The sequence below is a fragment of the Rosa chinensis genome, chromosome 2 (assembly GCF_002994745.2).
Source record: "Rosa chinensis cultivar Old Blush chromosome 2, RchiOBHm-V2, whole genome shotgun sequence".
Classification (NCBI taxonomy): domain Eukaryota; kingdom Viridiplantae; phylum Streptophyta; class Magnoliopsida; order Rosales; family Rosaceae; genus Rosa; species Rosa chinensis.
Window position 1 is genome coordinate 77,819,928 of NC_037089.1, and position 68,912 is coordinate 77,888,839.

At 38.4% G+C, this 68,912-nt stretch overlaps 10 protein-coding genes and 1 long non-coding RNA gene across 15 annotated transcripts in view; 6 read left to right on the forward strand and 5 right to left on the reverse strand.

Moving 5' to 3' along the window:
* Nucleotides 1–1,154: 1,154 nt before the first annotated feature.
* Nucleotides 1,155–3,989, reverse strand: LOC112186836. Of its 2 annotated transcripts, XR_002930917.2 has the most exons (4): nt 3,806–3,986; nt 3,572–3,633; nt 2,937–3,001; nt 1,155–1,630 (listed from the first exon to the last, which is right to left on the reverse strand). It is a non-coding gene; the product is annotated as an uncharacterized LOC112186836 (long non-coding RNA). The 2 variants fall into 2 exon arrangements; XR_005806390.1 differs by lacking the exon at nt 1,155–1,630 and adding an exon at nt 2,047–2,318 and having other exon boundaries at nt 2,937–3,633; nt 3,806–3,989.
* Nucleotides 3,990–11,436: 7,447 nt separating this feature from the next.
* LOC112186838 lies at nt 11,437–24,180 on the forward strand. 2 transcript variants are annotated; one of them, XM_024325375.2, is made up of 9 exons: nt 11,437–11,773; nt 11,885–12,190; nt 13,431–13,502; nt 13,839–14,354; nt 14,454–14,603; nt 15,201–15,422; nt 22,529–22,579; nt 22,669–23,111; nt 23,457–24,180. In XM_024325375.2, the coding sequence occupies exons 1-9, from the start codon at nt 11,671–11,673 to the stop codon at nt 24,099–24,101; spliced, it is 2,508 nt and encodes an 835-aa protein (XP_024181143.2). In that variant the 5' UTR covers nt 11,437–11,670; the 3' UTR covers nt 24,102–24,180. The 2 variants fall into 2 exon arrangements, with proteins under 2 accessions (XP_024181143.2, XP_040370412.1); XM_040514478.1 differs by lacking the exon at nt 11,437–11,773 and adding an exon at nt 12,597–13,247 and having other exon boundaries at nt 12,055–12,190.
* A 1,015-nt stretch (nt 24,181–25,195) lies between these two features.
* LOC112186839 (formimidoyltransferase-cyclodeaminase) lies at nt 25,196–28,347 on the forward strand. 3 transcript variants are annotated; one of them, XM_024325377.2, is made up of 3 exons: nt 25,196–25,343; nt 26,476–26,895; nt 27,265–28,347. In XM_024325377.2, exons 2-3 carry the CDS (start codon nt 26,505–26,507, stop codon nt 27,771–27,773), a joined length of 900 nt encoding a protein of 299 aa, XP_024181145.1. In that variant the 5' UTR covers nt 25,196–25,343; nt 26,476–26,504; the 3' UTR covers nt 27,774–28,347. The 3 variants fall into 3 exon arrangements, with proteins under 3 accessions (XP_024181145.1, XP_024181146.1, XP_024181144.1); XM_024325378.2 differs by having other exon boundaries at nt 25,213–25,346; XM_024325376.2 differs by lacking the exon at nt 25,196–25,343 and adding an exon at nt 25,962–26,088.
* LOC112186840 (protein LTO1 homolog) lies at nt 25,268–25,861 on the forward strand. Its single transcript, XM_024325379.2, has one exon. The coding sequence runs from the start codon at nt 25,410–25,412 to the stop codon at nt 25,827–25,829; it is 420 nt and encodes a 139-aa protein (XP_024181147.1). The 5' UTR covers nt 25,268–25,409; the 3' UTR covers nt 25,830–25,861.
* Nucleotides 28,348–31,246: 2,899 nt separating the features above from the next.
* On the forward strand, nt 31,247–33,309 carry LOC112187479 (glutamate formimidoyltransferase). Its single transcript, XM_024326288.2, has 3 exons — nt 31,247–31,467; nt 32,100–32,514; nt 32,673–33,309. The coding sequence occupies exons 1-3, from the start codon at nt 31,444–31,446 to the stop codon at nt 33,188–33,190; spliced, it is 957 nt and encodes a 318-aa protein (XP_024182056.1). The 5' UTR covers nt 31,247–31,443; the 3' UTR covers nt 33,191–33,309.
* On the reverse strand, nt 33,237–36,634 carry LOC112187478 (beta-glucuronosyltransferase GlcAT14A). Its single transcript, XM_024326287.2, has 4 exons — nt 35,257–36,634; nt 34,237–34,312; nt 34,034–34,149; nt 33,237–33,878 (listed from the first exon to the last, which is right to left on the reverse strand). Exons 1-4 carry the CDS (start codon nt 35,864–35,866, stop codon nt 33,370–33,372), a joined length of 1,311 nt encoding a protein of 436 aa, XP_024182055.1. The 5' UTR covers nt 35,867–36,634; the 3' UTR covers nt 33,237–33,369.
* A 7,855-nt stretch (nt 36,635–44,489) lies between these two features.
* LOC112189013 (protein ULTRAPETALA 1) lies at nt 44,490–48,162 on the forward strand. Its single transcript, XM_024328270.2, has 3 exons — nt 44,490–45,078; nt 46,565–46,889; nt 47,710–48,162. Exons 1-3 carry the CDS (start codon nt 44,880–44,882, stop codon nt 47,882–47,884), a joined length of 699 nt encoding a protein of 232 aa, XP_024184038.1. The 5' UTR covers nt 44,490–44,879; the 3' UTR covers nt 47,885–48,162.
* Nucleotides 48,163–48,833: 671 nt separating this feature from the next.
* LOC112189784 (H/ACA ribonucleoprotein complex non-core subunit NAF1) lies at nt 48,834–52,075 on the reverse strand. Its single transcript, XM_024329134.2, has 3 exons — nt 51,100–52,075; nt 50,493–50,570; nt 48,834–50,299 (listed from the first exon to the last, which is right to left on the reverse strand). Exons 1-3 carry the CDS (start codon nt 51,925–51,927, stop codon nt 49,043–49,045), a joined length of 2,163 nt encoding a protein of 720 aa, XP_024184902.1. The 5' UTR covers nt 51,928–52,075; the 3' UTR covers nt 48,834–49,042.
* A 9,672-nt stretch (nt 52,076–61,747) lies between these two features.
* Nucleotides 61,748–62,412, reverse strand: LOC112189492. Its single transcript, XM_024328833.2, has one exon. The coding sequence runs from the start codon at nt 62,180–62,182 to the stop codon at nt 61,976–61,978; it is 207 nt and encodes a 68-aa protein (XP_024184601.1). The 5' UTR covers nt 62,183–62,412; the 3' UTR covers nt 61,748–61,975.
* Nucleotides 62,413–65,448: 3,036 nt separating this feature from the next.
* On the forward strand, nt 65,449–67,757 carry LOC112190030 (pentatricopeptide repeat-containing protein At1g03540). The gene has a single exon (XM_024329445.2). It carries the CDS (start codon nt 65,644–65,646, stop codon nt 67,609–67,611), a length of 1,968 nt encoding a protein of 655 aa, XP_024185213.1. The 5' UTR covers nt 65,449–65,643; the 3' UTR covers nt 67,612–67,757.
* Nucleotides 67,758–67,890: 133 nt separating this feature from the next.
* The window catches only part of LOC112190029 (pentatricopeptide repeat-containing protein At1g73710), a 3,536-nt gene continuing 2,514 nt past the window's right edge, over nt 67,891–68,912 (reverse strand). The window contains exon 1 of the mRNA XM_024329444.2: nt 67,891–68,912. This exon is cut by the window's right edge and continues 2,514 nt beyond it. Coding sequence (XP_024185212.1) covers nt 68,224–68,912 — 689 coding nt within the window. The 3' untranslated portion in view covers nt 67,891–68,223.

The window sequence follows — 68,912 nt, forward strand, 5'->3', positions numbered from 1 at the left end:
CGAACAACAACATCCATCAAATTTAAAAGAAAAGATTTATCAGAGTGACACTAAAACTAAGCCGATATCATACAAGGTAGGTTAAGTAATAACCTACGGACAAAAACGGAAGCGCTGATTTCCAAAGTCCTTGAGCCTGGACTCAATCTCGGCTAATCTGAAATCTGGACATTTGAAAACGAAGGGCCCAAGGGAAAACATATAAAATCCATTAGAGTGAGTGGACAAAACCGAACGAGAACCAGAATAATTTATGGTATGCTTCCCCATTTCTCTTTTTAACGAAACCATCATGCAGCGAGACTCTATGAAATTCCAACTCAATCTTTTTCCAAGAAAACTCATTTGATGACTAGGAAGGACTGCTTCCTAGGCATCTCATGCCATCTGGGAGGGACTGCCACCAGATGACGCATCGGAAGGGACTGCCAACCGGATAGGAGCCGGTGATTAGTTGGGACTGCCAACTAGCCACAAGTAGTAGACGGGACTGCCGACTAACTACCTCATGTCATCTGGAAGGGACTGCCAACCAGATGACGCATCGGATGGGACTGCCAACCGAGCTGTAGTCTGGACGGGACTGCCGACCAGACTATTACCTAGAAGGGACTGCCAACTAGGTAAGATACGCATGCGCCAAAACTGGCCTCCTTATCAACTGTTTCCTTTTTAATCATTTTCTTTCCATAAAATCACATTTACTCAAATAACAATCCATTTCAAAATTTAATACCATGCTGCATGCATTATTTAAACAAAATAAAAGTCCACTCACTAGTGAGTCCCGCAGCTAACCCGGCTGCCTGCCTGTGTCCTCCTCGCTCGAGGGCTCGGTACGGCATGGTTAGAAGGAGAAGGAAGAGAGGATCACGCCGTGCCCAACCTTTCGTCCTGGAGTGGCCGGACGGCGACGGAATCGCCGGAGAGAGAGAGCAGCGGCGAAAAAAAGAAAGGGGGGGGGGGGCTCGGGTTCGTCCCGTTCTCTCTCCTTCTTCTTTTTTTTTTTTTATATTCTTTTACCTTCTCTCTCTTCCCATCTGATTTTTAACCCCTCCTTACCACAAATAGAAGCTCACAAAAAGAAAACCATGCCAAAAATAGAAATTTCTATTTTTTGGTCATAACTTTTCCGATATAAATCCAATTTAAACAAACTACGTGTCCACGAACTCGATTTTTCGTATTCTACGACAATCTCAAAGAAATTTCCTAATTTACCGGACTAAAGAAAAGTCACTTTTCGGTCAACCACGGTAAAAAGTAACTAGTAAAGACTTTAAGGTACGGGGCATTACACTAATATCAAAGTATCTACTTGGGAAACAAGAATTTTGGTATGTGATGAAAAACTGAAGCTGCTAAAATCTAAACAAATAGATCAGAAGACAACCCATGCTTTTAAAAAGGCCTTTCAGCAAACAAACAGACAAAATCATTAAGAAAAGGAAAAGTATAAACAAAAAAAAAATTAATTAGCTAAACCTGTTTTTCTGTCATAAATATTTGTGTAAACCTATTTTTCTGTCATAAATATTTGTGTATCATCAACTTGGCCATTCCCAACAGTGCCCTAATTCATCACATTGAATGTGCTTGTTGCAAGTGATCTCCATGCTTCTGGGAATGCCTGTCAACAAACAAAAATTACAGAGAATCAAGATGCATTAATTAAAAATTTAACAGAACAAGATTAATCATAATAATATAAGCTTGCTAGCCAAATGATTTGGTCATATACGTCCTTGTAAATCATCGCCGGTCTGGCGATTTGGAAAAGGACGATAATACACTTCGAATGTATTTGGAGTTGCAAAAACATCACCATATTCATTATTGAATGGATTTGATGTCACAGCAGCAACTTGATCACCATAATAACCAATGGCATCATCATCTCTTAAAATATATGACAGGACCCGACCCAAGAACACCCCGTAGTCCTGGATATGAGCCTGCGGGGCCCACATTAAGCAAAATCCTACCGAAAAATTGGCAGAACCTCCCCTAAATATAGGCTACCCAAAAAGTTCACAAACCTGGACATGATTAAAACTTTAACTTCTACTCAACCCACAATACCATTTTTACATTCCAAGCACATATATTACATTCGGAAAGTTCAAATCCCAACATAACCTCCGTAAACAACATCAATCCGAACAAAAACATCCATCAAATTAAAAAGGGTTATCAGAGCAACACTAATAACTAAGCCGATATCATACAAGGTAGGTTAAGTAATAACTTATGGACAAAACGAAAGCGCTGATTCCAAAGTCTCTAGAGCCTGGACATGATCTCGGCAAATCTGAAATCTGGGCATTTGAACGAATGGCCCAGGGGAAAACATATAAAATCCATTAGAGTGAGTGGACAAAACCGAAACAAAGTCTGAAACAATTTATGGAATGCTTCCCCATTTCTCTTTTCAACAAAACCAACATGCAGCGAGACTCCAAAAAAATTCCAACTCAATTCTTTTTCCAAGAAAACTCATTTGATGATTAGGAATGACTGCTCCCTAAGCATCTCATGCCATCTGGGAGGGACTGCCACCCAGATGTCGCATCGGATGAGACTGCCAACCGGAATAGGAGGCGGTGGTTAGATGGGACTGCCAACTAGCCACTGGTAGTAGACGGGACTGCCGACTAACTACCTCATGTCATCTGGAAGGGACTGCCAACCTGATGAAGCATCGGATGGGACTGCCAACAGGGATGTAGTCTGGACCGGACTGCCGACCAGACTATTACCTAGGAGGGACTGCCAACTAGGTAAGATACGCATGCGCCAAAACTGGCCTCCTTGTCAATTGCTTTCTTTTTAAATGCTTTACTTTCCACAGAGTCACAGTTTCTCAAATAATAAACGAATTGAAAACTTATTTCCATGCTGCATGCATTATTTAAACAAAATAAAAGTCCACTCACTAGTAAGTCCCGCAGCTAATCCTGCTGCCTGCCCGTGTCCTCCTCGCTCGAGGGCTCAGTACGTCCTGTCACAAGTTGCAGGATATAATTAACCTCAATAAGAAATTAATCTAAGAGACAAAGCTTAATCCTTCGGAAATTAATACTCATTACTCATAAGAAATTTCCTCTAACAACCCATTCCTCAATTTAGGATTCAATTCTCGAATTCCAGAATTCCTTACAATCTCAATGCCCTCAAAACTCTTAACCATTCAACCGATTTTTATTTCGATTCCTCAACCATAATTAACCACCACATCATAAAATAATTCCCTTTCCAAAATTTCCAATTCTTTCTTAATTTTCCCTTTTTAAACCACAATCTCCTCTCTAATTTCCCAACAAAATAATTCAACAATAGCCTTTTACCAAGAGACTCAGCAACCCATAAAATTATAAACCATAATATTCAAAACAAACTTAACCAACATCAATTCTCCAAGAAATCTCAAAGCAAACAACCTCAAGCTTAAAACAAGTTCAAAATCATCTCAACAACACACCCATCAACTTCTAAACCTGCAATAACACCCAAAACCAAGCAGAAAATAGTCGAAATTTCAATAAAAAAAAAAATCAAGAACTCAGCTCACTGTTCACACTACTGTTCACCGTCAACCTCCACCTTGATTCTTCCTCCACAGGCCAAAATAAGCTGCAAGGGATTAGGGATGAGGGTTAGCATCGTCCCAGCCACCAAAACCCCAAAGAAATCCGACCGGAACCGCCGGAAAACCGGAGATCAAAGCAACCTCCGATTTTCCCTTTTCTTGAACTCCCTCACCGATTTCTTCTCAAATCAAGGCTACCCAAATTAGAAATCTTACCTTAGATGCAAGAGGAGGAAGAGAAGCTCCTCAAATGACCGGTGGTGCGGTTGGTGGTGGTGGTTTCGCCGGAAATGGGCTCCGGTTGTAGAAAAGAAAAGAGAAGGGAGGAGAGAAAAAAAAGAAAGAAGAAAGAAGGAGGGGGGGTGGAATCGGTCTGTCCCGATTTCTCTCTCTCTTTCTCCTTTAATTCCCACTTTCCTCTTAAAATAATAATAAAATAAAAAAAAACCCCCCATGAATAGTAACTTCCCATTTTGGTCATAACTTTCCCGTAAAAACTCCGATTAAAACGAACTACGTGTCCACGAACTCGATTTTTCGTATTCTACGACATTCTCAAAGAAATTTCTTAATTTACCGGACTAAAGAAAAGTCACTTTCCGGTCAACCACGGTAAAAAGTAACTAGTAAAAACTTTAAGGTACGGGGCATTACAATATATGTTGTAGGAAAACCAGTAAGTCTAGCACATGAACTTGGTGAAGGTGAAGCAACCAGAACAATCATGAACAAAAATATCATAGCAAGTACTCGGACCTCCATATTAACTCTAGCCAGCCAACTATCTCTAACAACGAAAGAAAAAGGAATGATAAGGCTAGCTAGGTTGAGAGCAATTTAGACTTCTTAGACAGCACAAGAGACATTATATTGATTGAACGACATTGCAAGTGGCTGAAATCAGATACTAGGAATTGCTAAAGAATTAGGACCATTTAACACAATTATACTCTCTTTTTTCAGCCTGGCACACAACAGTCCAGTCCCAAAAATTCCCAACCTCTGCCAAACCCTACAATCTATTAAAGATAGGAAGTTTTTAAAAAGTAGATATCTTAAGGGGTTCAAACCGTAGATTACAGGGCTCAAACCACGAGCCTGACCACTTCACACAGAACCCTTATTGGTGATTTGCTTGCGCACCAAATGTGTTTACCCTCTCTTCATCACTGATCAAGTAAAACCATATCCCTATTCACAGACACCATCTTTCATAAAAAATAAAGAGGCAAACCATACGGAATCACATATAATTTGCATTAACAAAATTCACTTTGCATTAACAGCAAAATGCAAGAAAGCAAATCTCATACAAGTAATGACTAAACAAGTAATGACTAAAGCTTTCAGTCCACAATGAATTAAATCAGAGATAATTTCTAGCAGATCATAACTGAAAACCTCAACATAAAATTGAATATAACAGTAAAATGAAGAAGCCCAGAACAAAAACCAAGTAAAAAGAGGTTGGGAACATACCCAAGACGCGAACTTTCTGAGAACAGAGAAGAGAAAGCTCTGAGTTGAATTGAAATTCAGCACAATTCTGCTCGAACAGAACAATACTCACTTGAATAACCATGCCATTGAACTGGAAGCATCTGAGTTGAATCAGATTCAACGAGAGAGGAAGAGGAACGACTGAAGAGAGCCAAATTGAAATACCCAAAAAAAAAAAAAAAGCCCTAGATCTAGATCAACACAGTTGCCACCAAATTCTGCGATGCTCAATTTGAGAACGAAGAGAAAGAGAAAGAGGGTTGCGGTAGAGATCGAACAGAGATTGAGGGAAAGAGGCTAGGGCTTTTTTATTAGAAAATAGATATTGGGCTTATAGTTGTTCTCTCGTGCGACAACATTGTAGACGCAGTCGCCAAGTATTGAAAGTTTGCGACTGCAAACGTTCGCCAAAGAAAAATATTAAATATTGGCTACGCCATTGCCACAACATAGTAACTTAATCGCAAGTGTTGCGATGGCATAACTTTGCCGAAGAGAAAAGCCCATTTTTAGCGATGGAAAAAGGATGCCAATGCCAACTAGGGTAGCCATTGCAATTATTTTTTGTAATGATAATTTGAAAAGTAGGATCTAGGAGACTTAAAGTATTTCTTGAGGATTGCGGTAGCTAAAGGGAGAGATGACATATTCTCTTGTCAAAAAAAGTTTGTATCAGATCTCTTGGCAGAGATATGTATGTTGGATTGTTGTCCAATTGACAGTCCAATTGAACATAATCATAGACTGGCAGTATATCATGATCAGGTTCCAATTGATAAATCACAATATCAAAGTTTAGTTGGACGTCTAATTTATTTATCACACACTAGAGCATATATTACTTATGCAATTAGTGTTGTGAATGATTTTATGCACAATCGAAGTGAACAACACATGGAGGCAGTAGTAAAAAATTTGAGGTATTTCAGAACCAGGAAAATGTTTGATGCTCTCTAAACATCAACATCAACATGTTGAGGTTAGTGGGTATACAGATGCAAATTGTGTTGGTTCTATCACACATAGAAAGTCTACGTCTCGGTACTTCACTTTTGTGGGAGAAAACTTGTTGCTTGGAGAAGTAAAAAGTAAAAAGTTGTTGCAAGACATAAGCTGAATATAAGGGTATGATACATGGAGCGTGTGAGCTCTTATGGCCACTTAATGTACTTCAAGATTTGGGATTTAAGCCCAAGTCAGCTATGCAGTTATGTTGTGATAACAAATATGGAATTGAAGTATCTCGGAATCCTGTACAACATGATCATATGAAGCATGTGGAGGTCGATCAACATTTCATTAAAGAGAAATTGGATGCAAAGTTGATTGTCTTTCCTTTTGTTTTAACTAAGGAACAACTCGCAAATATACTAGCTTATTACAAAAGTTGTATCTGGCAAGGTGTTTCATGACTCATTAGGCAAGTTGGGTGTTATTTATGCCCCAATTTGAGATGAAGTGTTGGCTTGTGAGACATTAATAAGAGAATATTTGAATCATTAATATGATTAATGGGAGAATATTTGATTCATTAATAGGAGTAATAGAAAAATATTAGTAGCAGTTTCCTTTTCTTTTCTTTTCTTTTTTTAACAAATGGCTGGTGCGGCTGCCGTCAAGTTTTGATTAATGAAACTGTCGAATACAAGGGGGGACATAGAACATAAACCCCTGATCACAATAAGTAACTAGAGAACAACCCGAAATGATATCATGAGTCTCTACAAAATACATGTATTCTAACAAGTACCAATTAACAAAGAGTGCATCATTGGCTACTCCATTTGCTTTGACACAACGGTGACATAACGGAAAGAACTCAATTACAACGAAGCATAATTACCCATATCACAGCTTTCTTATTATGTTGCCGCCAGAAAATAAATCTGACGACACTTAGTTTCATTATGTCACTTAGTTTCATACATGCAGTAATTTCCTTATACTGACTTGTAGAGTTGTAGTAAAATGAGATGTATGGTACAATAGAATTGTATATAATCCCTTTACAAGTTGTGAATTATATTACAGAATATTTCACTCTCACTACTTTTCTTTCTCTTCTTTTTTTACTACAGTTTTTCATGTGCTCAATTGATCAAGGAAAATAATTGTACGAACGAAGATGATTAGAGCATCTTTAGAAATACTAGCCATTTTTTAGTCAAATTTTAGCTAAAGTAGCTAAAAAGTCATTTTAGTTAGCCATTTTAGAATTACGTTTGCATCAATGCTCTCTATTTTAGCTAGTTTTGAATTTATATTATTTTTTAAATGAATATTAAATAGTTTAAATGTATTTATAAATTACATAAAACAACTTAAAATGAATGTTTTAAATTATAGAGAATTTCATCTCGCTCTCTATATTTAGGAGCTAGATAGCTAAAAGTTATAATAGAGAGCCACTCGCAGCTGCTAAAAATATAAAAAGCTAAACATGCTCTCCAAAATAGCTAAGGAGCTACAATAGAGAGTCTGCTAAGAGCATCTTTAGCAATGCTAGCCATTTTTTAGTCAAAATAGCTCAAAATTCATTTTAGCTAGCCACTTTAGAAGTACATCCGCATCAATGCTCTCTATTTTAGTTAGTTTTGAATTTATATTATTTTTAAAATAAAGATTATATAGTTTAAATGTATTTATAAATTACATAAAATAACTTAAAATGAATGTTTTAAATTAGAGAGAGCCTCATCTCGCTCCTCGCTCTCTATATTTAGGAGCGAGATAGCTAAAAGTTATAATAGAGAGCTAGTTAGGAGTCTGGTGCAGCTGCTAAAATAGATAAAAAGCTAAACATGCTCTCCAAAATAGCTAAAGAGCCAAAATAGAGAGCCTGCTAAAAATGCTCTAAAGATGCTCTTAGTTAGTTTTCATGTCCTCTCGATGCCTTGTTTGATGTTGCTGTTATCTCTCTTATAATTTATTTCAATACCTTGTCATTGAAGTGTGTTTCTTTTCTAAAAATAAAAGTGAGTGGCTTTATCAAAGACTCAAAGTTAAGACAATCGTTTGCAAATATAAAATTAAAACTTTAAAATTAGAGTAAACAAACCTGAGTTCTTTGTTTACTTGTGTGAGGGCAATTTTGTGTTTTGGTTTTCCAGAAGCAATAGCCCTCTGGATTAGAGCGAAGACCAGGCCCAAAATCGATCGAAGACTTGACCCAGGAACGATTTTGTTGTGACTAGCTGGATGGTAATAGCAACGATTGGAATGATAACAGCAGCAATTCAAGTTATTTTCACGAGAACAACAGAGCTTCTAGGTGGATATGGTGTGGGAGCTAGATGTTTGGGAGTTTAGCAGAGCGAGAGTTCCAGCAATGGCATGATTTCTGGGTTTTGGGTTAAGGTTGATTGGGAGGAATCGATGGCTAGAGGTTTAGAGATAGGGTTTGATCTCTTGCTTGATGTTTTTGGGTTGTTGTGATCTGGTTTCCAACAGCAGCAGACCAACTTTTTATAGCGAAGGTGGAAAAAGAAGGTTGGTGACAAGGGCTGAGGGTTTTTAGAGACCACTCTCAATTTTGGGAAGATAAACTATGAAAGCTATGGAAATTTCTTTAAGCTAGGAGACTGAAGGACAGTGGCACATGTTTAGGGGTGATCCTCCAGAATTTGTGCAGCTGTGATCTTTTGAAGATTTTAGTTCCTCAATTTCTGGTATTGAAACTTGTGATCACAGAGTTAGAGGGCTATTGGAAATTGAAACAGGGATTGCTGGGCATATGAATCAAAGAGTTTCTCCATGGATTCTGGGTTCTTGCCAAAAATGGTGAAGCACCAATCCCAGCAGCAACTTTGACAACACGCGTTTCTGGTTTGGGGAAGAAGATGGTTCAACAGTCTTTGGGATAAAGGCTAATGTAATGGACATTGGGTGAGAGAATGGCTTTGGTGGGCTTTAAGCTTTGCTAGGCCTGCTTTCATCTCTCTACTAGCCATGTTAAGATTTTGGTTCATCAAGCATGAATTTTGGTTCCCAAGTCCAAAATTATCGATGGGTCTTATCATAACAATGGGCCTCACAGGATCCGTTACCTTCCACACCACATCCCGCAGTATAAGCCCCAAACGTAGCTTGGGCCTACGTGTATTGCGTGGTAATTAAGCGTGTCGGCTGCTTTGAAGAGGCACGTTAGTTGTTTGAGAATTTGGGCTTGTTGTATCTCTTGCTAACTAGAAGGCTTCCTTTTGGCATGAAATGAGCTTGCTTGAAGACCCAACTAGATTACGAGGTTGATGACTCACCTTCTTCACGTGTCAGTTATTAAATTTGAACGGGTGGAAATTTGGGTGTCAACAACTTGTAAGAAAATTCAGTTTTTTAAGGAAAGGCTCCATGATTAAAGTTAAAATAATAATAATAATAAGGAGACAGGCAGGCAGGCAGGGTTAGCTGCGGGACTCACTAGTGAGTGGACTTTTATTTTGTTAAAATAATGCATGCAGCATGGAAATAAGTTTTCAGTTGATTTATTATTTGAGAAAATGTGACTCTGTGGAAGGTAAAGGATTTAAAAAGAAAGCAGTTGACAAGGAGGCCAGTTTTGGCGCATGCGTATCTTACCTAGTTGGCAGTCCCTTCTAGGTAATAGTCTGGTCGGCAGTCCCGTCCAGACTACAGCTCGATTGGCAGTCCCATCCGATGCGTCATCTGGTTGGCAGTCCCTTCCAGATGACTTGAGGTAGTTAGTCGGCAGTCCCGTCTACTACCTGTGGCTAGTTGGCAGTCCCAACTAACCACCGCCTCCTATTCCGGTTGACAGTCCCTTCCGATGCGTCATCGGGTGGCAGTCCCTCCCCGATGGCATGAGATGCCTAGGAAGCAGTCCTTCCTAGTCATCAAATGAGTTTCTTGGAAAATGATTGAGTTGGAACTTCATAGGGTTTAGTTGCATGATGGTTTGTTAAAAAGAGAAATGGGGAAGCATACCATAAATTGTTTTGACTCTCGTTTCGGTTTTGTCCACTCACTCTAATGGATTTTATATGTTTTCCCTTGGGCCCTTCGTTTTCAAATGCCCAGATTTCAGATTAGCCGAGATTGCGTCCAGGCTCAAGGACTTTGGAAATCAGCGCTTCCGTTTTTGTCCGTAGGTTATTACTTAACCTACCTTGTATGATATCGGCTTAGTTTTAGTGTCGCTCTGATAAACATTTTCTTTAAAATTTGATGGATATTGTTGTTCAGTTTGTTGTTGTTACGGAGGTTATGTTGGGATTTGAACTTCCGGATGTATTATATGTGCTTGGATTGTAATTATGATATAGTAGGTTGAGTAGAAGTTAAAGTTGTAATCATGTCCAGATTTGTGAAATTTTGGGTAACCCATATTTAGGGGAGGTTCTGCCGAATTTTCGATAGGATTTCGCTTAACGTGGGCCCCGCAGGCTCGTATCCAGGTAATTGGGGTGATTCCTGGGTCGGGTCCTGTCAGTTGCTCACATCGGGTTACGTTGGCTTTGGCCCCTCGTAGAACATCACTTTCATTTTGTTGTTGAGATTACAATTGTAGACTTAATGAAGACTCTCTATTGACTTGTATGAGTCAACGTAAACTTAGTGAAAGCTTGTCGCCCTTCCACCTCCGTCGATTGTTCTCCCAGATCTGAGTTTTTTTATGCTCTTCAATACAAGAACTTCACACTGCAAACTGATTTGATATCTACTGCTAACTTTGAGATGTAAGAATCCTCAAGTCAAACAACATTACCAATGAATTCAAAGTCTACCAGATTAACTTCCACCATACCAACACGAACCAATAATCAGTATCATTTATCAAAGTTGCAACAGAACCATTATTGCTTTTATAGATGAGAGCATTGTTTCAAATTCAATCCATAGTGACAACTGGCTATCACGACTACTTTAATTCCAATCATCCCCATAACCATAAACAACCCAGCAACATACGCAAATGTTTCCATCAGATTCAAATAGAACTGTTTGGGAAACTTGTTTCCCCTGAGCTAGGATACCCAGATTGACATTCTTCAACCTCCTCTAAAACAACTCCATAATCTGGTATTGGTACCAACATGTTCTGGGTTTTTCAATTGTATTTAATTCCCCTCCGTTACTACCATGACTGAACCTCTTTTTTTTCCAACTGTGGTTTTGATTTCTGACGGTGACGGCCATACTAGACTAACGATTTGATGGACGGCTCACATAAGTTAGTTGCATGAGAGTTGCTGGATGTCTGACACGTCAATCAGCTGACCCCACCCCACTTGGAAGAATTTTCATGACTTCATCACGTGCATCACAACTCTATAATTGGCATTCCTTTTTCCTGTTTTCCAATGGGATCACTCAGGTATGGAGCTTTGTCTAAAGCATTCCGGATGCTTTAGAATTTGATTCCAATAATTCAACTTAATCAATAAAGTTCATGATGTTTTACTCAAAAAAAAAAAAAACTGAGAAATTATTCTGTAGTTTCAGAGTAGCACATTCTCTGCATAACAACGTGAATCACAACTCTAATAATCAAGACCGTCTTTTGCCAATTCTTTTTTTAATACTGCTGATTTGTTACCACTTACCGACGAACACGAGAATGGGAAATGAAAAATATATATATATATATATATATATATAAATCATCTGAGCATATAACTCAGAAGCTAGCCTACAAATTTCTGAAGATCACTAGCACTAATCAAATCAGTGAGTAATACAGTGTTTCATTTCCCTTTACTTTCCTGATTCTTGTTTTCACATGTATATATGTGCTCTCAAAGCTCCATTGACATGAAATATCTTTTGTATGATTGACAGATTGTTCGAGCATGGCTGCGCCAGTTGTCCCCAGTTTGATTGTCAACGAACTTCTTAACAAGCACAACTCCGAAGATTGGAGAGTTCGCGTCAAAACCTATTTAGTAGCTAAAGGTCTTTGGAGTGTTGTAGTTGAGGCCACTGAGCCTCGTCTTAAAGGCAAAGATAAACGTGAGGCTTGGAAAAAGACCAACGCAGAGGCTCTGCATGCAATTCATCTTTGTTGCGGAAATGATGCCTTTAAAGTTATCAGGGACGAAGAGTCAGCCCACAAAGCCTGGGAGGCCTTAAAATCTCACTACCCAGGTACGTAGATGGATAGATCTGTCTTTGTTCAAGCCAAATATATGACATAGGGATCTCCCATGCATCCTTCGTCAAAATCAAAAATGAAAAAGTATATGGATTTTCTCATGCCTTAAATTCCTTTCCACAATAATTTTTTTTTTTTTTGTTGAGGAGAGAAAATATATTCTTTCCACAATATAATCACCACTTTTTGAACTGATTACATATTAAGAATCAATTTAGTTTGGTTTAGTGAGAACTTTATTTAGTTTAACGAGATTGTTTATTCTCTGTTAATGTTACAAGAAAAATAAAATGTGTGTGAAACATTTATACAAGAAAAATAAAATGTGTCTTATAACCTCAAATTAATGGAACTCTTGATTGTGGATTGGTTGTTGGTTTTTTTTTTTTTTGGATGAAGGTATTTGGACTAGGGGAGGCAGCCCACTAGTCCAACAACATTATGAACCACCTGTCACCCACAGGAACCCAGCTAATATCTAGGTCCAGCTCCGATAACCATGTGAGCAGTCAGACCCTACTGGCCCAGGGTTTTCCACCTTGAAAGCCCACAGACATCTAACAGTCAGGCCTCGTAACGACCCAGACTCTCTGAAAGCTGACACTTACACCAGCATTACATGGGTTCCACAGGACCTTAGTATACAGCAACCTACCAATGAGAGACTTGTGAATGTTGGGGCTCGAACTTGAGTGAGGATTCCACTCAAGCAAGTACCTTGTCATTTCTCCTAACCCTTATAGATTGGTTGTTACTTGGTAAATAAATTAAATATCTTCAACAGAGTAAAGGGTTCTAACAAAGGTTTCAATGAGGGTGACTGCATATCAGTATATGTTACTCATCATATATGCACAACAAGAATCCGGAGAGTAATGTTTTCCAACAAATTCAAATGGAGTTGAACTTATAACTTAACATCACGATTTCATTTTCATATGACAAGAAATTTGATCTTTATGAAGCCTCGTACGATAAAAATATTGAGATAACAAAAGATATGGAGATGGGGGTGGAAAATGGCTGAGACGGAAAAAGAAGCGATTGAAGGTATTATGTCTTGATCCTCAAACAAGTCTTTGTAATATTTTAACCGACTTTTAAAAAAATAACGATTTCCTTCAACGGGAGAAAAGAATTCATTAAAATGTTTTCCTATCAAATAATTTAAATCTGAATGACAGATCACACATAATAAAATTAATAATTAAAGATCAAGGATTTCATTTTCAGGCGGTCTTCAATGCTGTGATGCTCAGCTAGAGGTAGAAAAAGCTGATGAGTCAGAGGAAGAACTGGATCAAGGTATTGATCTTTCGTTTCCAAACTTGCAGTAATAAAATTTGCTTTATTCTACCATTCGATTACACTTGTATGAGATGCTATAATTACTACAGTATGAATGTATAATTTCAGTTTACGCACCAGGCCTTGGATATATAAATATATATATATATATATATATATATATATATATTATTGATTTAATGGTATTTATTTTTTACAAGTCCACTATTTTCGCAGACACAGTGACATTATTGTCAGCATGCAGCTAAAATGGCTAACCATACATCACTTTCATTTTGATTTTACGGTTGATATATAATGGGTACATGGATTAATTTGCGTGTAGCCATGTAGGTGATGGAGATGGAGATAAGAACAGTTCCAACGATGATACAGACTATAAACCTTTCTTTCGTGCCGCGAAACATTGGAAGTGGAAGATTGTAATGGACTTTCTTAAAGACCACCCCGAGGCAATAAGAAAACCAGCTCCATCAGACGACGGCAAGACGGTTCTTCATTATGCAGTCGATGCTGTGCGGGAGGATATTGTTCGAAGGTTATTGCAGTATATTAATACAGATGATGATTTGGAAATAAGGGACGATCAATGGTGTAGCGCACTTGATTATTGTTATATAGTTCCTGAAAAAGATGGAACGGTCGAAATAGCTAAATGTTTGCTTGACAAGAAAAAGGAGCTACTTGCAGGTGATGTCGATCCCCGAGTGATCCGCGACTTACTTGTCGGAGCTTATATTCACGGCAGATCAAAACTGGCTGACTATCTCTATAAGGTCACTCCCCTCAAAACTGACGATCCCCATGTCGCTCATCTTATTTCCCTCAGTTTTAGCACCAAGAGATTTGGTAAAATCGAGTTTTAAGATATTTACAAATAAATTATTGCTGTAATTTAAATCGATATATCTTCTAACTGTGATTATGTTCTTCGATCTTTCATTCTAGGTATTGCGTGCGATTTAATCCAGAAACACCCAAGCTTGGCCATTGCTAAAGACAACTCTGACAATTCCCCTTTGAACGAATTGGCATGTACACCTTCAGCATTCTTAAGTGGAAGCCAGCTCAAATTTTGGGAAAAATTGATTTATCATGGTTAGTATTGTATTCTTTTTCATCTGAGATAAGTTATGGTACTGTGATATTTATCATACACTCAATTTACATCTATTTGAACAAAAATTACAATTTATATAAATTAAAATTACAACATTGAGAACAGAGTTACCATATTCATTTACACTATTTACATATAATTAAACAAAAATTACAACATTGACAATGAATTTGTTCCAAAACTTGTAACAAAGTCGTAAGTGATATAAGTACCATTAATAGAACTAAGATTACTCAAAATATGACTCAAGGTTACCACTCTGACAAGAAATTTGTTGTCACATTTATAAATGTGTGTATCATACGGGTATGTATTATAAAATTTTCTTTTTCATCTTAGTAGTATTCTAGGTTTTTTCTTTTGTTTTCCCTTTAACTTAAACCCAAATTTCAACTTTTTGAGACGATACATTTAGTTCTTGTCTTCTTAACTTTTTCCATGTTTCAACGGCCATCAGCTATAGCATTCTCTTCTTCTTCTCTTCTTCAAAAAGAAAAAATTATCGATCATCCCCATGACTGCCTCAAGCAAAAGTATAATGTATTGACTGGCCTCTCTGTGTACTTATTTGATAGTTATATCCATAAAACCTACTCCTCCCGTCAAGAGCGAGGAAGAACCTACTCTTACCATGGACAACAAAGGAAAACTTACACCTCCATTGCATGCAATTTCCATAGACGTTCCCACACAAGAAGATGGCAAAGGAAAACCCACTCCTACACCCCATGCAGTTCCCAAAGACTTTCCAACACATGAAGATGACAGAGATAAGCAGAGTGGTCTCATTCCCTCAGGTAAGTAGAAGTGGCCTCATTTTCTATCGATATCATTTCTTCTCGATAACAGCTTTTTGTTGATTTCAAAGTTCAAAATTTGTGATCAATGTAAGATTTTGTGAGGAATTTATCAGGTGTTAACAATTGGAACTGTCTAAAACATTATCGTAGTGGAAAATAACGTCTTTATCCATATTACGAGTCCTTTTTCTGTCAATTAATGCATCTCCACTTTTAGCAAGTGACCCAGTCTAATATTCTGTTGGGTTAGATTCGGTCTAGGTAGTCACCACACCTTTCCTAGGGCCGGCCTAGGGGTGTGACGGTGATGTGGCTGCACATGAGTTTTGGCTTTCGGAGGCCTCTGATGTTGTAACATCTCTGCCAGACTAAAGTATATATCTGAAGAATGTAATCAATTCAATAAGTATTATTCTAGTTCAGTAGGTGAAGCAAGCACATTGATTTTAGGGGAAATTATCATTTACCCGATTTTAGGCTAAAAATTGTTCACTTGCTCCACCAACTGTTTTTTAACCCCATTCACCCAAAACACTAAGGGATTATTTCCCCTTTACCCAATTAATTCTTTTTTATTTTTTTTAAGACTTTTTTGCCCTCTCCTTCTTTTTCACTTAGAGGGAGAAGTCATCCTCCACCTTGCCGGCCTCCTGTGACCAGTGGCAGGGCGCCGACGACCGGTGACCGGAATCCGGCGATCGGTGACCGGAATCCGGCGAACGGTGACCGAAATCCGATGACTGTGACCGGAATCCGACGACCGGCGACCGGTCCCTAATAATATCCAGTAACCATATTATTGCCCCCCAGTAATCATATTATTGCCATCCAATAATCATATTACTGTCTCCCAAAAATCATATTATTGCCTCCAATAACCCTATTATTGTCGTCCAGTGAATTGTATGAACTCCCAAAACCAAAATGAATACACTACAGGCACAATTGATCAATTTATAATCATATTATTGGCTCCCAATAATCATATTAGTGCCTCCCAATAATCATATTATTGCCCCACAATACAAAGTCCAATGTCTCTACTGCCTCCCAATAGACCACCAAAAATGCACCATTTTGTAGGATTCACAGATAATTTGACTTTAATACACAGAAAATAACAGGTAATTTATCAAAACACCACACTATAGTTATCCCTGTCCCTCGTATCAAAGTCTACTGGTGGCCAATAATGTGTCTACTGCCCCCCAGTAGACCATCAAACAAACCCCACAGTTACATTGCAATCTCAGGATACCGAAAAAAAAAAATGCTCTGGGCACCCATCAACGTGTGAGGCCGGCTGTTTTTTTTGCCGGTGCTTCCCTGTGGCGGGTTGGGGTCTCTTTGTTTCGGGTTGGGCTTCCCCTATGGACACCCATGCTTCTCCAGCCTGATTCCTGCACGATTCCGACCGGACTCTTCTCCAGTCTCTCACCTGCAGCCCTTCTCCGACAGGTCCCAGCCCCAACGCAGCCCATCTCCAGTCGCTCACCTGCAGCCCATCACCGCAGCGCATCTCAGACCGGTCCCATCTCCGCCTTCGTCTTCCCCAGGTCCTCTTCTCCAGTCTCTCACCTGCAGCCCATCTCCGACCGGCCTCAGATCGGTGATCCGTGATTGAGGATGGTCGGCACCAGACCAGTGATGGGCACCAGAACGGTGTTCGGTGATTGGTAGAGGTCGACGAAGATGGGGCTTGGGATGTGCTAGCCAGCGCCGAGATTGAGGTCGACGAAGAAGGTGTTGAAGGCGTGGTCGCCATGAAGGAATGGATGGATTTCAAAACTTTTTAATTAGTGCGGAATTAGTTTAACCATTAAACTACTAACTAAACATAAAATCCATTCCTTTAACCCATGATCTTGGCTTATTGTGATATGTATATAAACATAGCATGCATAGTAAGGAAGAACAAAGAAGTAGTTTATGTTCTACTCACCCTTGGAGCGTGATTTTAATCCGATCCAAGTGAACCACCAAAGTTCCTCTCCTTGATCTCTCCTTGTGTGTGTTTCCTCCACCTTGAAGCACCTTGGATTAAGAACTCCTTCTTGTACTCCTTGTTGTGCTTGTAATCTTCTCCTTGATGTAATAAGTAAAGACACAAAATGATATGGCCTCTAAAGATCTTCACCAAGTGAATCAAGAGATGAAGAAAGATGAAAGAAAAGAAGAAATTATGCAAGTGTTCTTCTTTCCTTTAATATTGTAATGGACCAAGGGAGAACTCTCTCTCTCTCTCAAAAACTGAAAATAATAGTGTGGAGACACACTTCTAATTATGTCCATGCTTTCACTTTTATATAATAGGAAATAACTCCAATTACTAAAAGAAAAATATTGGCTTTCATAAAACCAATATGTTGGCTGGTCCATACATGTTATTGGGCACTAAAAATGTGTCTTGGGCTTTCATTTAAATCTCACTTAGTGAAGCCCAAGTCCACACCAAAAAACCCGACAATCGTTTAGGCCCAATAGGTTCGGTTTTACCCGAAAATCCTAATTATGTCCAAATAATAAATCTAATTAATTATTTGGTCATAACCAACTCTTGTTTAATCTTCTTCATATACAATCTCAAGGATCCACTTATATGGTGTGCGATCTCTTAGGTTCTAATTAACAAGGCAGTGAAGTTTATAGAAATCATTCTATTTTGTTTACGAATCAAAAACTCCATTTTTGATTCTCCCTTGTTATTAGGATTATAAATGTTTATTAATCCTCGGGGACTTCACAAGTCATGAGTGACGTTTTGCAACATATCATGACTACCCTAGTTAATGTAGAATGACAAAGAACCTATTCAATTGGAATTACAATACAATACGGTCCTTCTCTAACACTATGTTCTAAATCACATCATCGGGGTATGGAATTGATATGTCAATCCCCTAATGTGATTTTCATTCTTATGTGATTCTTAGAATGTGATTAGAAACTCCTTTTTAATCTCATTCAATGCTTTGGCCAAAGACTCATTGAATCACATCTTTGAACATACACCTTATTTACTTAAGGATAGAGATTCCTTATTGTACACTCACATGTCTCCATGACCGAATTGATTATACCAATGAATGCATCTATTATATCCTTTAAGGGACACAATATTATTGCATCGTCAAGAAATAATCAATTCACTCATAAGACAACTATGGTGTCTCAGGTCAAAGGACTAATTTGTATTATTGCAATTTAGAGTTCAAGTTTGACATGTAAGTAAGACTCCATACAAGAACTCTAATGATCGCGTTCAGTGTACTCTTTAAATTAAGAGCACCCACATACTTGTATTAGTGTCTCCACACAAATGACAAGAGACATATCATCCTCCATATTGAGCATACATAGTATGTGCTAGTCTTTCCGGATTATCAATGTCCAAGTGATAATCCTATGACTAGGAACCTTTTAGGATAAGAGTGTGAAAGAGTAAAGGTCTCACACATCTAACTCTTTAGATTACTTTCTCTTTAACTCATATTCCTTGGACCTTGTTCAATCAAATATCAAATATAAGCAATGAACAATAAACTTGTCCTTTTGATTAATAATAATTACAATAATAATTACATCAAAATGATTGTTTTAGGACACAATTCCTTCACGCCACTGCCGGCTGGAGAGAGAGAGAGAGAGAGAGGAGGTGGAGATCGGGGGGGGGAAGGGGGGTTGGGGGGAGAGCGAGAGAGTTTGGGAAGGAGAGAGAGACTGAGAGGAGATGGATGGGTTTAAATTTAATTAATAGGGACAAAACTGTCACTAGAGGTTAGATTGGGTAAATGGGGTTAAAAAACTGGTGTGGGAGTAAGTGGGCAATGTTTCTTCTAAAATTGGGTAAGTGGTCACGGCCCCTTGATTTTATCTTGCTAACTTCGTTTTGGTTTGACTCACATCAAAGTTTGACTCACAGTTTGATGTTTGAACCTATTTCTTTCACTATTGCCTTTCTTTTTTGATGATGTAGTTTTTTGACATACATATACAAATTAACACCATAGAATCTATACTGTATGAAAAATGAAGACACGTCTTATCTATTTCATAAAATCCTAATGCGGGTGCAAATTCTACTTTGTTCTCTAAGCTCAAAAGTTTGAACTCCTAGTTCCAATTCATATTGCAATTTATTTTTATGTGGTCTTAGTCTTGGTTGCGAGTATGTTCTACCCTTTAGCCACATTTTGTGTCAGTGTTCTCTTCTTTAAGTTTTGTTTTATCTCCTTGTTTTAGTGCTCTTACTGTTTCGATGATATTTTAGTGGGGTTTTTTACTTCAACAGTGTCTGAACTCTTCGAGGACTTTTGAAATGATACCTGAACTTTCAAAGTTATCAATGTGATACCTGAACTCATTTTTTCGTATCAACGTCGTACCTGCGGTCGATTTACGTCACAGAACCGTTAACTATGACCACGTGCCCAGCACGTGAAGCACAAAATAAGGGTAAAAATGACATTTCCCACTTCCTTTAGTTCTTCATGGGGTTTTTTAGTTCAACAGTGTCTGAACTCTTCGAGAACTTTTGAAATGATACCTGAACTTTCAAAATTATCAATGTGATACCTGGACTCATTTTTTCATATCAACGTCGTACCTGCAGTCGATTTCTGTCACAAAGCCGTTAACTATGACCACGTGCGCAACACGTGAGGCACTTAATAAGGTTAAAAGACTAATTTACCCTCAAAAGTATTGTTTTTTATTTTTTTTTGCTTTCTTTCTTTCTTTTTTTCTTTCTTGTTTTTCTTTTTCGACGTCTTCTTCCCTTTGATTTGTCATCTCGGATTGGAAGCCATGGCCGCAAATCAAATCTCACCTTCTCTCTCAACCACCCAACCCTTTCCAAGCACTACTTGACTACAACCACATTGAACTCAGCTAGATCCATATGGCTACCTTGCAAAAATTCAAGCTCCTCGCCACTCAATGCCCCGTCATCGCCTGAAGCCCTATGTACAGCCCATCTGCCAGCCCCGTCATCCACCTCCGCCGCCGTAAAACCCTCAGATTGTTCCTCACCTGCCCCGACTGCCACTGATTGCCTCGCTAGAGTACGTCTTCCTATGCTCCCACTAAGTACTGATATTACAGCCGCGAATAACCAAAGGCCGGTTCTTTTTTGGACAAATTGATTAGAAGCTGGAATCAGTGAAATGATCATTGCCCCATTGTTCGATAAATCATATACAGATAAATATAGTTATATACAGACACACAGTTGCGGAAAAATCAGTTTTGGGTTTTCTCCCATCATCACCATCCTTCGCCTTTTTGCTGTTGTTGAGAGAGAGAGAAAGAGAGAGACTCTCAGTCTCCTTCACTTTTGCAGATTTTGATTCAATTACAAAGACACGGACTATTTTTGAAATTCATGAACTTATACTGTGATGTTAGTTGCGGTGAGGAAGCTGAGTGCCACGACGGCATGGCCCGCCTCCATCATATCTCTGGCAAGTTGCACAAGAAGGTCTGGATTGCCGCCGGCCATATTCTCTCTCTCTATCTCTCTCTCTCTCTGTGATCCCTTTGTCTGAAATCTCAGGTAAATTCCAAGTCTCAAATCTGGAGGCCAAGAGTCGTGAAACCGTCTACACCGCTCTGGCCTGCAATAAATTCAGAGAAGCAAAGCCGTTGAGCAAGTTGTGCTTGGAGAACTCCGACGAGATAGAGTCCCCAGCGGTGTCCGTCCATCAGAGAATTGGATTCAAGTTTTGCTTTGGGTTTTGCATTTTGCTAGGAAATGTTAGGGCTGCCACTTGGTTTGGTAATTACCAAACCGACCGAATACCAACCGATATTTTAAGTTTGGTAAACCGACTTTTTGGTAACCGAGACCGATAAAACCGAAATCAAAAATTACCGAAAAAGTTGGTTTGGTTTTGGTAAATGCCGAATCTACCGATTATCTAAATTTTAGCTTTATATACTATGATTTTCAGTACACATACATGTATATTAAGAAATAAACATAAAATTTTTCATAATAGTATGAACATTACTACATATATATACTACATTAATAGTACATGTATTTTAAGTAACCTAGTCAAATATGGTTAAATAACCTAGTTTTATTGAAAATGACTCAAACTTGATATCATATATACAAAAGAAAGCTATAATTAGGAGATGAGTACAAAGTTTACGACTATAAAATTGAAGAACCTAGTTTTGTTCATTCTAATTTTAATTACAAAGAATTAGTTGTTCTAAAGTTGGTAATACCGAACACCAAAATACCGAATTTGGTAGTTATGATTAAAAACCGAAAATTTTGGTTGGTAATTGGTAACTCAATTTTGAAACCGAAAGCTTTGGTTTTGAAGTTGGTAATACCTATAACCGATTCGAACCGACCGAGTGACAGCCCTAGGAAATGTCATCAACCCATCTAATTGCATTTTGCAGATGAAAAAGGAAATAGAAATGGAGAAGAAGAACTGAAGGTACGACGGGACACGTGAACAACTAAAGGAAGTGGGAAAGGTCATTTTTACCCTTATTTTGTGTCTCACGTGCTGGGCACATGGTCATAGTTAACGGTTCTGTGACGGAAATCGACCGCAGGTACGACGTTGATACAAAAAAATGAGTTCAGGTATCACATTGATAACTTTGAAAGTTCAGGTATCATTTCAAAAGTCCTCGAAGAGTTCAGACACTGTTGAAGTATATACTTTTGAGGGTAAATTAGTCTTTTAACCTCATTAAGTGCCTCACGTGCTAGGCACGTGGTCATAGTTAACTGTTCTATGACGGAAATCGACCGCAGGTATGACGTTGATATGAAAAAATGAGTTCAGGTATCACATTGATAACTTTGAAAGTTCAGGTATCATTTCAAAAGTCCTCGAAGAGTTCAGACACTGTTGAAGTAAAAAACCCTATTTTAGTGCCGATTAGAGCTTTATTTGATCTTCAATAAAACTTATTGTCATTCGTTAATTAACAAAAAAAACAATTTGTTAGCTCTTTTTGCAAAACTTTCATGTCCATCACTGGAGATTATCTAATAGTTATAGAGCAAACAATTAACAGATTATTTGAAGAGCTTTTATGGCTTTGCCAACATGTTTGGATTTGCAATGCAGTTACAGCTCTATTTCAAGGACTAATAACGGAGAATATTTGCAAGTTTTTTGGTATGTCACATTGACACTCGTGATTTTTTCTTTTCATTTTTGCTAATTATAATGTTATAATTTTATATTGCTCTCAATGTCAAACCTAGGGATACATCGTATCTATCGAATGAAATTGCACCATGTTCGCAGCCTTGAAATTCTAGTTTGCATGTGTAAAGTGCTGACGACAAAAAAGATGAAAAATTGTGACATAAAGCAAAAAGAATTCGTGGAAACAGCAATCTTCCAAGCAGCAGAACGAGGGCTTGTTGAGTTTCTTACTAATATATTTAGAGTAAACCCAGACTTGGCAACAATAAAAAATGAAAAAGGCCGAAACATATTTCAAGTAGCAGTCAAGTGTCGTCAAGCAAAAGTTTATAATCTTATACATGGGTTCAACAAAGACACCAGAAAAACTCTGATGGGTATGACAGATAATGATGACAACAATATGCTACATATGGTGGGACTTTTCTCACCATTTGCACAAACCAACTGCATACGTGGTGCGGCTTTGCAGATGCAAAAAGAACTACAATGGTTCAAGGTTAGATTTATCTACACATATCTATCACTATATACTTGATATATACCATTACCACTATGGTCTTACCACACATGTTCTATGTGTATGGCAATTATTTCTTATAGAAAAATAAAAAGCAGTGAAAACATATCACCAGAGAAAACAAATTAGGACTATTTTTTTTATATGATAAAGAAAGTATGATTTTAACAATAGCCTTAAAAATTTAATCGAAAAAAAAAATAGCCTTGAAGAGTAGTGAAAACGTATTGATAGATAAAAATAATTTAGGATTATTTTTTGTTTATTCCAAATATAAAGTATTGTATAAGCTTCTAATTGGTGTTGCCTTTATGGAATGCATAGGAGTTGGAGAGCATGGCTAGCCCAGAGGATCTTGAAGCTGCAAACGATACGCATGCTATGAAACCGAGTGAGTTTTTCTCTAAGAACCATGAAGAATTGATCAAGGAGGCAGAAACGTCAATGAAAGAAACAGCTACCTCTTGTACAGTTGCATGTGCTCTCATTGTAACCATGATGTTTGCTGCAGCATTCACAGTTCCCGGTGGAAATAATGAAGACGATGGTATTCCCAAATTCTTGAATAAAAGGGCCTTTAGGGTTTTTATAGTTGCAGACGCTCTATCACTCTTTACTTCCACTACTTCAGTAATGTTCTTTCTAGGAGTTCTCACGTCACGTTATGCAGAAGAAGATTTTCTCATATCTTTGCCTCGAAAAATGATATTGGGTCTTCTGACACTTTTTCTCTCCGTGGCTGCCATGATGATCGCTTTTACCTCGGCCCTGTTTCTTATGCTTCCCACAGACTCATGGATTGCTTTTCCTACTTCTTTACTCACTGGTATTCCAATTGCCTCATTTATATGGATGCAATTTCCCTTTCTCGTGGAGATTTTTATTTCTACTTATATACCACGAACATTCCGCAAGAATGTGAATGAGAAATTAAACCTTGGAAGAGTTAGATTTAGAGATGCTATATGATATGTTCGTTTTATCTTTGGGTTTGCTGCTTTCAGAAGCTTGTAAAGAAAAGACGTTGTGTTTGTTTGATGTTGTAATAAAATCCCAACTTCAATTTGTGATTGATTTGAGTTAGTTAATTAGTTACTGAGTCACAGTAACATTCTTTTATTAGGATCAAATGATCAATGCTTGAGCCCTTAGCTTGCAACTTCATTGGAATTCCCGTTAAATGTCACCTGGTCAAATATATATATGCAGATGGTAGGAAATTAAAAATTAAAAATGATCAAGCTTGCAAGATTTGCAGAATTATTATAAAAATTCTCAAATGTATGCATGTCAGTATCACAAAGGAGAAAAGAAAAAAACAATGTTGGTGGTAAAAAAAATTGATTGGACTGTGACTCATCAATAAATTCAGACTGGAGTGAGAGTCGATTAATAGAAATCGAGAAGCTTCATTTGATCGTTGGCTCGGAAGGGAAGGTACCTACAAAAAATCATCTGATGCTTAAATCAGCATTTTCCTTAATTGATTATAGTTAAAACAATTTAAAATGAGATGTCTTACTTACCTATTGATCAAGCCTTCAAATTATAGGCGAATCGTTTCTTGGGCTCCAAGTCCAACTCCCCCCTTTTATTTAGATGTTGCAATAGAATCATTTCCTTTTATTCATCTGAGATGAAACATCTGGATTCAATACATTTAAAAAAATTATTGAGTAGTTATAGACTATCACGTGTCTGCAGCTCGAGACAACTTGATTTGTCTATTTGATCTAATTGTGGTTGGTTCATTTTTCATGATTGTAAATTACCCTTCTATATAAACGTGTCGACGTTGTATTAATCAGGAATACAGATACATAATTTCAGACCACTCGTGAATTTATATTTCTATTGAAAAATAACATGTTTAACAATACTAAACATAATCAAACCAAAAAATATATAAATTGAAACGGTTTTGCTTCGATTAAGATGAGAAAGTATACGCTTTATCATTAATAGTCCAAAACCGAAATCGCCATAACGATCCGAATGACGATGTCGGCTTTGGACTCGGGTTGCCCAACCCTTGGTTGGTTATGAAAATTTCTTTGGCCCTCAGCCACAAAGGTCAATGGGCCAAGGCTTCCTTCAAAACTCAACCCATTGGAACCAAAACGTTTAAATTCTCATCCAAAATTCACTTAACCACCAACCACCCATTGCAGACCCATCGGAGACTGCAGTGATCTGCAGAAACAGCAACAGGTAGTAGTTTAAATTCCTCAAAAGTTTCCTTTTTTTTTTTTCTTTTCTGCAATAATTACTTAATCCATGGACGACGTATTCGGAGAGTCTCTGAACTTGGAAGAGATCCACATCAAGCAAGGCTTCGACGAAGGCCACAAAGACGGCCTGATCGCCGGAAAAGAGGAGGCCAGGCAAGTGGGCCTCAAGGTGGGCTTCGAGGTCGGCGAGGAGCTCGGGTTCTACAAGGGCTGCGTGGACGTATGGAACTCTGCGATCCGGGTCGACCCGACCCGGTTCTCGACCCGGGTCCAGAAGGGCGTGAAGCAGATGGAGGAGTTGGTGGAGAGGTACCCGGTAATGGAACCCGAGAATGAGAGCGTGCAGGAGATAATGGAGGATTTGAGGTTGAAGTTTAAGGCGGTTTGTGCTTCTTTGGGTGTGAAATTGGAGTACAAAGGGTACCCGAGAGCTTCTTCTTCTGGGGCTAAAGACGTTGCGTTTTGAGTTGAATATATGTTGTTGTTGTAAAAGCTTAGAGGGTTAGTTTGAAATTGAGGTTTTGGTAGCTAAAGTTGAGAGCTTTGGATGTGGGATGTGAGTTAGCTTTTGGGTTATGACTTATGGGTGTTCATTACTGGTTTAACTCACTCATTTTCTCTAGTTCTACATTTTTGTTTGCTCAATAGCTTCAAATTTCGGTCTAAAGTAAAGTGACCAGTAATGTTATACACTATGAACATCAAAGAGCGCTGTTTTCGATATGGTAATCTTATGAATTCTCTTGTTTTCTATAAGTTGTGCAAGAAATTATTTGCAAGACAACGTGCATTTGAGTTTGTGTTGTATGATTAGTACGCTTGCTGCATTTAGGTACGTACAATCCATTGATTGGTTGGTTTATCAAGCTAAATTTTTTTGAAAGTTTTCATTATAGCTATTTTAAAGCTGAATTTCCCATTGCATCAGATGTTTTATAAACACTATTGCAGCGTCTTTTATTGCCAATTTAGGGTGTGTCCACATACCAGCCACTAGAAGGTAACCGAGCTAGTGGCTAAGGTTAGGCCAGTTTGTGGTCTGAGAAAAAGTATGGCCGTGTTTTTTTTTTTTGTGGTCTATTTCTGTTATCATAATCCATGATTTTCTGCAGCTTGTAATGAGCAGCAAGGAGGAGAGAAAATGTTAAAATCAATGCTTGGTTGCTGCAAGGTGTACATATCTGAAAGCAGAAATAGGCTTGCACTGGAGTCAATTGAGCGAGCTGCTAAGCGATTCTCGGAAGCACCCATTGTCAATAAGTTTGAAGATGAAACTTACAACAGAGTTGGCTACACTCTTGTCTCTAAGCTGGCTCAAAAGCCATCTGGGAACCCTTGTCCCTTGAGGATGGCTGTCCTTGCCATGGTTAAGGCTGCTTTTGAAACCATTGACCTTGAGTCGCACTGTGGAAGTCATCCCCGGCTTGGAGTTGTGGATCATATATGCTTTCACCCCCTTCTTGGTGCTTCGTTGGAACAGATGGCTGGTGTTGCAAACTCCTTAGCGGCAGATGTTGGCTCTAGTCTTCAAGGTTTGATTCTCCACGTTAGACTGTAAATGGGTTCAAAGTTGCGAACATATATATGCTTTTGGAGATGATTATCTAGACAATTGAACAATCAGCTGGTGAAATGGGAGATTATAAACTTGTAGTATCATAATACTGTCATGTGACTAAATTATAGTGGCAGATTTAACCTAGTCTCTAAAGTTTTGCCCCTTGAAAGTGAAACCACACTAGATTGTATACAGCGGTACAACATTGAACTAAAATGGTTAGATTTAGATTGTTGGTGCTTTGTTAAATCAAGTGATATTGAGCAACAGTCAAATTCAAATGATAAGCATATGGTTTATATGTTCTATGAATTGCTAAATATGCAAATGTAGCCTGCTGCAGTTCCTACATTTCTATATGGAGCTGCCCATGAAGAGAGGAGGGCACTTGATTCAATTAGAAGAGAGCTCGGTTACTTCAAGCCAAACTCTAGTGGAGAACAGTGGGTTGGGGGTCCAAAATCGGAATACTTGGCACTGAAGCCAGACAAAGGTCCCCCTAAAGTGACTCAAGAGAAAGGTGTCATTGTGATTGGAGCAACCCGGTGGGTGGATAATTATAATGTCCCTGTCCACTCTACTGATATTGCTGCCGTTCGTAGAATTTCGAAACGTGTGAGTGGCAGAGGAGGTGGACTTCCTTCAGTCCAAGCAATGGCCCTTGCGCATGGTGAATCTGTCACGGAGGTAGCTTGCAATTTGTTGGAACCACAGGAAGTGGGAGGAGATAGGGTTCAGCTTGAAGTTGAGAGGCTTGCAAAAGAAGAAGGTTTGACAGTGGGGAAGGGCTACTTCACTGATCTTTCTCAAGAAAAATTAATCGAAAGGTATTTGCAATCAGTTTCTGCCTGAGCAGAAATGAAATAACAACTTGGGCTACTTCAGTCATACAGATTCTTTAGTTGCTTGCAGTCAGTTTCCAGTATGTGAGCAGAAATGAAACAAGAACTTGGGATAGTTCACTGTCATAGAGATTCACAAGTTATCGACTTGCATCTTATATGAACAGAATTGAAATGTGAAGATTCAAATTGAGCAAATAGGTATCTTTACAAGGCTGTGGATCTACATATAGTTAGTTTATTACTGATGTCTCATCTTTGATACTTTAAGCTCAAAGAGAAGAATGCCTTATGTGAGTTCTGTCATATTGAGGCTGATTTACATGTATGCAGTTTTGCCTGTCAAAGTTTTTGTCACAATGTAAACTTCAAGGTATCTCTTTCGAGAATGTGTTGGATTTCCCAAAATGAAGCTAATGTATTGGATCATCACCCACAATAGTGATGAGATTTCTGAACTTGTAATGTATGAGTGTATGGCTGAAGTTTCTCCATCTGTCTCTGTCAAGTCATTGTCCAAACATGTCCTTATATAACATTCATCTTTGCCCTTGCTGTTGGAATAAATATAATTTTGTGCTTAATCTTACATTTTTATATTACTTGAATTATGGGAGATCGATTTCATGTACCTCACCAGACAAGCTTGGCAAATTCTTATCCAGACTTAATACTATTAGGCAGGAGATGATACCGCATGAATGTTAGTTGAAAATGTGTCAAAAGAGTTGTTGGTTCATTTAGTTTTGTTGCTATAAACTATGCTGAAAAAACTCTTGGCTTTTGTAAAGGTTCCAAAATGAAATGGCATTCATGTCATCATGTCCAAGTCTATAAACCATGAACAATTGTTAGTTTATAATGTTTGACTTCTTTATTTTTATTTTTCACTTTGAGAATAAATAAATAACTTGATATTTGATATTATAAATTACTAATTAAAGTCTAGGTAACACTGGGCAGCCGTGTTGATAGCGACTTGGATCGGAGGCAGTGTAGATTCTGAATCGATGGTGGTGAGGATTGTGAGGCGTTGGATCGAGGCAGTGCAGTTTCGTGGCGGCGTGGAGCGTGAAGATCTAGGTCATGGCGTGGCTCGTCGCGGCACGGGCTAGGCGGAGCGGGTCGGTGATGCTGCTGCAGCTGGCACGTACGACATGGCTTCTGGCAGATGGTTGTGGGCCTGGACCGAGCTTGCTTGATGAGCTCTGGGTGGAACTCTTCCTTCAGAGGCTCTTGGGCTCAGTAAATTGGGCTGGAGTTGGTGTGGACTCTCTTTGTGGGTTCGCATTGATCTGGTCGCTGTTGTTTTAGTTTAGTCTTTTGATTACAATAATTCCCTACTTTGTTAGTGTTGCCTCTGAAAATCACCTCGGCCAAGATAGCCGAGAGATCAAGGAACAAACGTCCTTCTCAATAAAGATATTGTAGAGCATGCCAGCACACGGCCAGAAGGCCAAGTGTGCAATTGTAGATGTAGTACTGACTTATCAAGCAATTGTTGGCCGAGGAAGGAACTGATTCTCGGCCGATAGTTCGCTGCCTTTGGATCAAGGACTTGATGGCTGAAGGTCGGATGAATTGGGTGTGGTTGTGAAAGTATGAGTGAATATGAATTGTCTGGTCACAGGACTTAGGTCAATTGGATCCAAGTAATAACAAGTAACTGTAAAGGTGAACTAGTAACGAATGTAATTCTCAAGATTGATAGCTACTATGCGACTACGAACAGTAAATAACATGATCAAACAAATAAAGCATAAAGACAATAAGGAGCAAATAAAAGATAATAATAAAACTGAAATCTTGAACGGCTGAAAATTATAAACTATTGTTTGAAAGGAAACAAAAAGAACAATTCAAAATCGATACTAGGCTACAAGGAAAGTAAAGTAACTGGAATTGTAACTAGCAGAGCAAACTAACTAGGGAAACAGACAGAACTTCTACCTAAGCAAAAGGTAATACGAAAACCATAAAAGCTTGATGGCTTGAGTTTCTGAAGTTGTGTGTGTCTTCTGCCGATACTTCTATTTATATTGGCTGCTATGTGACTTGAATTGATCTCTTGGCTCTTTGAAGCTGAGTGGAATTCGGCTTCCTCTTGGCTCAGTGACTCTATCTTGCCTCGGCTCCAATACTTATCGTCGGCTAACTTGACGCTGAATTCCGTCTTGATCGGCCTTGATGATCACCATCAACGGCTGAGATTAATCTTGAAGTGGTCCATCTTGGATTGAACTCTCCTTAACGGCTAACGTGAACTTCGATCCAATTGAATAATAACTTGAACAAATTTCATCTTTATCACTTTTCAACTTCTCTGTCTATCGACTGCTTCCTTTCCAAGTTGAGTTCGAGTTGGAAACTGACTCATGTGATTTGGACAAATGGCCGATGGGCTTCTAGACAATAAACCTCTTTTCAAATTGATGACTACGGGTCGGCTGATAACCAAAGGCCTAGCTTTATCTGACTCATTTTGGACCAAATGAACTGTCCGATTACTCATCGGCCGACATGTTTAGTCATCGGCCCATTCGTTTCTTGAGCGGCTTATTAAAATTTGAAGTTACTCAATGACTATCTGCACATTAGCTATGTCCGAGTGGCCATGCAAATATGGGTACAAACAATTAGGGAGCTATGCTTCTAGTTTTTTAGTGAGCGTCATCGAGTCTAGTTTACTCTGTCTATTTACTATTTAGTAGTTTATAGTCTATAGGCTCCCTTTATGAGCATGGAACCGTCAAATTATTGGACTTAATCTATGTATCATTGTGCTACTACCACAAACTCTTTATCTACCTCTTGACGGTAGAAGAAGAATATGTAATGGCCATTTCTGGCTTGAGTCATCAATATATCGATATGGTATTCATTCAAAAAAAAAAAAAGTAATATGTTGAAAAATTAAAAGTCTTACCATGATATCAATGACTAAAATAATTTCATTCAACACTGAGTATCAATACATCAAGATCAATGTAGAACGTTTAACAAAACTCTACCACTATTAGGTCATGTTTGATGATACATTAGTGTGTTATAGATTTTGTCCAATTTGATTCTGCGGGCTATCTCTCTTCATTTTATTTCATTATCTTGTGATTCTGGTGGTGTTCCCCTGTCATTTTGTTGAATTAAAGGAGAAAAGTCCTTCTAAAGAAGAAGGATATAGATAGTGCCTTACATATTAGGTACAATTTCTTGGTTGCTTCTCAATTTCTCATGGCTAAAAGAAGCCAATAGTTTATTGTAGACACCTGCATGGAAATTGGAATGACCAACACAGCTTGCTAGGTGTTGATCAGCTAGAGTGCCAAGATAAAATCATGTTTTTCACACTGAATTTTTTTATTTATTCAGTCATACTAATGGTTCTGATTGAATAAGCAGCACTGTGAGCATGCTCTTCATATTGACCAAGGGCACCATGTGTTTTGTGCTGTTTCCTTGATGTTAAATAATGAGCAGGACTTGTCAAACTGTGGGGTCAATCCCTTATACGGATGCCGCATCAATGCTGACTCATAAAATTGAAAGCCTCAACTTCTCAGACCAGAATAAGAAAGCCCCCTCTCCTTGATAGCTCAATTGGTTATATCGCCTTCTCTGTCAGTTCCCCAGAATTAAACAACCAACTTTTAGTAGCAAAGATTCAACCTTGGAGAGAAGAAATGGATTACAACACTGCTTGCAAGGTAAGAACTTGTTCAAGTTTCTAATTCTGAAGTGTGCTCAAATTGAAAGAATGATCATCTGACTTCATGCTTCTTTTTATATCTCTTTGGCTGTCCACATATTTCTTGTTTTGTAAACTTTTTTTTGATAAGCTTGTTTTTGTAAACTTTCACAAACCCAGTTCAGCTGCAGAATTTTCCGTAACTCATCCTTGAAAATCAGTAGAACTTGAATACAATGCAGCAGTTCTTTCTGATCATTAAAACTCTCTTCACAGAACAACTTAGTAGGTTCCTAAGTTAATTATCAATGTTCTTCAAACAAATTAGAAATGAAACTTATGAACTGCTAATCAAGCAATGGGTTCTATCTGGTGCTCTAATTTGGAGAAGATCGATCAAAGATGGTGAATGATATATAGACCATACACGTCATTTGACTAGTGGAAGCTTTATCACATGTGATGTGATTCACATGAAGAAAATCCGTATATTTAATATTATGATAACTTTAATACAACCCAGTTATTAAGTTAGATAATCTAGTTATTAGTCTATTCCAGTACCTAATCTGTGTGGCTATATTCTATGTGCATTTTCCTTTTCTGTATCACCACAACATGTTAATGAAATAATGTTGTTCTTGGCACAAGGACAAGAAGAAGAAAACCATCGACCAGTCCATGCTGCTCTGCTGCAAGCTCTTCATATCTGAATCGCGTAACCTCGCTGTGCTCGACGCCATTGAACGTGCTGCTAGGCTTGACCCGGAGTCTGTCATTGTTAACAAATTTGAGGACCGAGCTTACAATAGGGTCCGGTATACTATTGTGTCATATGTTCTGCATGACAGCACAGGAAGTGCTATATACAGCCCCTTGCATCAAACTGTACTAGCCATGGCTGAGGCAGCGTTCGGGGCCATTAACCTCGAGCAGCATTCAGGGGCTCACCCTCGCTTAGGGGTTGTCGATGACATTGTGTTCCACCCTTTGGCAAGAGCATCTCTAGATGAAGCAGCTTGGCTTGCTAAGGCTGTGGCAGTGGACATTGGCAATAAATTCCAAGGTTGGTCCTAACTCCTAATCTAATCTCTTTAAATCTAATTTTTATGGTACACAAGCATTCATCTAAGTCAAGGAAATGAAACCCTCACTGATTATTATGCTAGTTCTTTGATAGTTTGTAACGTTTTCTAATTTTCTGGGTTATTTGATGCACTGCAGTTCCAGTATATCTATATGCTGCAGCACACCCTACAGGCAAGGCTCTTGACACCATTAGGCGTGAGCTTGGCTACTACAGGCCAAATTTCATGGGCAACCAATGGGCAGGATGGACCATGCCCGGAGTGCTCCAAGAAAAACCCGATGAAGGCCCGACAACTGTATCTCCTACTCGTGGCATTGCAATGATCGGGGCACGCCCATGGGTTGCCTTGTACAACATACCAATATTGTCCACCGATGTTGCAGCCACTCGAAGGATTGCAAGAATGGTGAGTGCTCGAGGGGGAGGTCTCCCAACTGTGCAAACACTGGGTCTGGTTCATGGTGAGGACTCCACAGAGATAGCTTGTATGCTCTTAGAGCCCAACCAGATTGGAGCGGAGAGAGTCCAGAACCGGGTTGAGATGCTAGCAGCAGAAGAAGGGTTGTACGTAGAGAAGGGTTACTTCACTGATCACTCACCAGATATGGTAATTGAAAAGTACATGAAACTAATATCTGCAGACAGAAACTAAACAAAAAAAAAAACTTCCTGAGAACTATAAGAGGTGAAGAACGATGTTGTCAAGTAGACCTGTGAAGTGTGAGGTTGCATATTCTGTTAATATAATCTAAAACAAAATTCGCCATTTTACATCCGCCTTTTGATCTATTGATACAGTAATGTACACTGATTTTCCAATTCTGACTTGTGTCATGAACATTGCTTTTTCCTAAAGTCTTCAGACAACAATGTCTGAAGCAACACTTGAAACCTCTCAGCACCAAGACCTGGCCTAAAAATTGAATCATTACCACGTATAGAACACGGGTCAGCCCCGCCTCCTGAGCTACCTATACACCATGCTCCGGGAGAAAACCGGCTTGTTCGACCTAGAAGTTCTTTATCTATTTTATCCAAGACTGGGTCATTCTTTGCAAATTTTCGTGCAAAGGGAGCATTGCTCTTTACCATTTTATCAAAGTCCTTCATTGACAATGAGACTGGATGCTGCTTCGGAGGGCTGTCCCAAGCAATGTAGTGGAGATCATGGCTTATCGCAGTGTGGCGATATTCCTCATTGTTACAAATCACAGTATGGAAATAGCCTTCTGGAGAAGAAACAAAATTCGTGTAGTACATAAGGATCGTACGAGGGAGGTTATCCCATCCCCATATACAGTACTCAACGAAGGGCCGCGTTAGCATTACCCATGCTGAACCTGCGCAGAAAGCAAAATAAATAAGCAGGTGTTGAGATTAGGAAGTACTGAAAATTATATTTGAAATGCAACCTTATAAAGCAATAAGAATACACGACCAATTACCAAGGATCTCATGTGCTGGATGAAGTGTGTATATACAGTTTTATTATTACCTGTGAACAACTTGAATGATGTAGGAAGTGAACGACGCTGAGTGGTCCATGCAAGATCAGATTTTTTTGATAAATACAGGCCTGGATCAATTATGATTGGTTTTGCTCTTTGATTCCTGCATAAGAGGTAATAGCGTATACATGATGATATATTGGTAAACTAGAAAAACAGAAGAATTACTTGTCAGGCTTATGGCACTTACAGTTTCCAACCAGTAATCTGCATATTTTCGATGAAGTTGATATCCCTAGACAAATTAGAGAAGGAATGAAGCAAATCTGCACAATGAGGAAAAATATCAGGCAACATCTATAAATGATTTAGAAAAACAATAAATATTCAAATATTGGTTATATCAGACAGGCAGAAACCTACAATCAACAGGATTCTGCTAATAGCATCATAACCATGGCACAAGACTGATGTGAAACAAAAAGACAACAGAAAAAACTCCAACCGACAAGAGCAAAATTCATGACACAGGCAAATCTACGCCAGTATCACCAGGCAAATCATGAAGATTTTCCACTTTGAGTGCAAAAGAGAGCATTACAATATTTAATTAGATCAAAATTACACCAGACGTAGAACTAGAAAAATATGATTTTGAATGTTTTTAATCAACTAAAGCAAGTTCCACTTCATCTATATACTTCTGGCCTGTATGGCAATATATCCTTTATTCAACTAATTTCCCCAAAATTATTCAACTAATCTACCTAAAATTTCTGCATGACATTCTCAACAATTAACCCATTTAACCATATCCTTTCACCGAGGAATCTGAGAACATTCTACACAACATAACTACCTCCTGCTACCACACTAAAATGGATGAAATAGGTTTCCTTTAAAGTCTCCAACCCCACAATCTATTGAGAAAATCCATCCTAATTAGATCTAACATAATGGACATCACAGAGCTACACAAATCATATGGCAATCAGTTTTACTTCAAACTTCAGGGAAAAAATGGCCGTGCATTCTCACAAAGTCCTTATAATGTCGAATGTGCGAAGCACTATAATCAGGCCATATGAAGAGAAAGAAAATCAAGCACAAGCATACTACTGCTGCCTAATGTGCAAAATATGTATGCAATCTCTCTAACAAACTAAAGACGGCAAATTATCATGCAAGCATAGTAGCAATAAATAAGATAGCATCCATGATAATTAATAAAAGTACCAATGAGCAATGGGGAGCAAGGTCTGGTACTTACCATCTTGTGTCATGAGAGGATAATCAGACGCACTGAGGTTTATAAACCAATCCCACTCTGAGCTCTCCTTTAACAAAATGGAAATCGCTTGCAGGGTACAAGCAATCATAGTAGGGCCCTTATACGTCACCAAATTGGATTGAGCCATAACACGCACATTCTCCACTTCACTAAATGTAGGATCAGCCTTAACCAAACTTGCAAGTTCCAATCTTTCTCGAGGAGGAGCCTCGAGATCCAAATGCAGAACATATTGATTTCTTGGATGATATACAGCACTCAAAGTCCTCATCATTCTATGACTATCCCCCTTTGTACCTGATATAAGATACGCCAATCTAGGTGCTCCTGTTCTCGAACGTCTATTCTGTTCCAATGATCTTTTCAAATCAGACTCAACAAAATACCCCCCACTTGAGTCATCAGATTTCGAAAAGGAAACAATGTCGGTTGGCAACTGTTCTTTACTATGCGGCAAAGTAAACAGCCCAGAAATGACCGAGAAAAAGAGAGTAATGAATATGACAAAGCTAGCAACGAATGGAAGGACCCAAACCCTATCACCAAAAACCCTTCCAGAATGGTGATTCACATACTTCCTCATACTCATTTAGTGATTCCTTAACCAACTGATATCTGGTTTAGAAACCCAAAACCTCAAACAATGTATCTATCACCTCATAAACCCAGAAAGGCTGATTACCAAAGCAAAACCCACCAATATTCTGAAGATTACAGAGCTAAAGAGGGGCAGAAACGCCTTCTCAATAAGTAAACCGATAACATCAAAGCAGGGTCTTTGTAATTTTCAGTACTAAAAAGATGGGTATCATCAAGCAAATTGCATAAATTTCAAAACTTTGAATATCAAAAGCTAGGACGGCTATATAGGCATGTGTTGGTTGAAAATGAACAAGCCCAGATGAAGAATGAGTGAAAGTACCTTTCAAGCAATGGAACTTATGTAACGTCTAAACGAGTTCAAACACCTAGGAGTTAGATTTCTCTTTCGTCAAAGGCCCATTAATGGAAAGCCAGTCTCTTTCCCCAGCCTAACCCAGATCTAACTGATACCCAAAACTTAAATAGAAGCAATAAAAGCAAACAACTTGGTACTGTTTAAAGTCTGATAGAAGTTTCAACTGAACCAAGTTTGGCATAAACCGAGTTTAAGATGACCTGGAGAGATGGAAACAGATGAGAAGTGCTTACATGGACAGAAAGAGGGATCCAAATAAGATTCAGAAGCAAGAGAAAGCTCAGTGCTTGAGTCCTACAAAGTGGGTAGCTTTTGGTAATGGCGATCAGAAAGAAGAGAAACTGGGGAGAGAGGAGGTTTTCTTTGTTTGGGAAAGAATAATCAGCTTTGCTTTGATTGACGGCAAAAACGAAGATTAATACACAGATTAATTGATTGCTGTTGAGTAAACTACAGTTTACTAGATGTTGATGACATTTATTAGCATAAAAAAAAACCAATAAAAATGCTCAAAAAAGGAAACTGTGGTGCCAGAGTTATGACCCACCTAATTGAATAGAATGAAAAAATAGGTTGAGGTTGTGATTAGAGATTACTTTAGTCCTTCAACAGAAATTATGTGAAAAAACATCATTAAGTTTGAAAATTAAAAAATATGGACTCCGTCTTTGTTTTTTTAGTGGAAAATGTCATTAGTACAATAATTACTCACTTCTAATTTCTAAATAGCCATAAAAAAGAGTCATCACTCAAAACGTACTTCTAGTACACATATCTGTTGAGATTAGAGCATCTTTAGCGATGTTAATTATTATTTAGTTAAATTTTAGTCAAAATAGCTAAAAAATTATTTTAGGTAGCCACTTTAAAAAGTTTATTCTCATGGCTCTGACTCTCCCTCGAGAGAAATAACGTCGAGCGGCGAGTGGCGGCGACAAACCTTCTCGCTTGCTTCTCTCTTCTTATGGCAGCGGCGATAAATCTCTTCGTCTCCCTCTATCTTCGATTTGGGGAGGCGATTTAGCTGATGTTGGTGGGATTGGGATTGGAATCGTGATGGTTCAGATCTGGTTTGGCAGTCTTGTTGATAGTGATGATGGATCTGCTCTTGATCCGTCGATTGATGATGGTGGTAGCGACTGACGCGGTGGCCAGATTGCCTATGTTGGAGGTGGTAAGGCTTGGTGGCGGGGCTGTGTGCCTCCGAATGACGAATCTAGGCGAGCTGATCGTTTCGTTCTCTGCTCCATCTTCTCGTTGTATTCAGACGATGGTGGAGGTGCAGGGGGTTGCTTCTGGTTCATGACAGCGGAGTATCTGGTCTTCAATGGTGGAAGTGGTACTTCGTCTGGAAGCGGCGGCGGTTTCTGGTTGGAGCCTGATCCTCTTGGGGTTGTGACCCACGGCGGTGGCGGCGTCAGCTTGCACGGCTGTGATGGAGTGATTGAGGTGCCCTTAGCAATTTCGCCCTACTGGGCCAGCTGGGATGACGGCGACGGCAAAATTGTTAGGGAGGCTAGGGTTTCTCCTAAACTGGCTTGCTGGGCTCTAGGGTTTACCCAACTTGGGCCTTGGAGGTGGTTAATTTTGACAGGGTTGTGGGCCCATTTTGGGTCTCCTAATGCAGAGGATAATGTGGAAGGTGGTCTGCCACCTTCTACTACTATCTTAATTTAATTTCGTTTTAGGTCGCAAAAATCAGTGCCTTAGTTGTTATTTATGCTTGGAGGATGGTATGTCATCTTCTGCTTCCAGGTTTCTGGTTTTTGTCAGAATAATGGTGAGTAGACTTCCTAAAAGGTGGGTGTACTCGGGATTTTTTGGGATTTTATTCTTCTAGAATAGGGTGTCATGAGGTTTTAAGGAACGATTGCTTTTTGTCGACCCCATAGGGGTATTTCGTTTTTGTACTGCTTGCTGAATCTAATAAAATGGCTGACCTATTTCTTTCAAAAAAAAAAAAGCTAGCCACTTTAGAAATACGTATGCATAAATGCTCTCTATTTTAGTTAGTTTTGAATTTATATTATTTTTTAAATAAAGATTAAATAGTTTAAATATATTTATATATTATAAAAAAATAACTCAATATAAATGTTTTAAATTATAGAGAGTTTCATCTCGCTCTCTATATTTAAGAGCGAGATAGATAAAAGTTATAATAGAGAGCCATTTAGGAGTCTGGTGCAGCAGCTACAATATATAAAAACTTAAACATGCTCTCTAAAATAACTAAGGAGCAAAAATAGCGAGTCTGCTAAAAATGCTCTTAAGACAGTAACAAATATGCAAACCTAGAAACTTCAAATAGAACTAAAAAAACTCGAAAACAAAGCAACCAAATTACTTTGCGACCTATTGCAACTCATTCTAATTGGGGAATTATCACCTCCTCCTCCACTATTGGACGAGGAGTTCTCTTCCTATTCTTTAACACCGGCGGAACTTTTAAGTCCTTCAGCTTAGGGTTAGTATCACCCTCCATTTTTGTCTTATTACAGGCACCGGACTGCCTAGTTTCTTCTTCTTTTGGCGGGAGATTGTCAAACTTCCATGTTGATTGGGAATAGACATGAGCAAGTCTATGCATACAAGCATCTCCGATATTTTCTTTCCCAACTTTACCAAGTCCATGGCTGTTAAGCTTTTCTTCCCGCTCTAGGAATCAATAGCTAATGATATCAGTGGTGGAGTATAAGGAGCCATTTCTCGGCCGGAATCCCTCCTAGAATGAAAAGATTGCTTAGAACTGGTTTTGAAGGTGCGGATTTTGGAGGTGCTGGTTTCTTCAGTTTCAACAGACCCGTCGCAATCAAGCATGCCCAAATTTGATCTAAATGCTGCAGGCCATTACTGTTACTCAGTTTCGCTTGTAGAGGAGTTGATTGCAGCCACCCCCCACTCGACGGAAACCAAGCAACAACAAACGAAGATAGATTTGCCAGCAAGGTTGTGGGAGGTTGAGCTTTCATCTTCTTTATTTCCGTCAACATAAATTTCTCATGATTCACCGACCCATGTTCATACAGTGTGCAATCACAACAAAAACTCTTGATGCATTCAAATACAAAAGTCAGGTCTCATTCCATCGGAAAACACAATTCTGCCATTACATATTCATAACTAGTTGGATGCGCTGCATCTTCTCCTTTTGAAACAACACCATCTAATTGAAATGCACTACGCGTCCCATTAACAATCCTACTAGTGAAAGAGAAACAGGATTGCGCAAACCCGTCGACAAGCTTTTCATAGCAATCCAGGTTTTTACATATTTCAATGAAACCGAATCCAATAGACTAATTCCATCATACAAGGCCAATAGCACCATGAAGTTCTTATAAAACCATGGTAATACTCCTCTCTATCGAAACTGAAAAACAAAATGATTGGCAATCTCTAGTGTCGATAGATCATCTGCAAGCCCTAGAGAATAGAAATTGTCCCGGCGAACGAGACACATTAGGGTTTCAATTAAGCAGTTGACCCACCAGATAATGGTAGCTAGGTATCTTGAAATGCAACTGCACCAACAATACTTATATCAACTTCAAGGTTCGTCAGAGAAGGAGAAGGCCACAGCGAGGCTAGCTATTTCATCGGCCATGGTGAAGAATTTTTTTATCGAGAACGATTGTGGCTGAACAAACCCTAGCAGAGCTAGGTTAGAGAAAAAAGAATTAGCATGCGAGACGAGACTCGAGGTGGTTCATGTTGTATTGGAAGTTATGGATCTCGCTTAATATGATTTGGTCCAGTCGTTTTTATATTCATGAATTTAATTCGCATTGTTGTGTATTCTCAATAGTTATATAATAAAAATTAAAAAACATAAATCTCAAAGCTATTAAAGTTCTATGCATGTCTTCGGATGTCTTTACTTTCCTTGGGTATAGTTAGGAGTCAGAGAAATTCTGGATCGATTTCTTACCATCAAAATTTTTTTCCTACTTTTTATTTTGATAAGTTTGACTCCGATTATGTAAGAAACTCTATCTATAAAACTTGTTTCTTACTAAAAAAAGAATTTAGTGTCTCGAAGGTCGTCTTATCTTTGATTGGATTTGTGGAGTTATAAAATGTTTACTTAATTAATTAATTGCATTTTGCACATTTTATGCTTTCTATATTGGTGGGTATGTATATTCTCAAAAAAAATATTGGTGGGTATGTAAAGCAGGTTGTGATTAGTTTATTTATTTATTTTTGTTGTTGATATTTTTGGATTTAAAAAAATTGGATTGATCATGATCATGTTGACATGTCCGTTTAAGTCTGGCCTGTAGCAATGTCGGTTCATGACTTCGTACATTTGCTGCTGCAAAGTGTACTGTACACAAACATCTGTAGGACCCAGTCAACAACCTTTGCACATCAGCTGACTTGGCAGAAGTGCGAGTTTTCTTGGGCCGAAATCAAACATGTTGAAGACTTCAACAACAGGCTGAGCAGAACAAACTTGAGCAGGCCCAAAACATTAACCAGAGTTTTGATTTGAGCGACGAGATCAAACTCGCCATCTAGTTTAATCCTAGTTCAACTCGTCACGTCTCATTATCACTTGGACACAGTTGGACTAACCCCAACTACATTTTATTTTGTATTTATTCGCCGGATGCAGCCATAGTCTAATAGGTTGGTTCCGACCTCTGATGTATGTCAAACTAACTTCATGGAATTAATTTACTTGGGCAATCAAAAACAAAAGAATCTCTGTTCTACTAGTTGCCGGGTCTAACTGGCCAACTCCATTCTTTTTTTCTTTTCTTTTCTTTTTTTTTGATAAGAACTCCATTCTTTAAGATAAGTCGTAGTCGTGTTACTGATTAGCAATGAGGTAGCTCATCGTTTCGTTTGTTTTATTTATTTCAAAAGTATGAAGTATTCCCCGATCCTCATTTCCTTTAGAGGGATGCCTGAGTTTGTTGATATATACAGGGCTGTTCACCTGTTCTCGTGAACTACGTGTAACCATTTCTGTCTACTTCATGAACAAAATATATACGACTCGATGAATGATCTATATATATACTCAAGTGCAATGAGGAAATCAATATATATTATTAATACCAGTGAGAATAAAATGAAGCAGAACTTTTACTGTTGTTGATTGACTGATGTGATCCGCCGATCGATGAAGGAGTAATAAAATGATACCACAGTTGACCTTTTCCTGTAAAAATGTTGAAAATGAACGCCGTCGTTTGTGTACAACCTCGCTGCATCTTATGCGTATGGTACCAGCTGTGTAAGTAACAGTAAGTATGAGATGAGACCACCTCTTCAATTCTATATCTCACCTCATCCATCATATTCTGACACTGACCTTCCTTTTAGCATACATAAATGAATACATAATATAAATAATTATAATGATAGGATTACAGATTCCATTCCAAGTTGCACAGTTACAGCAACAGTTGCTAGCAGTTGGTGAGGATTGAGCTTCAAAGCTATATAAGACTTTTAAGTAAAAATAACCACAGGTTATGTTTAATTTCATGAGTAAAAATCAGTGTGCAGTTTTGAGTTTCTTCTGGTGCTGATGAATACTTGAACTTCAAACCTGATGGTCGACGAGGTATATAGATATTGTTGAATCAAATCAATTGCAAGCAAGCTACACTGGTTTTTTTTTTTTTTTTTTTGGGGTCTAAAAACTACAATACTACCATTATCAGATTATTTTGTACTTAAACGGACGGCATGAGTACTGTTACTGCACAAATGCACATGAATAAAGCTTTAAGGCACATTCCTTAAATTAATTTGGCATCAGTCAAGAGCAGAGTGACAACACAGTTACAAAAGCATCCTTCATATATATATATATATATATATATATATATATATATAGCTCGGAGCTAGTCACAGCGAGTAGCCGGTGCATGTATGTATTTCCTCAGTTAAAAGCTGGCTATAAGCCTATAAGGATGGATGACCTAGAAAGCTAGATAGCTAGAAAGCTGTTAGTATTTGATGCGTGATTTTGGAATATTAAAAGCCCTCTATTTCCAGGAGTAGGTGGCTAGTAGGTACCAAAGTCAGTATGTAACAGTAGTTCAGTTGTGGTTGTATTATAGGGACCGGAAAACTAATGCAGTAATTCGGAAATAATGAAGCAGCCAATACAGAAGAGAAATACATCTCAGAAAACAATTAACCTAATGAATAACTTTGGTAAGGCTAGTTAGTTTGTACTTTGTAGAAAGCTAGAAGTCTAATTAAGGGGTCATTTGGAGAATCCAAAGTAAATCACAATTGGCTTCTATCCAGCTAGCAATTAGTCAATATGAACACCAATAGTATGATCTAACCATGCAACAGACTAATTAATTAGTAGTAACACTTTTTTCCATACAATTTGAAATAAGGCAAAGATTGATAATCAGTCTTGTTAGTAATTGATCATGATTTCAAACATATTCTAAAGGTTTTATGATTGTGTTGAGCTTCTTTGGGGGAATAATAATGCATGTTTCAATGAGTTGATTTAGAAACCAATAATGCATAACTTTCTGAATGCAAATGAAGAGGAGGGTATCAAACAAATCATCAACAAAATCGCATGGAACAGTAAAAAGAGGTCATGTCTGTCATTTTTTTAAAACTAATATATTACCCTGAAATGCTTCATATATGCTTTTTGTTAAGATGATGACGAGTTGATGACATATATCAAATCAGGTGGTTGTGGAAACCAACAGAACCCTAAACAACATATATATAAACAACTGGCTAGCTGTACTGTGGTGTAGACATACTCATTATAAGCCAGTTGAAATATGCATGAAACCAAACTATATACAGTGCTTCACTAAAAATCTCCAGCTGCACTGGTTCACTGGCCTAATGTCAGTCGGGTGGCCTTCAAAGGGTTAATTTGGCATGTAATTTGTAGTACACTGAAATTTTACCGTCTTTTGTAGCAAGCAAGAGAATAATGAATTCATTACATTTTTGTATGTGCGGAAAAAAAAAACCCTCTATCGAGTCAATCCTGGAAGAAAATGGTTTTACTATCATCAGGATTCTAATGCAAGTATGATCATGTCTAACCAATGATTGAATGCCTTCAATGTTTATGTGTCAATAAACAATAGACGCAGTGGTTGGTGCCGAAAAGAACATGTGCTTCACTTTGATCTTTTAAAGCGTAAGGCATGAAGATTAAAGCTTAAACAATCTGCACGTATTGTATTTGATCATTTAAAATACAATCTATAAATATGCAGAGCCCAAGTGGTAAAGCAAATTTTACTCATATATACTCCACTCAAGAAATTATTAAATATCACCCTCTAAATTTTGACCAGAATTATAATGTCAATAATGACCCTTTAAGTAGGCTTTGAGTTCATAGAAAACAGAGAAGATGCATGTGGCCACTAGTAAAATATTGACGTGAATGAATTAGTTGACATCTAAGCTCCAAGGTCAGTGCTGGAAAAAAGCTCAGGCAACCTAAGCACAACGAAGGTCAGCTTTTGTTCATGCTAATTGATTTACATGAACTCGTGGCCTTTATTACGTGTTCTGTTTTTCAATATTTGAGCACCAACAATAACGCTGGTCTTTATTTTCACACGAATGTATTTATGTATCCTCAAGTGTTTACTACTATTTTGTCCACTTACCATATTATTTTGTTTAGGTGTTACTCTCACCTATCTATATATGGAGTATGAGACTTGTATTGGGATTTTCTTGAGGCCGTTCAAAGGTTGGTTGGGATTTGATAAGTTCGGCTATTTTAAGCACTTTGTCCACTATTTGATAGGATTTTATGATATTTTCTCATAGCACAATATCCTCCACTCACTCCTTCCAAACAGTGAACCAGTATGTTTTTCCAAGTTCTCTGATCTAATCTACCTCCAACTTCTGATCAAAGTATGAGTCTTTAGTTACCACATGGTTGTAGCCCAAGGCCAACCCTTCAAATCCTGATCAGATCCTCACACAACACAGTTGGGATATAGAAAGATACCGTCGTCTGTGTAAAGTAGTAATTCCTGAGCAAAAAAACAACAAGGTAGAGGCCGTAGAGCAGTGAAAACTGAAAAGAAAACGAGACATTAATATATGTAAACAGAAACCGAAAAACCTCGTCTCCTTCCCACGAGAGGGATTTTCCCATAAACGAAAAGCCCTGACCCCAAAGCCATTTTCTTTTTCTTTATCTTTCCTTCACTCTAATGTCATATCATGCATAGCAACTAGCCAAAGCATTTGTTTTGCTTCGCCCCCCTCGCCAGCTCATTCATTCATATTTCATTCAAAGCCCCATTACCAACCTCACACCCTTTCTCTCTCTCTCTCTCTCTCTCTTATTAACAAAACAAAACAAAAGTTCATATTTTTTATCACCTCTCTCTCTCTCTCTCCCTCAACGTTTCCTCCACCAGATCTCTCGGACTAGCCCTTTGGAGATGCGTGCCTAGTAGACCCATTTTACTGGTCTCTCCTTTGTGTGTGGTTTTCTGGGCCCTTTCCGCTGCTGTGCCCAAATAAAACCCACTAACCCACATCTCTTTTGATTCCGTGTTTTGCTTGTGTGTGTTTTGGGGTTCGATTTCCGACCTGAAATAGTTTTGGGTTTTGTGGGTTCCGATCAAGTCGCGATCTTTTAGCGGGAGAGACAATGGGGGAGAGTGGGGTGGTGGTCATGTTTAGCGATGAGGAGCTGAGCGAGATGAGCGGGGTGAAGAGAGGGGTGGACCATATTGAGGTCACGTGCGGCTGTACCAGCCACAGATATGGTGATGCTGTTGGGAGGCTTAGGGTTTTCATGAATGGTGAACTGGAAATCACATGTGAATGCACCCCTGGCTGTCAGGAAGGTCCTTCCTCTACCCCTCTGCCTTCCGTTCTTTGTTCCTTTTGGGAAAAAGGGTTTTGATTCTTATGCATGTTAAATGCTGTGTGTGTTTTGAGATTCATGAGTTTTTGACGTTGATGGCTGTCACTTTCTCGCCTCTGCTACTTTTTTCTGCTCATTGTGATGAGCCTTTGCAACTTGTCCATTGTTTTTCTTCTGGTTATACACGTTGGAGTGTATGATTATATGTCTCACTGAATGCAACGTGATGAAGTCGTATGCTTTTTCATTGTTTTGTGAGATCAGAGTGTGTTGTGGACTAAAGAGCTTTTTTTTTTTTTTTTTTTTTTGAGTGACTGAGTGAGTGTGTTGAGAATGGGACCTGCATTGACATTGTGGTGGTGATTTGGAACCTCTAAGGCTCGGTTTCTTAGGTTTTTGCTTTTGATGCCCGAGTTCTGTTCTACAGAGTAGGAGCCTGTAGTTGCATACAATATTACATGGTTTTTGTCCGTCTTTCCTTCTTCCCTTTCTTTGTGAACATGTGAGGACTAGTGCGATTGGTGAGTTGCTTCTTCATCCTTGGCATATGTGATGTTATGGTCAATTCGGTGGCAAGGATTTTGTTCTTCTTTCTCCATCAGCTTTTTGTAGGGATTGAACTTTGCACTTGAGTTCTAATATGAAGCAATACATAAATTGTATAGCTAGTCTCTGTGTTATTTGATGTCCTTTTGACTATCAGATTTCTCGTTTGTTATTATTATCAATAAGCATCAAGTATATGGCGTGAAGTTTTCAAGATAACCTTTTAGTGACAACGAAGTTCTTTAAGTGTTGCATCATCTTTTACATAAATTGCATATATTGAGTTCCCGTAGCTTTGCCTAGTCCAGTCTGCTACAAGAAGTTTCCTAAAGATGGCTTCTGGTATTTTAATGTAAAGTACTGTTGTAATTGGAGGAAGGGCTATAGTGATAGAAATATTGAAAATTTATGGGTTGAACTGGGGTTGAGAATTGAATGTGCAAGCACTCAAAGCATTGGAGCTTGTAGGTCTTTCTTTTCCCTATGTGAGTTTTGCATCGTGGGTTGTTTGATCTGTTATTAAAGCAGATTGTTTCCTTGAAGCCATAAATGGGAAAGCTGTTTGGCTAAAACACATGCTTCAAACTTTTCTGTCTCTCAAGTAATCTCATTGTACTGTTGGTTCTTTTTATGGCTCTGGCAAGATAATATCTTTGATTGTAATCTGAACACTGTTCTAGGTCAGAATTGTCTCTCAAGATTTTTTTTTTCCTCTTTTGACATGGCGAAATTCACACCGGTAGGGATGCAAGCCTTTACCTGTATTGTTTAGCTGCTTTAAGTGGTTGTGAGGAAAGCTCATTTCCTTGTGTTGCTGCTGATTTATGCTTATACTGTCTGGTTTTTTTTTTTCCTCGTTTCATTCAACTCCTGTATTTTGACCATCTATTGTTTCTTTACCTTTTTTTTACCATGACTAGGCACATTGAGTCCCTCATTATTTGAGAAGCATTCTGGAAGAGAGACAGCTAGGAAATGGAAAAATAATGTTTGGGTCATTGTTAATGGGAAGAAGGTTCCATTGTGTAAAACAGTTCTACTCAAATACCACAATGAGGCATCAAAGAATGCTAATGGGTCCCAAAGATCCCAAAATGGACGAGCTTCTCACCGTGATGAATTTGTTTGTTGTACAAGATGCAACAAGGAGCGCAGGTTTCGTCTCCGGACAAAGGAAGAATGCCGAATTCACCATGATGCTGTGGCTGATGTGAATTGGAAATGTGCTGATCTGCCATATGACAAGTATGTCTCTATCTTGCTTTCAATATATACTTCTACCCTCAAATGAATCAAGTCGTTGTTGGATAATCGTCATTATCCTTTCAAGAACCGTATCACTAATTTTATTCATTTATCTCAGATTATGTCAATAAGCTCTTATTGCAGTATGTTAGAATTACCTATTAATATACTGTCCATGGAGTTTCATTAATTAATTAGCAAGGAGTTTGTCAGACCTGATAACTAAAGGTTGATGCCAGCATCTCTTGTCGGAAATTTCCTGAGGTGTTAAAGATTGGTTAGTTGGTAGGGAGAGTAATCATAGTATAGGCCCGTACAATATATTGCAAAACCATCTATGAGAAGCTCCTCATTGAAGCTAGAATAGATGATATACTGAACATATAGAAAAAGTTGTGGCTTCCAACATTACCAAACTAAGCTATAGTTTGTTGCAAATCATGCTAGGAAAAAGATATGGGAAGATGCCACTTGCGGAAATTTTCCTAGGGGAATTAGAGTTAAGGTAGCGCATATAAATGGCCATGCATTGGCAAGTAATTCAAGGTTCTCTCCCAGTGATGGACTTCTGGCTTTCTATAGAGTAAAACTGTATTTCACTTTGGGGATGATTTTTAGTATGTAATGGACTGAATGCTGCCTTGCAAGTTAGAAACAAAGGTCTCTTTATTACATATACGTTGACAGACATGAACTCAGGCAAACACCCAGTTTATACTGTTGCTATGTGGCTCTTGTGTTGTGGTGCAAAATTGCTATATTGTATTTGAACTTGTTTAAAAGTTAAATAATGATGTGAGCGGTTGTTTGTGTATTTCAGAATAACTTGTGATGACGAGGAAGAAAGAGCAAGTCGTAGGGTATATAGAGGCTGCAGCCGTAAACCAACATGCCAAGGCTGCACTTCTTGTGTATGCTTTGGCTGTGAAATTTGTCGTTTCTCAGATTGCAGCTGCCAAACTTGCACCGACTTCACAAGGAATGCTAAACCTTGAGTCATAATCTGGGTCCTCATGTTCTCTCACCATCCATAATGGGTTATGTGTACCCATTGTTGCTTGGTTCTAAGCACCCCCTCCCCCCATCCTTTTCCCCCGCATTCAAAAAAAGAGAGGAAGAAAAAAGTAAAACAAAATTAAAAAGCAGCTCTTTCGGTGACATTATCGTTATATGCTACTCTTGCTTCCGGTCTAAGAGTTCACTGTATGTGGTTCTCTTGACTGGTTTAGACTTTCTAATTTAATGATTTAATCTCATAATTTATATTTGGGTAGTGCATGGTCGTTTGATTATTTTTTCTTCGCAATTAGTCAAAGATTCTTGATTTGATTCTCATAGTTGGGAAGCTTGTTGGTGGATGGTCCTCTTTCCAAGAGCTTGGTATAGCCTTTTTTAAAGTTTGATATCAGTGGTTGTAAGAGTGGTGAACTTAGGGAAGGATCCAAGATAACTCATGCGAATGTGCCAATTTTGTTGAGGAATTATCTTCTGCCGACCACAAAGGAGGAAATGATAGACGAGCTGGGCTCAGCTAGATACTGTTCATCAGGAGAATGATTCATTCTGAATGAAGCAGCTGACTATAACTAAACCCAAAAAAGAAAAAAATATATCTAGACTTTGTAGGAGAATTACCCATCTGAGAAAGTGAAGGAAATCATGAGTTTATTTGGGTTTGTTCCATAAAGCGAGACTAAAACTGAGATGGAAATGGGTAGGGTACCATCTGTCGGAACTTGAAAATGGATGTAGTGACAAGGGAATTGAGTAAAAGTTTACTCAACGTGGGTTATACATCACTGTGAATAGCAATTGAAGCTTGGCAATTGAAAATTTGCTTCCGCAATAGTAACAAGGGAAATGAGTAAATAGCTTCGAGTGCAAACGTCCATAGACGGCTCGCAAAAGACTGGTGGGCAAACCTCACGATTATACTACAAAATATTCAACTTCAACCTAGTTGAACGCGGAGAAGGAGCATGTTGCATTTCAAGAAAATGGATAACATATGAAACATCTATGTCCATCCATATACATAAACTAGCAAATACAATGAATACTGATTAGCAAATTTTCAAAAGCAAGAAAAAGAAAGGCAGTTCCAAAATGATGGCTCTTCTGATAGCCTACTGAAGCAGAGCACGCCGTAACTTTCACCTAGAACCTCTTCCTCTTCCCTGACGACCCCCTCGACGAAATGGTCTTCTTCCACGATTAGCAGATGTACTTCGACTAAATTGTTGGGGAGCGTCAGTATCACCTACAACCGGGTTCCCAGGTTGTGGCATATTCTGTTCTAAGCTTAGGTTTGTAGGTTGACCCTGTGAGCCTATCCCGAATGTATTTTGGTTGAAGCCATGCTGACCCTGTTGAACCATCGCAAACGCATTTGGGTTGAAGCCATGTTGACCCTGTTGACCTACCCCAAAAACATTTGGATTGAATCCCTGTTGACCCATCCCAAATGCATTTTGGTTGAACCCATGTTGACCCTGTTGACTCATCCCAAATGCATTCATGGGTCCTGGAAAGGAATTCAACTGTTGACCTGGTGTTGGTTGTCCCTGGAAACCTACTCCAAATGCTGGTTGGTGGAAGCCAAGTTGACCCATCATCCCTTGTGAACCCATGGGTCCAGAAAATACATTTGTCTGCTGATGGAATGGAATTCCGCCCGGCATAGACATCTGATGAGGGTACTGTGGAAAAAATGGCATATTATTATTTGGAAATGCATTAGGGAAGGGTGTTTGCTGTGGCTGACACGGCATTCCATTTGACCAAACCCCATTTGCGTTCATACCAGTGGCCTGTGTAGCACCTGGAAATGGTCGAACTGATCCACGCCCACTAACCAAACCTTGTGAGACTGCAGAAGAAGATGGACCATAACGACGAGCAGGTGCAGCTGAAGAGGGATGCTCGTGGTGTTGATTGGGAGGTGTTTGCTGGGGTGAAGATTGACCATTTTTCCAGGGACCCATCTTATTTTTACCTCTTTTTCTGTTGTTTTTCTTACTGCCGGCATTCTGGTCATTCATTCCCCTCTTTGTCATTTTTTGCAGTCTCTTGTATTCAGCTTCTTTTTCATCATCTGAAAATTCTGCTTCATCTGATACCTCTTCATCATTCGCACCAGATGCATCATAACCCTTTCTGTAAAGATCTTTGTTATTGAGCACATGATCTGCAAACTCCTGAACAAAAGAGATTGGTGTTCCAACTTCTATACCGGCAGGGATTTCACTTTCTGTATTGTATCTCACCATATAGTAAGGGTTTATGACAGGTCCAAAAATTTCATCTACCAGTCCCAACGGAGACCTGCTTTCAGTTATCCACAGAATAGAACCCTCGTTCAGAGGGTTGTGCTTCTCAACCCCTTCTACAATGACTTTGGTACCAACAACCTGTAAAAAATGAAGCTGACATCAAACTCACATACGTGCAATACCACAGTTCAATATGCATCTTCTGAAGTGTCATCATCCACATTCTAAGTTTCCAAGTGCCAACTCAATGATGGAGTTCATGCTGCAACACAAGAAACTAGCATAATCACGAATATATAAAAAAATCTGCTTCAGATCCCTCTAGGCTTACCGATAAAACAACTCCGACAGGAAGCATTTGATGATGTGGTTCCAAGGTCACATTAACTGAAGGAACTGGTGGAAGTTCCTGTACAGTTCAAAACAATCCATTTCAGGCTATTACGAGACAGCATATATACTCGAGAAAGTCAATTCATCGGCGACACTATAAATGTTGCGTGCTAAGAAAACAGAGAAAACAGAAATTGGCAAACAAATATACAGAAAGCATTACAATTTGCAAGCATGGCATGCTATTAGACATCAGAAGATTACAAAAGATTATTTCAAAGTCATTTTTATCGAGTAAGGTTGGCCAAGTGAACTGACTAAACAAATCATGCTTTATCAAGTCCAAATCAATATCAATCACGTGCTAATACTACAGAAAATCCTAAATTTCACAAAATATAGACAATCCAGATAAATGTCGGCTATCTTTCCATCTCCACTAAAAGGAAATCAAACTGTACCTCTCAGCCCGCTAAGTTAATTCATCAAGTACCAAGTCAGGACTACAAGGAAATGAATGGAGACTATGTCTAATTAACAGCTGGTTATCAATCAACTCAACTCCACTATGTAGCCATAAATCAATTCAGTAAAAATGTTCTTACCTCGAGCTCATTTTTGGAACGAATGGGACCTTTTATAGCTTCCTCTTCCTCGTCTCCCTCATCGAAAATATCAACATCACTCCACGCAACCTCGGCGCCCTCCTCATCATCCTCATCACCACTTCCATCACCTATCTGCTCTGCACCACTTATCTCACCTTCTTCAAGTTCACAAGCCTCCTCATTGCCCTCCTTCTCCACCTCCGCCTTCACATTCCCTTCTCCATCCTTCTCCTCATCCATATCATCACTCTCTCTCTCCTCCTCATCCTCATCACTAGAGCTACTACTCGAAGAAGATGATGCTGCTGATGAACTCTCACTCTCCGACTCCGAACTTTCGCTCTCAATCCCACCCTCCACACCTTCGATTTTGGTCTCCAAATCCTCACCCACTCCATTCCCACTATCAAGAACCAAACTCTCTTCATTCCCTCCAACCAAACTAACCTTCCCCAACTCTTCCTCAATAGAACTCCTCAAATTTTCTGAAACTTCAGACTTCACGTTCACCACACCACCAAGCCCACAATCAATGGGTTCGGACCCATTAACGATTTGGCCTCCACCACCTACCTCAGACTTCACCTTCACCACAGAACCAGGCTCACAGTCAATTGGCTCGGATTTCACCACAGTCGTCGTCCCGGCCTCGGCCATATCTGGGTTTGGAAAATCCCTGAACCAAGTCTCAATGGAGTCAAAATCCAACAAGGAATCTACAAAGGACAAGTCGATGGGTCTGGGATCAACGGCGTCAGGTGGGTCCTTTGAAAGCTTGAGCTTTGAAGCTTGATCGAGGTCTACTTCAGGGGTGAACCCTACCATCTGGAAGCGGAGAAAATTAGGGTTTGGAGAAGAGGAAGAAACTGGGTTGAAGAAAGAGATGAGTGAAATTCCATTTGAGGGTTTAAATGGGGCTTTTGCTTTGGAATCGGTCAGGTGCTTAAACCCTTGGCTTTAGGGTTTTCGAAATTTTCAGGTGAATTATATATAGATGCCGGAGATTTAGGTAATTTTGTTAAAACAATAAACGACGTCGTGTGGACAGTTTCCAAAACCAGAACAGGTCTTGATATTATTTATTCGGTGCAAGCCTACAAGTCTTCGGGCGAGTTTCGAGTTTATGTTTTCGACCCAAAATCGTATTTGGGCCTAAATTTGATTTGTAAAGTCTCTAAAATCAGCTTTTGGCCCATAATAACCGAGAAACGAGAAGCGTCTATCAACTACTTATTATTTCGGTTTTGTCAAAAATAAACTTTCAGAGATGGAGAAATACCGTCAACTATTTAGAATTTTCTTATTCTTTTTTAAAAGTTATGTCAAAAATCTTCAACAAACCTTCATCCAAGCTTGAAATTTCTTAGGAAAACTATTTGTATTTTTAGAGTTTAGTTCAATGCGGCGAATGGAATAACCTGCTCAAATGGTGCCTTTTAGTTTCTAGATTTGAACATTATGAGGGAGAGGATGCTCTAACCGGAAAATTCTACAATATGTTAACATACAATTACCACTTTTAAGATTTAATTACTCAAAAGAGAACATACATTACTCTAACGAGGACCTTAGTTACCTTAATAAATATTTTTTCCTAGTTACCACTTGAGGCATCAAAGTCGTAACATGAGTCTTCAAAGTGGTAAATATTATATGAAATTGGACATGTATGAGAATTGTTAACGTACCATAGTCTTAAACCAGTCTTCTCTTCTTTCTCTACTCCATGCAGAGACGACGAATGAGAATTTTTGCCTTTAAATTAACCTGTACTTGAAAACGACTTAATAACTACATCGGTACCTCATGTAACTACACAAACAAGCATGGCTTCTTCGAAAAACCATTCGACCGAAATAGGTAATATAATGAGGATATGGTTGATGAGAGTTTCTATTGGGACCTCCAAATCTGCTCACTTGACCTCACTCTATTATGAATTATTAAATGACATATATAACCTACTATAAAATGACTATTAAGGACAAGAATTATACCAAAAAAATATTATATTTATTTTATGTAAACTTTCCAATTCAATAATATTAGATTGTATTCCTTATTATTTTCCTTATCTATTTTTATTTTCCAATTTCACTACGTACTCATTAAAGTATTCATATATATTTAATAAGAATTTAAAATATGGTTAAGATCATGTGACATAAAAATGTATGATATATATGTTGAACGCATATTGGTGAGTGAAAACAAAATAAATCCTCTTATGATTTATGACCTAAATCTAAGTCAATCCATCATATTTGAAAAAAAAAATAATTAAATAATTAATCATGTGGTACAAAAAATACAGAAAAAAATAAACATTAAAAAACAAATGATTTTTTGTTTTGCATAGCTAAAATAGAAAAAAAACATAATAGTTCATGGCATTTTCTTATTGATTAGACATTAATTCTTGAAACTCAAGTTTGATTAAGAAATGTATATTTAGTTAATATTTATAAAGTGATTAAATCATTGAAATGACTAAATTTTTTATTTTAAAGATAATAATTTGTTTGCAAATTATATGAGTGAGGTTATTTGAGGAAGTTTAGTGAGGTTTAGTGAGTAAATTTAGTATTTGAAAATTTGATAAGAGGTGTAAAAAACATAGAGGTCAAGTGAGTAAATTTGAAGATTCCAATAGAAAAACTCATGGTTGATTTTCTTATGCTGCAAAAGTGGATAATGGCTCTTCATGTCTCGAACTGGACAAAGTTCATCAACATATACAGCTTGCGACAAACTCTAATTGTCGAGAAGGAGAGTTGCAAGAAAATACTGGAGAAATTCTTGCGTAAGGTCAGCTGTATCAAGTGGCGGTGCGGCTGACCAATCAAAAGTCAGAATTTTTTTTTCTTGAAACTATCCTTGGCTTTTAAAAGTGAAATATCAAAAATACCCCTCTTGATAGAGTCCTGATTGGTTAACCGCACCGCCACGTGATACAGTTGACGTATGCAAGAATCTCCCACTATATAGTTATAGCTAGAACAATTACAGTTACATATACATCGTATATAGTACTACAATAGTGTTCACCTGGTCAGTTGCTGACAAAAGAATTTATGCTCAATAACCCTTAGATTTACATCTAATGGTGGAAAACAAAACACTTCAACTTAATAATAATTCTCTCTGCCATTGAATTTACATCCAATGGTGGTTGAGCATTATTTTCTTGGTCAATAACTGACCAAGTGAACATTTTCATATAGTACTATAGCAGCATGCCCACAACTTACTTCTATGTTTGAACATGATTTGCTTAAAATCGTTACCAGTCCATATATGTCTCTTATACTTATCAATCTTTTTGCATGAGCCGAGCTTTAGTGTTCTACGTACCCAATTGTGCGGGCTATAACTGCTTTGATCAGCTAGGATTTGAAGCAAAAGATAAACCTATCTATGAGTATAAATTAAATCAGGTACTCGAACAGCTATCCCTTAAGACTGTTACGACAAATTATCTCGTGTGTATGGGATGGCGCAATGTTGGAATTATATCACGATCCCCTCTTGCAGAAGTTTCTGTCAAAATAGCAAGCCTACAGATTCGCCGTTAATGTCCGCAAAAGAGAGGAGTTATAATTTGGTACAGTAATTGCTTCTTAAAATACTCCATCTCACAATTTGTAGGTTTAAGTTAGACGAGGAAAGGAATCTATGTGACCGGTGACAAATACGTACTATGATGTGGATCCGTTGTTGTTTCGTTCTGAAGTTCGGATCCCTGAAGTTCATCAGTTGTTAACTCAGTTATGTACTAAAGTTCACTTTAATTATCTGCTTATGCCATCGATCAGCATAGATAAAGGTACAAGCATCAGGCTTTATGGTGCTGCTCAATGACGGACCTATCACAAGACCTTTGTAAGAAGTGTCTTGATGTAGCAATGAAAGAACCTACCAGAAAATTATGGGAGGATTGGTGGACGTGCTCACTGTGTGTTGAAAACAAAGACAAATTACTTGTGGTAGATTTTGTAGTATAACTTCATATGGATAAATGTTTATAGACCTAAACCTATATACGTATAGGAGATGGAGAGGAAAAAGCTAGCCTTCTATCATTCATTTATAATAATGAGGAAAAATAGTTTTCCCTTAATTTAGAGATACGTTACAAACCTACTTATTTACTATGTCAATTGACAATAAGAACACGACTTATACACAAAGTAACTCACAGTAACAGTAAGGTATGCAACTAGTTGTGACATGAGATTTGGAACTTACTCTTTTTATTTTTGGCTAAATTAGGTAGACCAATATAGGACCTATATATTTATTTTTCTCTTCTTGTCTTTTGTGTCTCCCAACCTATTTCTTCATACCCTTTTGTTGCTGTTGAATTTTCAGAAGATGAAGGCAATATGATCTATTAATTGCACTTTAGTCTTTGAACCATATGCATACACTGACTGACACAAATGGTTAAGATCCTTACTGCTCCAATTATTCATTAACTGACAGCGGATGATCAGTTTCACAAGACCTAACAAAACTTATAATACAAAAAACACAATCGCCCAACAAAAAGGACTCAAAAAACAGAAACAAAAATCATAAATCCATATGCATACACTTACTGACATAAATGGTTAATATCCTTACTGCTCCAATTATTCATTAACTAACAGCGGGTGATCAGTTTCACAATACCTAACAAAACTTATATTACAAAAAACACAATTGCCCAACAAAAATGACTCAAAAAACAAAAACAAAAATCATAAATCATAAATGAGTTTGCGTAGCTACTAAGAAAGACGTAGAACATCAGAAATTAAAAGCTTCATGTCGTATCATTTATTATATACACCATTATATATATCCCAACTGTTTACCTACCTATCTGCGCGAATTAATATTCGACCTAATTAAGCTCGTAACCTCGAGTCTCTCCACCAAAAACAATTTTCAAGTTCAGCTAGGATCGAGTAATGTCGCTCCATTTTATCCAGTGACGGAGTCAGAATTTTGAATTTACTAGGGTACAAAATAAAATAATAATAATAATATCAAATATACAATTCTCTAATTGAAATTTATATCTATTACAATGAGATTTCATATTAAACTTATAACTTATACTAGTAAAAATGTATTTCTCAATATGAAATAAAGTAGAAAATTTGGTTTTTGAGAATTATAAAATTTTATACATGAAGAGGAGAGGTGCTATGGAAACTACAAATTGACTATGACAATTCACAAAAAATTAACTCACCGTAATATGTATATATATAGGCATATATTACATGTCAATAGATAATAATAATAATAATAATAATAATAATAATTATTATTATTTTTGTTGATAATGGACTTGCACAAGGGCAAGATTGAGTAAGAAATAGTACCCATCTAAATTATTATGCTAGATTTTTTTTTACTAGAATTATTATGCTAGTTTAATATATTTAATGTTGATTAGTGAGTGTGTGTGTGTATACACAAATCATATCCAGAGCGAAGCTCCGCTTTGAAATTAACATGTGAAGTTCGAGTTTTTGGTCACTTTTTAGTCGCATATCCACATCTCGACTATTCAGTTTTTAGGTACTAGTGCATAGATCATCTCTGCAAATTTTCAGCCAAATTGATGATCGTTAAGGCATTGATAACTGCTTTAAAGCTAGTACGGTTCAGCTTGACATATTCAATCCGTTCAGCGGTTTAAGCGAGTTAGATACCTTAATGATCATCAATTTGGTTGAAAATTTGCAAAGATGATCTATACAGTAGTACCTAAAAACAGAACGGTCCAGATGTGGATATGCGACCGAAAACTCGAATTTCACACGTTAATTTCAAAGCGGAGCTCCGCTCTGGATAAAATGTGTGTGTGTGTGATATATTAAGAATCATAGTTTGATAGATGTTGTTTGGAAGGAGCTCGGTCATTTTGACTACTCCTTTTAGGAGTTGCCTAGATCAGCTTAATTATGGCTTTCAATTCATGGGTTTGCCTCCTACAATTTATTTCCATTCTAAGGTTGCACCGTTGCACCAACATGTAGAAAATATTGTGTATCATAATTGTAATTGTATCAGGATTGCATAATATTACTTTAGGAGATTATGTAGATTACTTACCTTTTTAATTCCTAGATTGTTGTAGTAGGACTCAAGTACTTTTAGACCTCTCTTGTATAAAACGGTATCTGTATCTATCAATGAGATTATCTTCAACCAATATTCTTGTTTTCATGGTATCAGAGCAAGACTAGAATCCTAACTCCATAGCCGCTACACCTTGTCTCTAGTGCAACAAATTTTATTCTAATTTTGTTGTACTCTATACCTCGTACAACAATCCTCGATCTCGTCTCCATTTCAAATCATTTTTCATTGATCATTCTGATCATAAGGCCTTGGTGATAGTGTTCAATCAACATAATAAACCAAATCATTCTAATCGGCAAGACGGTTCCTCCGGTTGTAATCCTCTCTCCAAGCAACAACTTCAGCAAGTTTTGGCTATTTTGAATCACAAATGATCTAATGATTCTTCTAGTCCTCAATCACATTCAGCTACCATGGCTATTAGGAGCAACAAGCCCAATCAGTCCTATTCTTCAAGTTTATCTAAGATCGCTTCCCGCAGCTGGATCATTGACAGCGGGGCGACATATCACATCTCTTCATCTCCTAAATTATTTTCGCATAAGAGTAAAAATTGTTCATTGCCTCCTATGTAATTACCTAGTGGAGAGAAGGCTAATATTTTTGCAAAAGGATCATTGCCTCTGAATTCTGTGTATTACCTGCGTGATGTATTGTGTGTGCCTACATTCAAAGTTGATCTGTTATTGGTCAGTCGTCTGACAAGGGCCTTGAATTGTTCCGTGACATTTTTCCCATATTGGTGTATTTTGCATGTTCTGGTTTTGAAGATAACGATTGGTTTGGGTAAGCAACGTGATGGTCTCTACTATTTGGTGGCATTAGCGACGGAGAAAACCACGACCAAACCACATCATTCATCACCCATTCAACCTGCCTGTCACCTCACCATGTCCTCTACCAACCTTTGGCATCGTCATTTGGGTCATGTTTAGTCTCGTCCTCTAGATTATATTGCTAAATATTTCTTAAATATTTCTCTTAATTCGAATCATGCTTGCGATGTTTGTCTATTAGCAAAGCAGAGTCGTCTTTCTTTTGGTACTAGTTCTATCTCATCTATTAAACCTTTTGATCTTAGTCATTATGATATTTGGGGTCCTTATAAACATTCTTCTCTTTCTGGTGCCCATTATTTTCTTACTACTGTGGATGATTATTCTCGTTTTACCTGTTTTTTTTTATGCAACATAAACATGAAACTCAATCTTTAGTAAAACATTTTTTTGCTTTTGCACCTACTCAATTCTCATCTCAGATTAAAAATTTTCACAGTGATAATGGGGCTGAGTTCCTCTCTCTTCAAAAATTTTTCCAAGATAATGGCGTCATTTTCCAGCATTCTTGTGTTTATACGGCCCCACAAAATGTGGTAATGGAACGCAAGCATCGCCATATCCTCCAGGTTGCACGTGCTTTTAAATTTCAGGCTAACCTTCCTCCAAAATTTTGGGGAGAATGTGTACTTATTGCTGTGCATGTTATTAATCGTTTACCCACTCCACTGCTCTCTTTTCAAACACCTTTTGAGCGTCTTTATTTCAAACCTCCTTCTTTTCATCACCTTCATGTTTTTGGTTGTCTAGCTTATGCTACTAATGTCAATATCACACATAAATTTGCTCCTAGAGCCGTCAAGTGCATCTTCATCGATTATCTCATTGGTCAGAAGGCCTATAAACTCTACGATCTCTCTACTCACAAAATTTTTACTAGTCGTACGTGATGTAGTTTTTCATGAACATATTTTTCCATATAAGTCTGATCCCGAGCCAAATTCCTTTCCAATTCGTCCTTTGGCCCAAATCAAAGCTCCCATGTCTTCAACCCAGCCAGCCCAGATAGGCCAACCATCCCCAGGCCCACCACCTAATCAACACAGTCAATCTGAAGAACCCGATCCTGCGTCTCATTCTTCCAGTTCTTCTACAACCCAGCGCGACCTTGACCCAGTGCCTTCCCAACTATCCCAGTCACAATCTGGTCTCTCGCTGCCGCAACTTGCCTGTCTGCCTGCATCCAGCTCGCCCCCATCAGATCCAACTTCATCCCCACCCAATTCCATCACACAGCAATCGTCTACTGTTGCACCGCAGCCGGATGTCCAACCCCCTATCCCGAAACCGCCACTACCTTACCTAGACCCACAACCTCTTCGTCGCTCTGCCCGGCCACGCCAACCCTCAGTCCCTTTACTTGATTACATATGTTCGCAGGTCACCTCCGCCTTCCCAAATCCGTCATCGTCTTCGTTTCCAGGTTCTATCAAAGGTACACGCTATCCTCTGTGCAACTACATTTCATATCACCGCTATACTCCTGCACATCAGTCTTTTATTGCTCAGATTAGCCAGGCTACTGAGCCCCGCACTTATGCTGAAGCTGTTTCTCATCCGGAATGGCAAAAAGCTATGCGTTATGAATTGCAAGCATTAGAGGCCAATAACACCTGGACTCTCACCTCGTTACCAGCTGGAAAGACACCTATAGGTTGTCGGTGGGTTTATAAAATCAAGCATCGATCATATGGTTCAATTGAACGGTACAAAGCTCGTTTGGTTGCTAAGGGCTTTACTCAAATGGAAGGTATCGATTATCATGAAACTTTCTCTCCTACTGCGAAAATTATTTCTGTTCGATGCTTGTTATCTTTGGCTACTGCTCAAAATTGGTCAATTCATCAGTTAGATGTCAATAATGCTTTTTTACATGGTGATCTTGATGATGAAATTTTCATGTCTCCTCCTCCTGGTCTTTGGCGACAGGGGGAGAACTTAGTTTGTCGCCTTAACAAATCTCTGTATGGTTTAAAACAAGCTTCTCGACAATGGTTTGCAAAATTCTTTAATGCTATTCGATCAGCTGGGTATATTCAATCTAAGGCAGATTACTCATTATTTACTCGTAAACAGGGGAAGTCATTCACTACTTTATTGATATATGTTGATGACATATTAATCACTGGTAATGATCCCATCACCATTTATGCTTTAAAGAACTTTATCAACAACCGCTTTCGCATTAAGGTTCTTAGTGATTTAAAGTATTTTCTTGGCATAGAAGTTTCTCGTTCCAAGAATGGAATCTATATTTCTCAGAGAAAGTATGCATTGAAAATTATCAGTGATGCAAGTTTATTGGGAGCAGCTCATGTTGATACTCCTATGGAGCGTGGTTTGAAATTATCTAAGAAGGGAGATTTGCTTAAGGATGCTTCACGCTACAGGAGATTAGTTGGCAGATTGATCTATCTCACCATCTCAAGGCCAGATATAACTTACTCAGTGCATGTGTTGAGCAGGTTTATGCATAAGCCACGCAAACCTCACATGCAAGCAGCTTTACCAGTTGTTCGCTATCTCAAGAATATGCCAGGACAAGGACTGTTTTTTTCTTCACAAAGTGATTTTAGACTTTGTGCTTACTGTGATTCAGATTGGGCTGGTTGTCCCATGACTCGAAGATCCACTACAGGCTATTGTGTATTTTTGGTTCCTAACTAATTTCTTGGAAATCAAAGAGACAAAAGACAGTTTCACTCTCTTCTGCCGAGGCGGAATATAGATCAATGACAGGAGGTTGTTGTGAGTTGTCGTGGTTGAGGAGTCTATCTCCTCAGAGATTTGAATATTCTTCATTCAAAGCCTATTTGTTGTATTGTGACAATAGAGCAGCTTTGCATGTTACAGCTAATCTTGTCTTTCATGAAAGGACCAGACATATTGAAATGGATTGTCACTACATCAGGGACAAGATTCAAGATGGTTAAGTAGCTACAAAGCATGTGAGTTCCTCTTTTCAATTAGCTGATATTTTCACAAAGGCCTTGGGAAAGGAAGTTGCAACTTCGCAAGTTGGGAGCTTGTGACATTCACTCTCCAACTTGAGGGGGAGTGTAGAAAATATTGTGTATCATAATTGTAATTGAAGCAGGATTGCATAATATTACTTTAGGAGATTACGTAGATTACTTACTTTATCAATTCCTAGATTGTTGTAGAAGGATTCAAATACTTTTAGACCTCTCTTGTATAAAACGGTATCTGTATCTATCCATGAGATTATCTTCAACCAATATTCTTATTTTCACAACAGTATCAGTATAATATACATTTGGTCATTAAAAGTTTACTGGGTCACGGGACCCAGTGTGCCCCTTAGTGCTCCGCCCTTGATTTTGTCGGTTCTATTTTTGTTAGTTGACTCCAGCTGAATAAACAAATGAGAAGTATTTGACTATTTTGTGGGTTTTTTAGCATTTGACTTGCATGCTATTTATTACCTGTAGCCAGAAGCCCATATTATCTTATCTTTATGAGAGTCGATCTGGAACTGAGCACACGTTTTGGTTTAATTTACCCCAACCAACATGCCAAACACGCCCCTTCTCATAATGAACCATCTCACTCTGCACTTTTACCCATCGGATTTTAGTAATAATCACGAAGAAATTCTAATATATATGTTGCAGAATTGAAAAAAGGGCGCGCGGTTGGATTAGCAGTAATCTAAAAATCATGAATCAAAAACTCAATTAAATGGTCCATAATCATTCGATATGGTAGAACAACTCATAATCATGTACACTCCTTCATGGAAAGAGGCTAGTTGTATATTTATACACACAGAATCTGCAAACTACATAAAACAAAAGTCTGAGAATTAATACTAATTACTTAGAATTTGATCATAGATAATTAAGAAGGCCGGCTGTAGGCGAAGGGATGAAAGATTATGAGTAAGATTTAAGTACTGCTCCGCAGAAAGTACATATGATGGCTTTCGAAGACTTCCAGTACAACGGCACGTAACAAAATCTGGTGGCGGTTTTCATATCAGCGACGCTAGCTCCACCGCCGCAACGCGAGCATATTCCGGCCGCCGGCTTGCTCCCCCGCACTTGCTTCGTCTGATCCACCAGAAAGCAAAACACCACCATGCTAGACTTCGACCTGTAGTGAAATGTGAAAGGTTTTGGTTTTGTGCAGGTGAGGATTAGCAGAGCTGGATAGAGCCGATGAGAAATTTGTTTGTTTGTTTTGTGCTTCCTGGTGGTGTTCCGATGAGAAATTTGTTGAGGAGTAAAGAAATGAAAAATTAGGGTTATATATGGATGGGAGGGGTTAAAGGTCGAACAACTTTTGATGGCATATTCGGTTTCTAGGGTTGGATGGGACGTCGAGTCATGGGGTGGACCGTGGACGGGTGGAGTTGCTCGGGATTTAGGGCAGTGAACAGTACCGCGTTGGCAACTGGTGCATGGCTAGTTCTTTGACCGTACACGTGGTGAGGGATGGAGGGTGGAGAATAAATCTGTGATTAATAGGGTGGTGCTGGGTATCTGTTGAAGTGAATGTGGGTGGCAGTTAGTAGGTCCTGGTTGGGTTTGGAGGCTCGTACATGAAGTTTAACGGTGGGCAAAGAACAAGGGTTGGCTTTTGTTGGAAGAAGCAGAATGTGATTTTTCAAGGTACGGGTGTACATCCTTTTTAAAATTATATCATTAATATTTAATATTTGGTTGCTTGGATTCATGTGTCACATTTGGTATATCTATATCCTTTCAAATTAAAACACAAAGCTCAAGTCGACACAACCGTCCCAACTCCCAACATGATAAAATCATGTGTACTGAAAGTGACCCATATATAATTAGTTTAAAATTCTGTATCAAGTTTTAATTAATCATCGGAGAGTTACAAGAATCAGGACATTTATAGAGTGTATACATCTGTTCTCAAACCGATCTATAAAATTGTAAACCATCCTTGTTGACAAAAAAAAAAAAATTGTAAACCATCCCATAGTTGAATAGCAGAGGTCGTTCAGAGTGTTTGAATTATGAAGTTTATTTGTGAGGCTATACTTCAACAACTCGTACACTTTGCGTTTTTGGGTTTGTTTTGAAGAAGTATTATTCATGCAAAAGAATGATAAAAAAAAGTATCTACAGTTTCATCATCGGAACTGATATGATCTTAATTATTTGGTGCAAAAATAAATAAATAAATATATATATTTATATAATTCTGTCATTTAATTATCTAAAGTCATAAGATAACTAATTAGCCAAAAATAAGTCATGCACCAAGCTATATTCGTCTGTATAGTTTTTTATTTTTGTTTTATTTTTATTTTTTTTATTTATAAATAAAGTCATTCAAATAATCTGCAATTACATACAGACCGTAAATACAACCTCAATTAAGGGAATACTACCACAACAATACACATCAAAACTAATTCTGAGAGTCCTCACTCGAAATAGGAGAGACTGACAAGTCATTAGATCCAACAATGGGGCAAGATTGGGCAACTGATTGAGTCAAATTAACCTAAAAACAACAATAATGATAGGTGACTAGAATAGCAAGCCATCATATGGGTCATCTCAGAATCTCCTGATCACATCAACACAGGCTAATACTAAGCCGGCAAAAAACTAGGTCCTATGGACAATTAACCAATTACCCAAATTCAGATACCAATCAGAATTCAAGACGTTAACCTTGACTTAAAAGAGCATAGACTTATTTGATATCTGAAACAACAAGGATCTAAACACACCGACGTCAAAGCAGAGAGTGATGTTCCAATCTCACGGAGTCGGGAAACCAATTAAGCACACCAATAGAGCATATGACCGCCACGCCAGCACTAACCTACCACCTCTTAGAGCCCAGCCGAATAGTCTTGTATAGTTCAAATTAATAATCAATTTTTTTTTTGTATGTCTTACAACTTTTTTATTTTGAAATTATCAATATAGCCTTTCTAATGAGCAGCAATAAAATGAGAACTAGTTGAGGACTTTCTAATCAACGGTTTGGGAGACCCACTTTTCGATTATATTATGTCAAATCAATTGTTAGATGTTTATGTATGCATGACTAGATCACTTCTGAAAATTTTCTTCCAAATTGCTAATAATTAAGGTACTAAACTAGATCAAATCAATTTACGAACAAAATCTATTAAACATGAACCTTTCATGTTCATAAACGATAAATCACGATTATGAATGTTTTAATGAGTTTCAATTTAGTTGAAAAATTACATAAATAGTCTACACATAAATATCTAAACATCTAACGATTGATTTGAGAAAATGTGATCGAAAAGTGGGTCTAGCACAAAAGTTTACAACTAGTCCTCATTTTAGTGATCATTATTAAAATGGCTCCGTTTGATATAAGAATGAAAGAAAAGTTTCAAAATGTCGACATTATGTTCACATCCACTAGTAAGTTTTTTCTGGGCCTAGCTCCGATATTCTAGGAATTATGGTTCATCCTGTTAGGCCCAACGATTCCAAATTCTCGGTATATCATTAATATATGGTTGGTTGTTTGGATTTCACATTTGGTTGATGCTTTGATTGCTTTCACATTAAACAGAAAGCTCAGTTGTGTGGACTTGTCCCAACATCATAAAATCATGTGTACCGATTTGAAAGGATCCAATATATAATTTGTTTAAAATTCTATTTCGAGTTTTAATTATTAGAGTTACAGTAATTAAGATGTTTCTAGAGCGTATGAGTCTGCTCTCAAACCAATCTATTAAATTGTGTCTCATACTACAGCTAAACAGCAGAGGTTGTTTCAAATTTTTTGAACTATAGAGTTTATTTTGTGAAGTTTGTGGGTCTATACTCTAAAACTCATACAATTTTGTATTTAGATTTGTTTTCAAGAACTATTCATGCAAAAGAAATGAAAAACAAATGCAGCTACAAATTCATCAGACATGATTTGGTCTTTATTTATGGTGCAAAAAAGAACCGATATAATTTTGTCATTTGATTATCACGAGTCATACAACATTACAACAACTAATTAACCGAAGTTAAGTCAGGGAACAAGCTATATTTGTCTGTATTGTTCAAATGATCAAGCGTGTCATTTTGTTTAACAATTCTTATTTAAAAATTATCTATATATATGATTCAAGAATGAAAGAACATTTCAGTTATTTATTTGTCACTATAACAAAATGTCGATATTAAATTATATTGCATCAATAATGTTCACATAGTCAGTAATTGATTAAGAAAATTATGCTCAATCACCATTAAATATAAATTTAAGAGTACAAAAAATTATTTTTAAGCTGTGTCATTTTGTTTTTCACCTTCAATTTACATTCAAGAGTGATTCAACATAATATTTATACTCAGTTACTTATCAAGTGAACACCTCCGTATACATTACATAGTGTCATCTGCGCACATGCATATCTTTGTAAGTTTTTTTGGGTCTTATATTCTAGTAAACATGGTTCATCCTCTTAGGCCCAACAATTCTAAACTTTTAGGTAAAATGATTGTAGCCCATTGAGCTAAAATAGAGGCGCGCACTCAAACGGCTACATTTTTGCGTGGTCGCGTCCCCATTTTTCATGAAGCTCTTCTTCTTCAAGCGCCATTGCAGCTCTCTCATCTCCTCCAATCTCCACAAAACCCAAAACCCACCACCCAAACAATCCCAAATCCTCCACCTCTGCAAATCCGGCTTACTTTTCGACGCGATTCGAATCCTCAACTCCATAAACCCCTCTGAAATCACCCTCAAACCACTCGTCTACGCTTCACTCTTGCAGACATGCACCAAAGCCGTTTCTCTCACCCACGGCCTCCAAATCCACGCCCACGTCATCAAGTCCGGCCTCGAAACCGACCGGTTCGTCGGGAACAGCTTGCTCTCTCTGTACTTCAAGCTGATCCCCGACATGTCCGAAACCCGGAGAGTGTTTGATGCTCTGTATTTCAGGGATGTGATATCGTGGACGTCGATGATCACCGGGTACGTTCGCGCCGGAAAGCCTGCTACCTCAGTTGCATTGTTTTGGGAGATGGTCAGTTTCGGGATCGAGCCGAATGACTTCACTGTATCCGCGGTGGTCAAGGCTTGTTCGCAGGTCGGCTACTACAGGCTCGGCCGGTGCTTGCATGGAGTGGTTGTGAGTCGTGGGTTTGATTCGAATCCGGTCATTGTTACTGCTTTGATTGACATGTATGGGAGAAATCATAGGCCGGGGGATGCACGCCAGCTATTTGATGAAATGATTCAACCGGGCGCGATCTGTTGGACGTCGGTGATTTCAGCGCTGACGCGGAACGATATGTTTAGGGAAGCATTGGGGTGTTTTTATTTGATGCAGAGATGTCATGGTTTGTTCCCGGATGGGTTTACGTTTGGGACTGTATTGACCGCTTGTGGCAATCTGGGGAGGCTGAGGCAAGGTCGAGAGATGCACGCGAAGGTCGTTACGTACGGGCTTTGTGGAAATGTGGTTGTGGAGAGTAGCTTGGTTGACATGTATGGGAAATGTGGGAGTGTAGATGATTCTCGGCGTGTTTTTGATAGGATGCCCGTGAAGAACTCTGTTTCGTGGTCTGCGTTGCTCGGGGTGTACTGTCAAGCGGGAGAATTTGAGTCTGTCATTAAGCATTTCAGGGAAATGGAAGAGGCTGACCTGTACTGCTTTGGAACTGTTCTTCGTGCGTGTGCAGGCTTGGCGGCTGTACAACATGGGAAAGAGGTTCATTGCCAGTATGTGAGAAGGTGTGGTTGGAGAGATGTGATTGTTGAGTCGGCTCTAGTTAATCTCTATGCAAAATGTGGTTGCATAGATTTTGCGCGTAGTGTTTTTATCCAGATGCTAGTTAGGAATTTGATTACATGGAACTCGATGATTTGTGGGTTTGCTCAAAATGGGCAAGGTGAAGAAGCTCTTGGAATATTTGATGAGATGATTAAAGAGGGGATGAAGCCTGACTATATCAGCTTTATTGGGGTTCTATTTGCTTGTAGTCATGCAGGTTTGGTTGATCAAGGGCGAAGGAACTTTATCTTGATGACAAAAGAGTATGGGATCAAACCTGGGATTGAACATTATTGTTGCATGGTTGATCTCCTCGGCCGTGCTGGGCTACTGGAAGAAGCAGAGAATTTAATAGAGAGTGCAGAGTGTAGAAATGATTCTTCCCTCTGGGCAGTTCTTCTAGGTGCTAGCACAACCTGTACGAACTCTGCTACTGCAGAGCGCATAGCCAAGAAAATGATAAAACTTGAACCTGACTACCATTTGAGTTATGTTCTTCTAGCTAATGTATACAGATCAGTAGGCCGATGGGATGATGCCATGGAGATTGCCAAGCTGATGCAAGATAGAGGAGTTAAGAAGACTCCGGCTAAGAGCTGGATTGAATCTAATAGTAGATTGGGTTCTCATCTTCATGTTGGTGATGTGCACTTACCTAGAAAAATCGATTTTAATGCCGTTTGGGGACATTGTATGAAAACGAGAATAGACGGAAGTGAATCAAAAGTTGAGTATCAACCCATGTTGGAGGCTGGAGTATAGTTTTATCAGAAGCAATTGGCATCCCTCATGGAACTCCTTCATGTCCTCGATATTGGACGTCATGCAATGCAAGAAACAGGTGGAGGCAATTGCCCTTTTTGATACCTGGTAGGCTGGTACAATACAGCTTTTGTTTTGAGGTGAAATGCTCAGATCAAAAATCCCATGTATTCTTTGTTTTTCTTACTTCAATAAAAAAACGGGAGCTGTACATTTTTGAACTCATAAGAAGTTTTGTTTCGTCTCATTATGTACGGTTTACCACCAGACGACCCTTAATCTTAACCTACTAGTAAACCATGTTAAAAATTCACCTACAACTAGAAGTGGCTTCAGATGCAGAGCTGGGGCCTGGGGGGACTCGAAAATCAAACAGCCACAGAGAATTGCTCCGGTATGAAATTGATATATAAAGCAGCACATGTTGCATTCAGTGTTGGCATGTTATATTGTACAATGGAGAATACAATACATGTTCCCAAAAAATCCAGTACTTTCTGTACAATCTTCATTCAGCTGTTTCCTAACATACATATACAGTGTTAGATGCATGCACTAATGCTTGTTTCTGTACAGTGTGACATCGTTACAAGTTTATCACTTCAAATATTATCAATCCTCAAACTCTGAATTAGTGTCATCAAACTCATCTTTGGTTTCCGAATCTACATGATGTTCCGAGTCAAATGCATATTTCCTGTCTTGCTTAACCAATTTGGCAAGGTCATGCCTATTGGCATCTGTATAGGCATCTATAACAGCTCTGAACAAGGATGGATTAGGCTCTATCTCTTCATATTTCAGCTGGCTGTAAATTCTCTTCACTCCTTCAACCATACCTGCTTTTCCATAACAACCTACTAGGAAAATATGCGTTACAAGGTCTGGTTCCACACCTTCATCCTGCATTCTCATGAAAATGTTCAGAGCCTTGTCAATCTCCCCAGCTGCCCCATAAGCATATATCGCAACATTGTAGAGAAAAGAATCAAGATTTATGTCAGCTTTTGTGAATGTTTCACAGGATTCGAGTGCCAAACCATGCATACCAACCAGAGAGAACACAGAGGTGATGATAGCTTGTCTAGAGTAAGGTTTCCCTTCCTGGTAAGATGACTCTAGCTGGGTTACAGCTTCAATGGGAATCCCTCCTTTTCTCAATACAGTGAACAATACATTACAAGTTCCACTGTCAAGCAACAGTTTCCGAGTTACCATCTCGTGCAATAATTCACCGCATTCACGTAGCTGCCCGTTAATGGCATAGCATGACATCACCTTGTTAAATGAAGCGCAGTCCC

What these genes read in the sequence shown, in the direction of transcription:
- LOC112187478 (XM_024326287.2), bottom strand. Translation starts at nt 35,866, where the DNA reads ATGAGTATGAGGAAGTATGTGAATCACCATTCTGGAAGGGTTTTTGGT. An exon ending in TCCTCTCATGACACAAGATG is followed by an intron (nt 34,313 to 35,256) that starts GTAAGTACCAGA and finishes CTCATTGTGCAG; the next exon opens with ATTTGCTTCATTCCTTCTCT. An exon ending in ATCATTCAAGTTGTTCACAG is followed by an intron (nt 33,879 to 34,033) that starts GTAATAATAAAA and finishes CTTTCTGCGCAG; the next exon opens with GTTCAGCATGGGTAATGCTA.
- LOC112186840 (XM_024325379.2), top strand. Translation starts at nt 25,410, where the DNA reads ATGGACGACGTATTCGGAGAGTCTCTGAACTTGGAAGAGATCCACATC.
- LOC112190030 (XM_024329445.2), top strand. Translation starts at nt 65,644, where the DNA reads ATGAAGCTCTTCTTCTTCAAGCGCCATTGCAGCTCTCTCATCTCCTCC.
- LOC112189784 (XM_024329134.2), bottom strand. Translation starts at nt 51,927, where the DNA reads ATGGTAGGGTTCACCCCTGAAGTAGACCTCGATCAAGCTTCAAAGCTC. An exon ending in GTTCCAAAAATGAGCTCGAG is followed by an intron (nt 50,571 to 51,099) that starts GTAAGAACATTT and finishes TGAACTGTACAG; the next exon opens with GAACTTCCACCAGTTCCTTC. An exon ending in CTGTCGGAGTTGTTTTATCG is followed by an intron (nt 50,300 to 50,492) that starts GTAAGCCTAGAG and finishes CATTTTTTACAG; the next exon opens with GTTGTTGGTACCAAAGTCAT.
- LOC112189492 (XM_024328833.2), bottom strand. Translation starts at nt 62,182, where the DNA reads ATGGTGGTGTTTTGCTTTCTGGTGGATCAGACGAAGCAAGTGCGGGGG.
- LOC112187479 (XM_024326288.2), top strand. Translation starts at nt 31,444, where the DNA reads ATGGATTACAACACTGCTTGCAAG. An exon ending in ATTACAACACTGCTTGCAAG is followed by an intron (nt 31,468 to 32,099) that starts GTAAGAACTTGT and finishes TCTTGGCACAAG; the next exon opens with GACAAGAAGAAGAAAACCAT. An exon ending in CATTGGCAATAAATTCCAAG is followed by an intron (nt 32,515 to 32,672) that starts GTTGGTCCTAAC and finishes GATGCACTGCAG; the next exon opens with TTCCAGTATATCTATATGCT.
- LOC112186838 (XM_024325375.2), top strand. Translation starts at nt 11,671, where the DNA reads ATGAAAAATATATATATATATATATATATATATAAATCATCTGAGCAT. An exon ending in TTTTAGCACCAAGAGATTTG is followed by an intron (nt 14,355 to 14,453) that starts GTAAAATCGAGT and finishes CTTTCATTCTAG; the next exon opens with GTATTGCGTGCGATTTAATC. An exon ending in GGAAAAATTGATTTATCATG is followed by an intron (nt 14,604 to 15,200) that starts GTTAGTATTGTA and finishes CTTATTTGATAG; the next exon opens with TTATATCCATAAAACCTACT.
- LOC112189013 (XM_024328270.2), top strand. Translation starts at nt 44,880, where the DNA reads ATGGGGGAGAGTGGGGTGGTGGTCATGTTTAGCGATGAGGAGCTGAGC. An exon ending in CACCCCTGGCTGTCAGGAAG is followed by an intron (nt 45,079 to 46,564) that starts GTCCTTCCTCTA and finishes TACCATGACTAG; the next exon opens with GCACATTGAGTCCCTCATTA. An exon ending in GCTGATCTGCCATATGACAA is followed by an intron (nt 46,890 to 47,709) that starts GTATGTCTCTAT and finishes TGTGTATTTCAG; the next exon opens with AATAACTTGTGATGACGAGG.
- LOC112186839 (XM_024325376.2), top strand. Translation starts at nt 26,046, where the DNA reads ATGTTATACACTATGAACATCAAAGAGCGCTGTTTTCGATATG. An exon ending in AGAGCGCTGTTTTCGATATG is followed by an intron (nt 26,089 to 26,475) that starts GTAATCTTATGA and finishes GATTTTCTGCAG; the next exon opens with CTTGTAATGAGCAGCAAGGA. An exon ending in TGTTGGCTCTAGTCTTCAAG is followed by an intron (nt 26,896 to 27,264) that starts GTTTGATTCTCC and finishes AGCCTGCTGCAG; the next exon opens with TTCCTACATTTCTATATGGA.